Source organism: Hibiscus syriacus, unplaced genomic scaffold (assembly GCF_006381635.1).
Source record: "Hibiscus syriacus cultivar Baekdansim isolate YM2019G1 unplaced genomic scaffold, ASM638163v2 tig00012523_pilon, whole genome shotgun sequence".
Lineage (NCBI taxonomy): Eukaryota > Viridiplantae > Streptophyta > Magnoliopsida > Malvales > Malvaceae > Hibiscus > Hibiscus syriacus.
Genome location: NW_024062285.1, coordinates 1,080,909 through 1,142,500, shown reverse-complemented (window position 1 = coordinate 1,142,500; position 61,592 = coordinate 1,080,909). Strand labels below are relative to the sequence as shown.

Sequence of the window (61,592 nt, the reverse complement as noted above, 5' to 3'; positions counted from 1 at the left end):
CCTAAGCCCTAAGCCCTAAGCCCTAAGCCCTAAGCCCTAAGCCCTAAGCCCTAAGCCCTAAGCCCTAAGCCCTAAGCCTAAGCCCTAAGCCCTAAGCCCTAAGCCTAAGCCCTAAGCCCTAAGCCCTAAGCCCTAAGCCCTAAGCCCTAAGCCCTAAGCCCTAAGCCCTAAGCCCTAAGCCCTAAGCCCTAAGCCCTAAGCCCTAAGCCTAAGCCCTAAGCCCTAAGCCCTAAGCCCTAAGCCCTAAGCCCTAAGCCCTAAGCCCTAAGCCCTAAGCCCTAAGCCCTAAGCCCTAAGCCCTAAGCCCTAAGCCCTAAGCCCTAAGCCCTAAGCCCTAAGCCCTAAGCCCTAAGCCCTAAGCCCTAAGCCCTAAGCCCTCTAAGCCCTAAGCCCTAAGCCCTAAGCCCTAAGCCCTAAGCCTAAGCCCTAAGCCCTAAGCCCTAAGCCCTAAGCCCTAAGCCCTAAGCCCTAAGCCCTAAGCCTAAGCCCTAAGCCTAAGCCTAAGCCCTAAGCCCTAAGCCCTAAGCCCTAAGCCCTAAGCCCTAAGCCCTAAGCCTAAGCCCTAAGCCCTAAGCCCTAGCCCTAAGCCCTAAGCCTAAGCCCTAAGCCCTAAGCCCTAAGCCCTAAGCCCTAAGCCCTAAGCCCTAAGCCCTAAGCCCTAAGCCCTAAGCCTAGCCCTAAGCCTAAGCCTAAGCCCTAAGCCCTAAGCCCTAAGCCCTAAGCCCTAAGCCCTAAGCCCTAAGCCCTAAGCCCTAAGCCCTAAGCCTAAGCCCTAAGCCCTAAGCCCTAAGCCTAAGCCCTAAGCCCTAAGCCCTAAGCCCTAAGCCCTAAGCCCTAAGCCCTAAGCCCTAAGCCCTAAGCCCTAAGCCCTAAGCCTAAGCCCTAAGCCTAAGCCCTAAGCCCTAAGCCCTAAGCCCTAAGCCCTAAGCCCTAAGCCCTAAGCCCTAAGCCCTAAGCCCTAAGCCCTAAGCCCTAAGCCCTAAGCCCTAAGCCCTAAGCCCTAAGCCCTAAGCCCTAAGCCCTAAGCCCTAAGCCCTAAGCCCTAAGCCTAAGCCCTAAGCCCTAAGCCCTAAGCCCTAAGCCCTAAGCCCTAAGCCCTAAGCCCTAAGCCCTAAGCCCTAAGCCCTAAGCCCTAAGCCTAAGCCCTAAGCCCTAAGCCCTAAGCCCTAAGCCCCCTAAGCCTAAGCCCTAAGCCCTAAGCCTAAGCCCTAAGCCCTAAGCCTAAGCCCTAAGCCCTAAGCCCTAAGCCCTAAGCCCTAAGCCCTAAGCCCTAAGCCTAAGCCCTAAGCCCTAAGCCCTAAGCCCTAAGCCCTAAGCCCTAAGCCCTAAGCCCTAAGCCCTAAGCCCTAAGCCCTAAGCCTAAGCCCTAAGCCCTAAGCCCTAAGCCCTAAGCCCTAAGCCCTAAGCCCTAAGCCCTAAGCCCTAAGCCCTAAGCCCTAAGCCCTAAGCCCTAAGCCCTAAGCCCTAAGCCCTAAGCCCTAAGCCCTAAGCCCTAAGCCCTAAGCCCTAAGCCTAAGCCCTAAGCCCTAAGCCCTAAGCCCTAAGCCTAAGCCCTAAGCCTAAGCCCTAAGCCCTAAGCCCTAAGCCCTAAGCCCTAAGCCCTAAGCCCTAAGCCCTAAGCCCTAAGCCCTAAGCCCTAAGCCCTAAGCCTAAGCCTAAGCCCTAAGCCCTAAGCCTAAGCCCTAAGCCCTAAGCCCTAAGCCCTAAGCCCTAAGCCCTAAGCCTAAGCCCTAAGCCCTAAGCCCTAAGCCCTAAGCCCTAAGCCCTAAGCCCTAAGCCTAAGCCCTAAGCCCTAAGCCCTAAGCCCTAAGCCCTAAGCCCTAAGCCCTAAGCCCTAAGCCCTAAGCCTAAGCCCTAAGCCCTAAGCCCTAAGCCCTAAGCCCTAAGCCCTAAGCCCTAAGCCCTAAGCCCTAAGCCCTAAGCCCTAAGCCCTAAGCCCTAAGCCCTAAGCCTAAGCCTAAGCCCTAAGCCCTAAGCCCTAAGCCCTAAGCCTAAGCCCTAAGCCCTAAGCCCTAAGCCCTAAGCCCTAAGCCCTAAGCCCTAAGCCCTAAGCCCTAAGCCCTAAGCCCTAAGCCCTAAGCCCTAAGCCCTAAGCCCTAAGCCCTAAGCCCTAAGCCCTAAGCCCTAAGCCCTAAGCCTAAGCCCTAAGCCCTAAGCCCTAAGCCCTAAGCCCTAAGCCCTAAGCCCTAAGCCCTAAGCCCTAAGCCCTAAGCCCTAAGCCCTAAGCCCTAAGCCCTAAGCCCCTAAGCCCTAAGCCCTAAGCCCTAAGCCCTAAGCCCTAAGCCCTAAGCCCTAAGCCCTAAGCCCTAAGCCTAAGCCTAAGCCCTAAGCCCTAAGCCCTAAGCCCTAAGCCCTAAGCCCTAAGCCCTAAGCCCTAAGCCCTAAGCCTAAGCCCTAAGCCCTAAGCCCTAAGCCCTAAGCCCTAAGCCCTAAGCCCTAAGCCCTAAGCCCTAAGCCCTAAGCCCTAAGCCCTAAGCCCTAAGCCCTAAGCCCTAAGCCCTAAGCCCTAAGCCCTAAGCCCTAAGCCCTAAGCCCTAAGCCCTAAGCCCTAAGCCTAAGCCCTAAGCCCTAAGCCCTAAGCCCTAAGCCTAAGCCCTAAGCCCTAAGCCCTAAGCCCTAAGCCCTAAGCCCTAAGCCCTAAGCCCTAAGCCCTAAGCCCTAAGCCCTAAGCCCTAAGCCCTAAGCCCTAAGCCCTAAGCCCTAAGCCCTAAGCCCTAAGCCCTAAGCCCTAAGCCCTAAGCCCTAAGCCCTAAGCCCTAAGCCTAAGCCCTAAGCCCTAAGCCCTAAGCCCTAAGCCCTAAGCCCTAAGCCCTAAGCCCTAAGCCCTAAGCCCTAAGCCTAAGCCCTAAGCCTAAGCCCTAAGCCTAAGCCCTAAGCCCTAAGCCCTAAGCCCTAAGCCCTAAGCCCTAAGCCCTAAGCCCTAAGCCCTAAGCCCCCTAAGCCCTAAGCCCTAAGCCCTAAGCCTAAGCCCTAAGCCTAAGCCCGAGCCCGAGCCCTAAGCCCGAGCCCGAGCCCGAGCCCGAGCCCGAGCCCGAGCCCGAGCCCCGAGCCCGAGCCCGAGCCCGAGCCCGAGCCCGAGCCCGAGCCCGAGCCCGAGCCCCGAGCCCCGAGCCCGAGCCCGAGCCCCGAGCCCGAGCCCGAGCCCCGAGCCCCGAGCCCCGAGCCCGAGCCCGAGCCCGAGCCCGAGCCCGAGCCCGAGCCCCGAGCCCGAGCCCGAGCCCGAGCCCGAGCCCGAGCCCCGAGCCCGAGCCCGAGCCCGAGCCCCGAGCCCCGAGCCCGAGCCCGAGCCCGAGCCCGAGCCCCGAGCCCGAGCCCGAGCCCGAGCCCCGAGCCCCGAGCCCGAGCCCGAGCCCGAGCCCGAGCCCGAGCCCCGAGCCCGAGCCCCGAGCCCGAGCCCGAGCCCGAGCCCGAGCCCGAGCCCGAGCCCGAGCCCGAGCCCCGAGCCCGAGCCCGAGCCCGAGCCCGAGCCCGAGCCCGAGCCCCGAGCCCGAGCCCGAGCCCGACCCGAGCCCCGAGCCCCGAGCCCCGAGCCCGAGCCCCGAGCCCCGACCCCGAAGCCCCGAGCCCGAGCCCCGAGCCCCGAGCCCCGAGCCCCGAGCCCCGAGCCCCGAGCCCCGAGCCCCGAGCCCCGAGCCCCGAGCCCTAATTCCTAATTCTCTTGATTTTCAATAGGTTCTTCGAGTTCCTTCGGGAGCTCAATTCCCGCTCCAGGTACATGCAATTCCCGCTATTCGATTACCACTGATCGTTTCGTTCGTAAAAACTGTTTTGATTTTTTCAATATAAGAGTGTTACCTTCCGGTCTCGTCGTCACCTTCCTTGTTTCTCAGAATTCATTTCCATCTACTAGGATTTCCATTTCTCCCATTTTCGATGCTTCATTCGCAATTCTCTTGGTTATCAATGGCTTCTTCGAGTTCCTTCGGGAGCTCAATTCCTGATCCAAGTACATGCAATTCCCGCTATTCGATTACCACTGATCGTTTCGTTCGTAAAAACTGTTTTGATTTTTTCAATTGAAGAGTGTTACCTTCCGGTCTCATCGTCACCTTCCTTATTGATTTGTATTGTTTGTTTTCCAAAAGCAGAGCCCGTTCAAGTTCTCATCTCATCGCTGGCAGAGGAATCGCCAATGGTCAGAGAAGCCTCCATGGCTTCTCTTAAGGACATTTCTCGTCTGTACGTACCTTTCTTTCTTTTCTTTTGAAACAATGTTTATATAATTTGGTTTTTTTATTCTTTTTAAATCTTAATTTGATGTTTTGATTACTTTATTAGGAATCCTCTCCTTGACCTTGACTGTTGTTCTGCTATTTCTAGAGGTGGTCGTCGGGTAATTTTTGTTTTTCTTCTGTTCTGATTTAGAGTACTGAAGTTTGATTATTATTGAATTGTTTATTGTTAAATTTATGGGATCTTCATTTTTAGCGATTTGGTAATATGGCTGGAGTTTTTCAAGTGATGACATTTAGAGTTCGAGCTCTTGATAAAAAGGACATTGATGCCGCTTATATTGTCAAGCTTGCAAAAATTGCCACAACCAAGATTATCTCAGCGCCTGCTTTAGACCGTACAGAGATTTGTTCAACCTGCAAACCAATTTCTTCTTTTCTTCTTCTTCAAAACCTTCAGGCTGGAGCATATAAATCTCTTCTTCAAGATTTACATGAAGAAAAGTTTTTTAACATCTAGCTGCTCTATATGTCAGTTTAATGTAGCACACATTGCCAAGACTACTCGAACTATTGTTAGTCGAACCACAGGGGGAAAAATTTCATTGAAATCAATACCTTTTTTTTGAGCATATCCTTTGACCACCAGTCTTGCACGATACCTCTCCACTTGATCGTCACCATTTATCTTAATTTTGAAGACCCATTTGTTACCAATTGACTTCCTTCCTTGTGGTAGTGGCACAAGGTCCCATGTATTATTTTTATGAAGGGCTTCAATTTCTTCTTGCATCGTCATCATCTACAGTGAAACATCTGAGCTGTTTATTGCCTCCTGGTATGTTGATGGCTCACCGTCCTCTGTTAAAAGGCAGTATGCAATATTATCTTCTATAACATAATCTGAGTGCCAATTGGAACGTCTTCTCACACGATCTGATTGACGAGTTGTTGGAGCTTCAGAACTCTCTGGTTCTTGTTCATCATGTGCTGGTTCTGCTTCATAAGAATCTCTTTGTTCAAACTCTTTTTCCACATGTATCTGAGTAGTCTCTGATTTTTCAGTGCTATCATCGTCTTCTTTTCTTTGTAGTTTATCTTCTATAAAGATAACATTTCTGCTGATGATCACTTTGCGGGCAGTGGGATCCCACAAGCGATACCCCTTTACTTCATCAGCATACCCCAAGAATTTGCATTTCCTGGATTTTGGATCCAACTTTGAAATTTCTTGGGAGTTGTACATCACGTACACAATACTTCTAAATACATAGAGGTTTGAATAATCAGCTGGTTTACCAGTCCATATCTCCATTGGTGTCCTCAGCTCTATTGCAGTTGATGAAGCTCGATTCACCAAATAACAGGCGGTATTGACTGATTCTGCCCAGAATGATTTTTCTAGGCCTGCATCCCTCAACATTGCTCTTGTTCTTTCTAACAAGGTTCTGTTCATCCGCTCTGCCACTCTATTTTGTTGAGGAGTGTTCGCCACTGTGAACTGTCTTTTGATGCATTCTTTCCTGCAAAAGTCATCAAATTCTTCGCTTGTGTATTCTCCTCCATTATCTGTTCTGAAACACTTGATCTTATTTCCAGAATCAAGTTCCACCTGCGCCTTAAAGTTTTTGAAAGTTGAAAACACATCCAACTTCTTCTTAATAGGGTACACCCAACATCTCCTGGAGTAGTCATCAATAAATGAGACAAAGTATTTTGCTCCGCCTAGGGATATAACTGGTGCTTGCCATACATCAGAGTGAACCAATTCTAGAACACTTTTACCTCTAGAATTTGATGTGTTGAATTTCAACCGGTGCTGCTTACTTGTTATGCAATTCTCACACAAAGTAAGTGATACCTTCATTAAGCCTAGAAGTAGCTTTTGCTTCACAAAGACTTTCATTCCTTGTTCTGACATGTGTCCAAGTTTCTGATGCCATAGCATTATAGAATCTGAACTACATGAGGCAACAGAGGCTTCTGCTTCTAGAAAAGTCTCTCCCTTCAGCATGTACAAGTTTGCTGCTATCTTTTAACCTTTCAGCACCACAAGCGCTCCACAGAACACCTTCATGATTCCTTTCCGTGTTTCAATCTTGCTTGCATTATTATCCAACAATCCGTAGGATAATAAAATTTTCTTCAAGCCTTTCACGTGTTGCACATCTCGAAAAACTTTAATTGTTCCATCATACATCTTCAATTTGATGGTTCCAACACCAACGATCTCCAAGGCATGATCATTGCAACTATACACAGATCCTCCTGAGACAGGTTCATAATGATGAAACTATTCTCTTCTTGAGGTCATGTGATATGTTGCTCCTGAATTAATGAGCCATATATCTGCAAATCTTTTTCTGCCTTCCACGATGGTTGACGCTTCAGAACATAGAGCATCTCCATCATCTGAAGTGTTTGTGGTATTGCCTTGTGGATTGGAGTTTTTATTTAGACTCCAACAATCCTTCTTTAAGTGACCCTTCTTTCCACAGTTGTAGCACTTTAAATTCTTCTTGCTTCTCGACTTCGATCTACCATGTTTGTGACTGCTGCTTTGGCCACGTTCTGTTGATCTCCCTCTCATCGTTGTTAACGCTTCTTCTTGTTACAGATTTACTTGTCTGTCTTCTTTGTTCTTGCGCCAATTTTCTTCTTGTAGAACAGCAGCTGCAACGTCATCAAAGACTAGACTAGTGACATTACTGTTTGTCAAGTTGATGATGAGTTGATCATACGAATCCGGTAGACTTTGAAGTAGAAGTTCAGCACGTTCTTGTTCTCCTATTTTACAGCTTAAAGATGTAAGCTGAGAAAATAAAGTGTTCAGTGTATTTAAGAGCTCCGTCACTGAAGTAGATTCTGACATACGGAGAGTGTACAATTTTCTCTTAAGGAAAATTTTATTGTGCAGTGATGTGGCCTCGTACAGTTTGGTGAGATGATCACATATCTCCTTAGCTGTCTTTTTCTCCTCGATGCTTGACAATACTTCATCTACTAATGCTAGATGAAAGTTTTCCATAGCATTCCCGTCTATTTCGATTCATTTGTTGTCATCTGTGAAATCCACCAGCCTTTCACTGATAGCTGCTAGACAACCGTCTTTCCTCAGGATGACCTTCATCTTCAATTTCCACAATGAGAAATTTCTCCCATTGAATTTTTCAATATCAAATTTCGTTGCCATAGCTTCTTTTACGGATAATTCCCACTATTTCACAGGATGGCCTTCATCTTCAATTTCCACAATGAGAAATTTCTCCCATTGAATTTTTCAATATCAAATTTCGTTGCCACAGCTTCTTTTACGGATAGTTCTCACTATTTCACTATCGTGAATAGTTCTCTGGAATTTTCAAAGAATGTGTAATACCTTCTTACTTTCTTATGTTGGAGGATCCACCTTTTGGTGGCAACCACAAAGACAACAAGCAGATATTACACACTCAAATCTGGCTCTGATACCAATTGTTGCGGAAGACGGCTATCGGATAAAGCAAAAATGCAACTGATAATTTGAGAAAATAAAAATTGAAGATAAAAGAGACACAAAATTTATGTGGAAAACCCCTAAATAATATAGGGTAAAAACCACAGGCAACGGTAGAAGAACTTCACTATGAGAAAAATAGGAATTACAACCTCTCTCGATCTACCAAGGAGAAAACAATGATAATTCTCTCTTGATAAAAAAAGAGAAAATAACTCTCAAGAAACTCTCTAAATTCTCTCTAGTATTGGAAGAAAGCTAGAATGCTTTGGGATGATTTTGAAGCTAAATGAGCTAGGGTATTTATAGTTGAAGCTTTAAGGACTAATTTATAAATACCTTAAATTTCAATGGCTAAAATTTAGCTTTTACCATTGTCAAAAAATCAATAAAATCAAGCTTGAATTTTCGGTGCCTATAATTTTTGAAAAATTTAATAATTTTTTTTTCAACTTTCAATCATGCACCGAAAGTGGATTGATTTTCAACACAGAATTCATAAAAAAGGGTTCTATTTCTCCTCGGACATCTTCTGGAATTTTAGATAGCCTTCTAGTCACCTTATTCATCATCACCCACACACTGCATATCACCAAAACCAGAATCAAATCAAGGGGAATCTAGGTAAGTCAGTCCCGAATCACCATTTGATAATTTGCAGGCACACATAAAAAGGATATTAATTCTGAGAAAAAAAATAAAATGCCAGACAAATTTTCAAAAACTTTGTAAATAATTTCTCTGGCTACTATTCCCATATTTTTCTTCTGAGACAAACAAGTGGCACGGAGTATATCACGAAAGAATACAATTGATTGTCCTACCTAGTGTCCCTTGTTAAAATTTCACCAGTTTTACTATCACTGATAAGCCAATCTCTTCGAATGCCATTCTTTCCCGATGCACTGACCCAAGTGTTTACTTGAACAACATCACCCCTGCGAGACATGCATAAATAAGTCCAAGTGAAAGATAAAACATCTATTGGTGGAATTGAAAAACTCAACTAGTCACTACCAAAAGACATGCCTTACAATGCATATTGTATCATCATAGTATCTTGATGATACAAGTATAAAATCATAACCACGAGGACAACATAAGTGGTCATATCATGAATTATTGCTAGTTCCTCAGCTTCTGTTTATGCCTCTAATTCCTCCATCCTTCTCACCACCTCCCTATCTGTCACCTTAAATTTGACTCCAACTATTTTCTCAATAGTTAATGTAGCTGAGGCTTCGTAATTTCCAGTGTTGAGAGAAACTCTTCATTTACTGGATTCTAATGGAGTTGACGGCAGGTTAACTGCCACATCAACAAAAAACTTACAGAGGTAATGGCAGGGATTTTTTGGAAACGAACTAAAAGTTCGATGACTGTATTGCAAGTTTTAAAAGTTGGGTGATCAAAATGCAAGCACCCTAAAAGTTTGAGGGCTATTTTTATAGTTTACTCTAAATATTATTTTATTATTGAATTAGGAAACATAATAAGTTTTTTTATTAATTCGTAATCTAATTATATTTCAAACAATTTTATAACAAGTGTCACTTAACTGTTTATAATGAAAAAATATAATAAATTTAAAGTTGTGTTTTACATAAATAAAAGAAAATATTTTAAAAAGTAATATCTTATTATAATTTATTAAAATTATTTTGTCAGATAAACAAAACTAATTAAAACATAAAGAGAGAAAAATAATCTTATATATTTAAATGATAATAGCTTACATTAATCAAACAAAAATATATATATATACAAAATAAAAATAATTAGGCAGCGCACAAGATGTAAAAAATAGTATTGATTAATATTCTTCCTCCTTAATCTTTGAATTAAGTGTCGGATTTTGAAGCATTACTTACTCTGATCATAGCAGCTTCGTGTCCTGGATTAAGCATTGATTTGGTAAACCCAAACGAACTCAAACTAATTCCCGCAAAATTTAGGATAACCCAAGCTATAATCATATTCTCATTCCTTAAAATAGAAGAAGTATTTTTTTTATTTATTTTAGGTTTTATTTTTTTAAAACAATCTTTACATAACCTTGATTTGTCAAAAGGAAGAGAAAATATCTCAACATCTGCAAGCGACGAATGAACCTTCCTTGGTTTCAAATGAAACACAAGTGAAAGTAAAGGGCACTTAAAGTCAACCCTGCAATGACCATCCCAACTGCACCCGACAATTTAAAGAATACAAAAGGGGGGGGGGAGGAATAACACTATGAATAGACAAAATGATGAATGAAACCATCAACAATCGACATGGTGTGGGTATCAAATTACAAAATTAGTTAGTCCCAGGCCCAACACGGGTGCATCCACAGCTCGAGCCTGATTACGACCCTACGTTTCAATTCTTTCTCTAGGTTATCAGCAACCAGCAGCCTTCAAAAAATTGTCATATGGGATTGATGCAGGAAGCTGAAAGCAGGGCTGATGGTGGTGCTCGGTTGCACAAAGCTTCAGACTAGTGCCACCAGATTGATTTAAAGAGCCAACACCAATATTTTCATCAAGAAATGGATTTTCACTCTACAATTTACAAAAAATGTTTTACATCAATATGGGTAGCAGTAGCGAATGGTTTAGACTTATCCTTCTACCACCAAATATAGATCTTAGATATACAACATATTCTTCATAGTATGAAGAGATCAATACACAAATTCATTTTCTCGTAGGGGCTGAAATAAAAGAAATAAAATCCCAGCCTAACTATTAGTATTATGGCGGAGTGTTTTTGAGAAAAATTATATTGGACAAAGTAATACCTAAGCTGCTATTAATTATGGTGAGCTAATGTAAAAGAGGCTTTGTGTGGGCACCCTCTGACACGGTGAGGTGAAAGTTTCTGAACACGATTAATAATGCTATATACTGAAATTTATATTAAATGCCCCCAAATTCCAATCATTAAGAAGTCATTTCCTATTTCAGCAGTACTTGGGAAAAGAAAAGAGAGAAAAAAAACAATGTTTTGCTTGCAAAAGATACATTTGATGCAATCACTCGATAAGTTAGTACCTTAAAGGAACTTGATTCAACATGCGAATGAGGTTGCACCTCCTTTGCAGAAATACTCCCAAAACTTTCTCGATTCTGTTGAGCACTCATTACAGCAGACATCTTCTGCTGCTTCCCCACCAGAAGGGCCTCACAGTTCCCAGCCATTTCACTATACGGCATGTCAGGAGGGGCTGACACAGAGTGTCTTCCAACTTGATGTGCTGTCTCTGAAAGCTGTAAATAGATAACAAATACATTTGAGTATCAATGGTCTTTCCTATGTATATTCTAGTAGATTAACTAATAGATAGCATCAAGCAACAAATGGCTCACTGCATCAAGAAGTTCTTCAACACTCAGGAGATTTTGAGGCTCAGATGCCAAACATGAGCCGTCACATGTTTGACCTTTGAACGTGCTAGGTAAAACATCATCGTCTACTGTGAATAATGGAGGCTCAACCTGCACATTACAACATCAGAAACTTGTTAGGAAATTCTACGTGGAGAGTTGGGAGCAGAGCAAAATGAAGGATAAACATGATTGCCTTTTCAGGAGATAGGTTATCTGCTGATCCAGATTCATATGTTTGTGCAGGTGTCTCCATGAACAGATTTGTTCCACAGGGATATCCATCATCAGGAATGAAATTGCTAAGTAACTGGTTTCTTGTTTTGGATGATTCTTGCTGCCAGAATGATCTAAAATGTTAGCATTTCGTACTTATTCCTTAATGTGAAACAACTAATTTGCAGCACGGCAGATAAAGACCGTACATCAGACAAGTTGCCAAGAAACTTCACTATCATGGTTGCAAGTGATTCTTTAGATTGGTTCTCCGCTAAATGTATCTCTGAAAGTGACTTCAAAGCATCTTCATTGTCTTCTTTTGATCCATATATTTTTCCTGGATTAGTAATCTGTAACTTGCAGTCATCGACCAATTGCAGAAATGGATCAGCCTAAAACAAAGATAAAAGAATAAAGTCAGCTAAGATTTGAATAAGATAAAAATGTGGCATGACCATATAAGGGGATTAAGAAAATAAACCAAGAAAATATCAATCAATAGTTCTGCACATACCGTTTTCTCCATAAGTGAAGCTTTAGCACAGGGGAAAAGTGGGGGTATGTTGTAGGCTTTTGATGAGAAGATGATCATAGAAGTAGCAAGGATAAAGAGGGACCTCCTACGTGATGGCTGCAGTGGCCCTACCAAAAATCAACGACATCGTTAAATGAAAAGATGGATCCAGAGGATGAAATTAAAAAGATGATTAGCTCTGAGTCATTAAAATTTTAGTATATTCCTCTTCAAAACTATCCAAAGTGATTCTGATTTCTGTTTTTACCGTTTTCTGTTTATTTCCAAAACAATAATTTGAGAATTTGAATTTGCTCCCTATTTTTTTCTTTAGTTCTTACTCATGTAATCTAGTTTCTGCACTACATTAACTTAGCAAAATAGTGTTACTGTCCTAAAAAAGGAAAAATCAATCGGAAACTTTGTAAGAGGATCAATAAGAAGAAAAACAAATTTATTAATTGAACTAAATAAGCATAGAGTTACATCTACCTCCATTCATTACTTTTTAATCTTTGTAATGTTGTTTAAGATCACGTAATATGTTCAGTAATAAACAAAGGCCTACCTCCTTCCAGAGATATGCTTCTTAAGGAAAAGGCCAGCTGAAAGCTTCGAATCATAGCATCAGTACAGGAGTTCTGCAAAACATGATGCAACGTAAGAAAACACCTGAATTGAAAGAGTGAACTATCTTTTAAAGTATAGCTGAAGATGAATGCATAATTCGTCTAAAAAGCAGTAAAACTATTTAAGAAGAAGAAACTTCAAGTAATTAATTTGGAAAAGAGAAAAGAAAAAAAGTAAACGGGAGAAGTAGCTCTCTGATTGATCAATATCACATTTTTGTGTCCACAAAAATCAAGCACTATTTTTTTATAATAAGAACATGTTTATAATATTTTAGTACCCACTAATCCAAAAAACAGAATAGAGAAGTTTGAAGTAGTAGTGCAATATTTTAGTGTACACAAATATGATGAAAAATATCATATTTGCATTCCAAATTCCCTTAAAAGCGCATAAACTTCCTGTTATGCCCTTCAAATGTGTCCATCCGTTTCCAAGAGTTGTCAGTTCTTAAGATTCATTAAATAGATTCTAGCCCTTATTGTTTCTATATTATTTAGAAGCCATAATTGTATGAACTGAAGCAACTTGTACATAAATATCAAGGAAACAGAGCCAGCCTTGGTAAAACTTAGATGGTCATGGGTTTTATCCAAGTCAAGGAACAGTAGCTTGCAACCAATTTATTAATCAATTAGTACGGATTGGATATTGCAAAGGCTAAATATAGGGGACGATCCTAACCCAGTTTACTCCATTTGCAAATATTAAGATTTAAATCATTATTTTGCTTAAAAGATCTAATGTCTCATCCTACTAGACTAACCGATAGTTGGTAGTTATTCAAATATATTTGACTTAGCAAATCCTTAAATTCAACCTCACACACATCAAGTAATTGACGACCGAAAACTATCTAGAACTTACTCCAGGTAAATAAAAGGAATAATTGCCCAATAACCACATATATTTTGCTCAACCTTGCATTATATTGCAAAATATAATATATATACAGAAACATACATGCACATGCGTGCTTGTTTGTACGTATAGATAGATGCATGACAAACAGACACCACAAACAGACTTTTTAAGAAAGCTTATAAGAAAAGAAGGATGCATCATGAATTCTAATTCATGGAGTCACTAAGAATAATGTAATACCTTTGTTCGTGCAAATAGTAACACCAGACTGTAGGTATGAGCAATTGCTTCAAAATTTTCAGGCATATTTAAAGGAGAGAGAGATTGTGCCCAAATAGATGAAAGCATAAGAGTTATTTGATGACTGCTCAATCGAAGAGGTAAAGCCTAAAATGGTTTGACAAACAAAAAGAAAGTTCACGTCAGATAAAGGAAAAGAAAAAAATAATTGTGCATGGCTGGTTGAAAGGCAAGAATGTGAAGGCATAACTAGATTTTCAACTGCACTATTCGTTGATTTTTCATCTTCTATTGTAGATGGTTGATTCATCTTTATACTGTAAGCTCGGCTGTAACTTGACTTGAGCCGGTTCAGCATGCTTGGACTATGAAGTTTTGCACTGTCAGCACCTACAGTCCCATTTTCATTTATGGTTGATGGCTGCTTTTTAGAAGTCAACCTGTCTTGCATGGAAAAGCCATTGGTGTTCCCAACCTTGTTGTCCCCAGATATTTCTATATCTTCCGTACCCAACTTCTGAAAGAGTGCAGCCGAAGAGGAAAATACGGAAACAGTTCTTGAGAGTGTCTTCTGCAAATTAGAGGCTTTCTTTGAAGAAGGCGTAGCAGTATGAGGACAAGGGCAAACAGATGAAGGAACCAGAACAACGGAAAATATGCGGTGAGCACCAACTCTTGTTTCATGGTCTCCACAGACCATCGCTAGAAGCAATTGGTGAAACAATGCCTCAGGAAAAGCCTACAAGGTTCATATTTAAAAAAGAACGACAAAAAGGGGACTAAAACAAAAGAGGCATATATCCTGCACAGTAAGTAAAATCCTTATTAGCCTTGCCTTATTTTGGTATGATAGATTTGGAACAGATGCCATAATTTGAGCAGTACGATAAATTGCAGAAATCAAGGTTCTGGCCATAAGAGTAATGTTTGGTACGTTCTCCAGCATCACAGCCATCATATCAAGGACAGGACCTGCATCCCCAACCTGCCATTGCAAGGTATCTTAGTTATACATTTAATTTCAAATAATTTCAAGCTGCAACTACAGTATAATGAAGATATTGTATTCATGAGTTAGGTTGGAATTATCTTGCCCTGTCCATATGTCACATTTTATTTGTATCAATTGTATATCTGTTGAACAATATTTCAATTATAGATAACATTTATAAACCAGTTACTGACGTGGAAACCAACGTCACCTTGTTTGATAACTGCACAAGGCACTCATCTACAGCTGCTCGAAAATTTTGGTTGTATTCAATCACCTCAGCTCCCAGATTGGAATCATCAAGTGAACAGTGTATGCTTTTCCGTAGGTGTCTTGTAATATCAGTTAATGCACCAATTATAGCCACAGAAGGCTGAACCTTTGTTTGTTGAGCAAGGGAAGTGGCAACGTGCACAATATGTAGCTGCATACTGGGCTTCTTCAGTACATTCTTGTGGTCAAGATGCTTTATTAAGATGGACAGCAAAAAGTGTGTGTTTTCCCCTGTAGAATAACGCAACAAAATTCACTCAAAAGATTAAAATTAATTCTATTGGAGAGAAAGGCTCCTTAAACTTTAAAAGGCAACAATTCATATCAATCTAAAGAAGCAAAGTACCGCATTTTTCAATTATCAACTGCATGACTTTCAAGACAGAAAGAGCTACCCCATCCTGGATAGACCACAGTTCCTCATTATCAAAAAAACGAAACAAAGATTCCAAGACACGTCGGACAGTTGTAGCTTCCTTAGCTAACTTGGCCATATTATGTAGACAAACTCTAGACCAAAATCTGGGATTCTCCACCTCCTCCCTATAATATTAACCGGAAAAGGGAACTGCGTATTAGTCATTAAGCATTCCCCAAGTATAGAAACTACAACAATCGAAAGTTGGAGACGAAGAATTACGCAGGCACATTAAATTCTCCATTCTCAGTCACAATACTCCTCCAAGAAAGTGTTGTAATGGCATCTGTGGAAGAGAAATTGTCTTTAATAGAGGAGTTCTGTGTGTCTTGCTTGTCATTGATATTATCATCTGATGTTTCTAAACCTCTGTAATTTTCCAAGACCGCTGAAACAACCTGGTGTTTTTTGGGGAAATTTTAAGCAACCTTAAATAAAGTACATTGGAACATAAAAATTGAAGCACGTATCAAATATACAGATACAAGCTAGCGGGGGTACTCTAAATATAGCACCTTATAGCTAACAATGTTGTAGATAGTACAGACAGAGCAAAACAACTTAGTAAATTCTTATTTCAACCAGATTATGATTTATGAGAGGTTCTCATTAAGTTTACTGGTGGTTTTAAGTTCGTTGTTCATTAATTATCATTTACTTCCATGATGTTTTGAAGTTGCAACTGTAGTATATAGATTGTAGGTAAAAAGTCTTTGCATAAGTAGAGATTTTATAATCCACATTGATTATCAAAAGTGGGACATTGCGTAAGAGTTTTAGTTGGAGTAAAATTACTCATTTTATTACGTCGAAGGTTCTAAATTAATGTTATTTTCTTGTTTTGTTGTCAAAGCCTTATGGTAGTGATTTCTTCAACTAAGTGTAACCACTTACAATTCCACAATAAATCACAGATTTTTTTATCCACTTTTTTCTTCTTCTCCAACATAGTAATCACATGAAGAGTGACATCAAGCATTTTTAAACAACCTTCAAAGTGATCAATTCCTGTTTTGTTAAGAAGCATAGTCTTCAACCTAGCTCCCTATTCATATCTCAACTTAATGATGAAAATTTATGAAACTGCATCAGCATGGCATTCCATACCACAAAATGGCACCAAGAGAGATAGAAATAAGTATACAAATAATTTTAAAAAAAATATATACGTGTCCAAAGAAAGCTCACATTATCAAATTCTGCTGAGACATGAGAGAACTCTCCCATGAACCAAACCTGTCAGAAGAAATACAAGTTTGTAAAAGAAGTAAATCTTTTATTACAATTATGTTTGTTAGTTTCATTCTTCTTTATTATTATGGTGGAAAACTAAATTATCTAAATCTAATAGTAAGGACAAGTCATTATATATAATTAGTAATAATCTAAAGAGATAAGACAAGTTTTAGTTCCCGAGTTTGACAATTTTTCTCAACTTGCTCCCTGAATTTTGTTTTGGTCCATATTAGTCTATGAAAACTTTCTCATTTTAGTATTTTTGATGATGTGGCATTTCTGAGATGATGCTACCTGGCACTCTTCCTGTGCGACATCATTGAAAGGACTTAAAATGGGCCAGAAATCCAAGTTCATGGAATGTGGAGCAAAAAAAGTGCAGGGCCAAATTGGGAGAAGTTGTCTAGTTAAAAGATTAAAAGTTGCTTTATCCCTAATATAAAAACAAAACAAAAAGAGAATCGATCATTTTGAACCATGTAATAATGAACATGGGAACTTGACTAGAGAGAAAAAAGTATGATATTAGAGTTTCTATCCGAATTTTGAAGAAGCTAAAGGTTACCATACAACTCTAGAAGGTACCACTTTTTGTCACCATTGATTTGATTATTTCCCGATATAAACAATTTAGAATATAAGACTATTTTTTTACCAGTTTTAACTTCTAAATTCCCACCCCTAACACCCTTACTAATTGAAACGTATTCTGCTTTTAAGATAAAATTTACCATATAATATAACAAGTGTACAAGGCAACACCAAGTCTTTAAAATTCTTAAGATCAAGGACATTAAATTTAGAAATCAATACTAATAATTAAAACCCTGCCCAACTTTGGTGTCATGAGTCAATTTAGACACCAATTCTTTTGGTAATATTATAAAGTTACCCCTTTTTTCAAGTATAAGATTTTTTTTTGAGGAAAGTATAATATTATTTTTTGTAAGGTTTACCTTTTCATACTTTTATAATAAAACTTCAAATAAAACTACTAAAATTTATTAATTGAGATTCAAACACATAATCAAAAGTTTTTCTATACAAGTAGTTCAATACTTCACCTAGTAATTTGATAATATAATTTTTACAAATGAACTTCTTTACATAAAATATTTCTTTTATTTTATAAATGTATCTATCTATACTAATAATTAAAATATTGAATGATTGATTATCCAAAAAAAATCCTGAATGATTTTGGTGTACTACACCAACTTAGTTCGTTATTAAAATTTAATTTCAAATATAATAAATATTTTTATAAGGTTCTTTTTGTATTTTCATACTTTTATAAATATTTTAAAATTTAATTATACCCGAGCCTTTTACCACTTAAACTCTAATAATTTGATAATTTAATTTTCACAAAAGAAATTGTTTACCTAAAATATTTCTTTCTTTTTACAAATTTATCTATACTTAGTATACAAGTCGTTTACCACTACACTTATGTTAGTTTGTTGATTTCTTTTATAAAATAGTAACAAAAGTGTATTTTTAGAAAATCTTTTTAATTTATATTTTAAAGTGTCTAATTGAATTGATGTCACATAATTAAAGTGAAACAATCTCAGTTGAAAAAATACACTAAAATTAAAGCATATATATAAGGTTAACTAAATAAATTAATTTTGTGTGCCGATAAATAAATTTTATTGAAAATAATCAATTACCTCAATAATTTTTTTAAAGTTAATTAAAGTATTTTTAAAATATAACTATTTTTAATAAGGGTAAAGTACACAAATGGTCCATCACCTATAGAGTATTATTTTATTAAGTTCTCTAACTATTAAAAAGTTATAAAATGATCATTTGACTATAATACGTTTTTTTAAGTATCCAACTATTAAAAGTTACAAATTGATTATCCGACTATTTATTATTGTCCAAACTCACTATTTTTCGTAATAAACCAACACCTTATAGCCTGAAACCATTATATACTTTATCCAATTATTTTAAAGTATAAATTAAGAAGACACCTTTTTTGTAAAGTTAGAATAGTACTTTAATCGTTTACCAATAAATACTTTCATTGAAAATAATTAATTATCTAAAAAATAATTTTATATCTATTACATATGCATCTATTTATTTATTTATTTATTTATTTATTTGAAAGTCTTCTGAATTATGTATTAGACTATTTTGTATCAATTTAATTTTTTATATATTGTATATATATTTACGTATTTATTTAAAATGTTTCAATACAATTATAGTAAAATTAAAGTTTGCTAAATAAGAGAAGAAAATGAAATATAAAATTAAGACGTTTAAAGACATAGTAAAGGGAATGCAAATATTGACAGATAAGAAGAAAACTAAAGAAAATAGAAAGATAAAAATCCTAATTTCCTATTTGGATTGAGTTGTTTTTCTATCTATGGAATATATATTGTTTGTTTTATGCTCTTTCCACTCAGTACCTGAACTACAAAAATAACAAAATCTATATCTTATATGCCCTTCATTCATTACTTTGACCTTCAATACATGATTTGTTCCTTTTTCTTCTGTGGTCCTAGTGTATAGGCCAGAAGAATGAGAAAAATTAAGAATGGTTCTTGTAAAATAAGCAATGATAACCATAGCGTAAAATTCTTAATGCGTATAGGAAGAAGACCATGAAGTTCTACAATGCCAGTGGATGCCAAATTCGTACTTAAAAGTGATTACAAATTTTAAAAGTTTGAAAGACACGATACTTGGAGATGGTCCTAATAAAACTAGCATAATAATATTGTCACTACAAAGAAGATAAAGAGAAAATAACAGGCATTAGCTTAGAATTTTCAGTTGTAGAAAATTACCACTGATGAAAGGGTTTGAAGACCAGCAGAACGCAAATGGTGAGCCCTTCCGTCCTCTCCCATTTCTTGAGCTAAAAGACAAAGTTTTGGAATTAACCCATCTAAGTTGAACATATAAGTACCGTCCCTCTGGCTAGTCAAAAATAGTGAAAGATTAGCGTAAGAGGTTTTAGTGGAACTAAAAAATCACAACCTTTATGTAGAAGTTATGCTATAAAGTCGGAAGAGTCTACCAACAGCTTCTACCTGATTATTCACGAAAACAGAAAGAGCTTGGCATCCCAATACTCGTGTGTCGTCCATTCTTGTTTGATCCAGCAGGACTTGTATAATGGTAAGAAAGCTACTAGCAAATAAAGGCCTGCAATATAGTATATAACAATAAACATATATCAACACTTTTTAGTGCTCTAGACATATCTATGGAAATTATCAAAGCTCAATTTGATGCAATGGTTTCCTAAAATCTCAAGAAAGTAGCATTTAAATATCTATTGTTTGAATAAAAACCATCCAGACAATAAATTACGATTCAATAAATATTTAATTGTCAAAGCTCCATTTGCTGCAATGGTTTCCTAGTATCTCATAATTCCTGCTACTGCTGGCTTTTTTAAAACCCAATATAACACTTTGACCCATTAGACTTCCAAACTTTAACTAAAATCTTATATGCTCGTAGATATTACTGCATGTAGCTGATATAATTAATTTGAAAAAAGATATCGATTGACCTGAGATATTTATTAATAGCTAAGTATCACTTTTCAAAATATCCAAGTATGAGGTCAACCAAAACATGAAATAGATGAATTTTCTGGCAAATGCAGCACTAGTATGCAGAGGAATTATATAACTCTGTGACTTTATTGCATTCTCACATTAAGCAAGCTGAACAGTAACTCACATTTGATCCTTACAAGAAATAATCAACTTCTTGTAGACAAGCATAATAACTTTTACGGAATGAAATTGCTCAGTTCGCAAATCCTTGTAAAATTTCTGCTCTAATGAACTTGTTATCTGATCAAAAGAAAAAACTAATCAAAAGACTGAAACTTTTGATTTTGAACATCAATGGAAAAATCAATAAAAAATTGTAATCAAATAGAACAAAAAACAAAGAGAACACCGAAAGCCTAAATTATGACACGATAGCTTATTGAAAATTTGAAAACTAACAAGGATATCGGTAAATCAAGATCATCTCAGCTTTTGGATGTGTACATCAAAAATTACATTATAGCATACAACCTTTTACAAAAATGAGGATTTCGAAACGTCGAAAAAACAGAAGTATCGGTGAAAAAGCGTACCTTTGGAATACGAAGAGGATTCTTGGAAGCATATTCACATAGTTTAACGATCATTCTTTCATTAGGGTGTTCGTCCTATCAAATAAAATGCCGAAAGTTGGTGTTTTTTTAAAAGGGAAAAAAAACACATGATCAGCACCACGCAAATTCTTATAAAATTAAACAGGAAGGATAAAATAATGAAAAGGCAGAAACCGGAGATCGAGGAAAAATATCAGTGAGAAATTTCTTGTAACGTTTGACGGGGTGCCTGGATCTGGTGCTCAAGGCCGGGCAAAAAAAGCACAAACTCCCGCAGACAGGCATCACTCCCCTCGAAATCATCCCCATTTCCGCTCAAAAAATCATAGCCCGCTTTGTCCCCCTCTTTTGCAAATATTATTAGTATTATATTATATGTAATTTAGGAGACTGTCGAAATGATAACGAGAAAGATCGATGTATAAATTAGAAAGAACGAATTCTCGGGGATCAGAGGGATGGAGAAGAGGATGCCGAGGAAAAGTCTAACCGAAGGGAAATGGTATATTTTCTCTCCCCCCCCCCTCCCTCTTTTATATTCCGTTGTCCGTATATTTATAGTCTTCGCTTTTTAAGATTATAGTCTGCAATTTTGTCCTTAAATTAGATGCTATTCGAACTATACATGGCATAACCATCTCATTTATTGATCTGCTTGCATGCTGGTGCCACACATAATGGTGCAGTGGCTTTGGATCCAGCATTCATGCTGCTGCCACGCAAAATGGTGCAGTGGATATGGATCCAGCGGTTTGGTCTTTGGTGCCACTGTCAATGGCCTCAGAGGTTTCTTTCACCTTCGGTTTTCTACAGGTTATATCCTTCTATTATTTCTTCCTCTTCTGGTATATTAGTCATTGTGGTTCGGCGGTAGTTTGCACTGGTTGATTTTGATTCGTTGTTGTGCTCTATAATTAGGGGATGTTTGTTTTGAATTGCATATGCTGTGAGGTGAGGGTGTTTATGTATCAGGGGTAGTTTTTGAAAATGGTGATTCTGGATATGTTTGCTGGTTGATCGGAGATGATAGTTTTGCTGTACTGGTTTGGCTAGCTATGAGTGATGGTGTAATGTTGGTCCGTCTCAGGCATTCTGGACGTAGAGGTGGTCTTCGGCTGCTGCTGTAGTGGATATTATGTGTATTGTACAATTGTTAGTTTGTTTCCCATGGTTGGTTGTTAGATTTTGTTTCTGTTGCTGATTCGTGTATTATAGCTGGTTCACTCCAAAACACTCTTTTTACTTCATATAAGTTTTTATATAAGTTTAGGGAGATTTTTTAGAAAAACTTTTGTTATGACGTACTTTGTATTTTTCGTCTATTTAATACTAAGTACATACCTTTTCAAAAAAAAAAAGAGATTAGAGTTGCGATCACGCAATTTACAATACCCAAAACAAATCATCTAGCAAATTACAATATTACACCGTGGCCAAGCCCAGTAAAGATATTGAGCTTATAATCAAATATCAAACCTCATTAAAATTAGGAGATTAGTGGCAACATACAATTTAGTGGCAAATTTATTGGCTCCACCAAAACCTGGGACTTCCCTTCTTTTAATAGTTAATAATTATTTCACGATGCTTTTAAATTTAGCTAACATTTCTACAGACTACAATGTACTTGGCTTTTTCATAATCCCTTTACGAGTATTTTTACACAAGAGTTGCGATAAGACCACATATAATATATAAAATATAGTCAAATTTAGGTACATTGAGGATACCCCTGTGTCTATGTCGACAAACAATCAGGATTGGCTACCGTGGTTTATACTCTGTTTTAAGTATTATATTGTTGGATTTAGATTTTAATCGTTTTAACAAATTTTTATTAATCTAAATTTTAGTGTAGATTCATAGTTTATATGTTTATGTTTTTTCAACGTACTTTATTATTTGTTTCTTATAAAACGATACGATGATAATTGATATTTACCCGTTCATCAATTATAAGAAGAAGAAAAAAAGATATTTACTTGTTGAAAATTTAATATTAACCTAAATAAGTTCACACTTAAATTAATTTGATGTCATTGCTTACATCAATTTAGTTAGGTGAAAATTGAATATTTTTCTCATGTTTTAATTTCAATGGTTTAGATTATTTAGTGCTTATTTTAATGAGTGGTTTAGATTGTTTCTTGTAACCTATAAATACCCTACTTATATTTAAGTTTTATCATCCAACAATCAAAGCTTAATTATAAGAATTTGAAAGTTTTCTTAAGAGTTCTTCCCTTTTGCAATTTTGTGAGATTATTCTAAAGAGAGTTTTTTCTTCTTCTCAATCAATTAGAGTTTTTACTCTATTTTTGATTCAACAATTGGTATCCAAGCCACTTTTTTAAAGTCTCTTGAAATTCCGAGTATGCTCTGTGGCTGCAGTTGTTAACTGATCTTCCACATCAGAAAAGATTTCTTGAGATTATTGTCGGGGTTATTACAAACCTTGTGGAGCTTCTTTGTGTTTAGAGTAATTTAGTACTCTGCACGTTTGTTACTCAAGCTTGTTCGGTGTAGTCAAAGCCTTGCCGTTAAGATGGGTGATCTTCAAGTAGTTGGAGGAATCAAGAAGCTCAACAACAAAAACTACAACACGTGGGCAACATGTATGGAGTCATACTTACAAGGTCAAGACCTTTGGGAGGTTGTCGGTGGTGGTGAAGTTACACAACCGGCAGCATAAGATGCCAATGGCATCTTGCGAAAGTGGAAAATTAAAGCAGGCAAAGCAATGTTTGCTTTAAAGACCATAATTGAAGAAGAAATATTGGAGCACATCCGGGATGCTAAAACACCAAAGGAAGCATGTGACACTTTTGTTATACTCTTTTCGAAGAGGAACGATACAAAATTGCAATTTCTCGAGAATGAACTTCTATCAATGGTGCAACATGACATGGCGGTTGCCCAATACTTTCACAAGGTGAAGTCGATATGCCGCAAAATTTCATAATTAGATCCGACAGCTGCTATTGGGGAAGCCAGGATAAAAAGAATAATTGTCCATGGGTTGAGACCCGAATATCGAGGGTTTATTGCCGCTGTACAGGGATGGCCGACACAACCATCGCTTGTTGAGTTCGAAAATTTGCTTGCAGGTCAAGAAGCCATAGTCAAGCAAATGGGAGGAGTCTCGCTGAAGGGTGAAGAGGAAGCGCTCTACACCAGCAAAAGCAGAGGCACTTTTCAGCGGTATACTGGTAGTGGATCTAAAAAGGATGATGACAAGGTGAAAAATACCAAGAAAAGTGAGGCCCCCATTCAGGGGGAGCTTCTAAGAATCACGGTAATAGTAGAAGGTTCGATGGCAAGTGTTACAATTGTGGGAAGATGGGCCACATGGCAAAAGACTGTTGGACCAAGAAAAAGGTTGTTGAAAGTAATATTGCTACTTCCAGTTTGAAGAAGAATAGTGAAGATGGTTGGGATGCTGAAGTGTTATTTGCTACGGAGGAAGAAGAATTAACTCTCATTGTAACAACACCAGAACGGATTGACTACAAGAATGACTGGATCGTAGATTCGGGCTGCTCAAATCATATGACGGGTGACAAACAGAAGTTACAAAACCTGTCTGAGTACAATGGAGGTCATGTGGTGGTGACAGCTAACAACTCAAGGTTACCGATAACTCACATCGGTAAGACGATAGTTACGCCTCGATATAATACTAACCATGTGCAAATTCAAGATGTTTATCATATCCCAGGAATGAAGAAAAATTTGCTATCTGTGGCTCAACTAACATCATCAGGCCATTATGTCTTATTTGGTCCCCAAGATGTGAAGGTTTATCGTGATGACAAAATCTCAGAAACACCAACAATGGAGGGACGACGTTTGGAGTCAATTTACTTGATGTCAGCAGAGTCTGCATATGTAGACAGGACAAGAAAAAAATGAGACATCAGATCTATGGCACATGCGGTTAGGTCACGTTAGCTATTCCAAGCTAAGTGTGATGGTGAAGAAATCGATGCTTAAGGGGCTTTCTCAACTAGACGTGAGAACATACACGATCTGTGCGGGATGCCAGTATGGTAAAGCACACCAATTACCATATGACGAGTCAAAGTTTAAAGCAAAAGAACCGTTGGAGTTGGTTCACTCTGATGTGTTCGGACCAGTTAAGCAACAGTTAATTAACGGTATGCGGTACATGGTAACATTCATTGATGATTTCTCCAAGTATGTGTGGGTTTTCTTTATGAAAGAAAAATCTGACACATTCTCATAGTTTAAAGAGTTCAGAGACTCAGCTGAAGAAGAAGTGGGAAAGAAGATATGTTGCTTGCGCACAGACAACGGAGGAGAATATAGATCAAACGAGTTCTCTCAATACCTAAGGGAATGTCGAATACGTCATCAGTACACTTGTGCCAACACGCCACAACAGAATGGTGTAGCATAAAGAAAAAACCGACATCTTACAGAAATTTTTTGAAGTATATTACATGCAAAGAACGTACCTGGAAGGTTTTGGGATGAAGCAATGAGGATTGCAGCCTTTGTGATCAACAGACTTCCTCAACCAAGGTTAGGATTTGTTTCACCCTTTGAGAAATTATGGAACATAAAACCTACAATTAGTTACTTTTGAGTATTTGGCTGTGTATGTTATGTGTTTGTTCCTGATCATTTACTGAGCAAATTTGACAAGAAAGCTATTAAATGTATCTTTGTGGGATATGATAGCCAGAGAAAGGGGTGGAAATGTTGTGATCCAATTAGTGGAAGATGCTACACATCACGAAATGTGGTATTTGATGAAGTATCTTCTTGGTAGTCCTCAGAGAAGGAGGTGTTGCCAGATTCGAGAGAATTTGGAGACAAGCTACAACAAAAGATGGGGTGCAAGTTGTTCAACTCCAAACAAATTCAGATGAATCAGAAGATCCAAATAACGATGACGTCGAACAAAGAGTGACTCAGAATCCTTGCAAACTGGCGTGTATCAACAACTAAATGAAGAAGGTGGGCCTAGTGAAACAGAAGAATCAATTCCACAATATCAACTCCGAAGGTTAACAAGAATACGAAGGCCAAATCCTAAATATGCCAATGCATCCATAATTGAAGAAATAACAGAGCCTGAGACGTTCGAAGAAGCATCACAGAGTTCTGAGTGGATGACAGCTATGAAAGAAGAGATCGATCCACTTCAGCAAAATCAAACTTGGGATCTTGTGCCAAAGATAAAAGATGTGAAACCCATATCTTGTAAATGGGTTTACAAGATAAAGCGTCGTCCAGATGGGTCAATCGAGAGGTACAAGGCACGATTAGCAGCTCTTGGTTTCTCTCAATAGTATGGACTAGACTATGATGAAACATTTAGTCCAGTGGAAAAACTTACAACCGTACGAGTTCTACTTGCACTTGCAGCCAACAAAGACTGGAATTTGTGGTAGATGGATATGAAGAATGCTTTTCTTCATGGAGAGCTAGATCGAGAGATCTACATGACCCAACCAATGGGTTTTCAGAGTCAAGATCATCCTGAGTATGTGTGTAAGCTACGAAAAGCACTTTACGGATTGAAACAAGCACCTAGGGCATGGTATGGTAAGATTGTTGAATTTTTAACAAAAAGTGGCTATTCAGTAACACCTGCAGATTCTAGCTTGTTTGTTAAAGTTAATGAATGTAAGCTAGCTATCGTGCTAGTGTATGTGGATGACTTAATCATAACCGGTGATGATAAGACATAAATTCTTCGGACAAAGGAGAATTTATCAGTTCGTTTCCAGATGAAGGAACTTGGACAACTTAAGCACTTCCTTGGTCTAGAAGTTGATCGCACACACGAAGGAATATTTCTGTGTCAACAGAAATATGCTAAAGATTTGTTGAAGAGGTTTGGAATGCTCGAATGCAAGTCAACTTCAACGCCAATAGAACCAAATGTCAAAATGTGTGCATATGAAGGAAAAGATTTGGAAGATGCAACAATGCATCGACAATTGGTAGGTAGTCTGATCTACTTAACCTTGACCCGACCTGACATTTCTTATGCAGTTGGTGTGATGAGTCGGTATATGCAAAATCCAAAGAAGCCTCATTTGGAATCAGTTCGACGATTACTGAGATATGTGAAGAGTACAATTGACTATGGTCTTTTTTACAATAAAGGTGAAGACTACAAGTTAGTTGGTTATTGTGATGCTGATTATGCAGGAGATCATGACACCAGGAGATCAACAACTGGGTATGTGTTTAAGCTTGGCTCCAGAACAATTTCTTGGTGTAGTAAGAGACAACCAACGGTATCATTGTCAACCACTGAAGCTGATTATCGAGCAGCAGCAATGGCAGCTCAAGAAAGTACATGGTTGATACAGTTGATGAATAATCTACATCAACCAGTAGATTATGCAATTCCTTTGTACCGTGACAACCAATCAGCAATTCGGCTGGCGGAGAATCCTGTTTTTCATGCAAGAACTAAACATGTGGAAGTACATTACCAATTTGTTAGGGAAAAACTTTTGCAAGAAGAGATTGAGATGAGGCAAATCAAGACAGATGAGCAAATTGCTGACTTGTTTACAAAAAGCTTGAGTGTTGGAAAGTTTGAACATTTCCGTCGTCAGCATGGCGTGATTCAAAGAATGGAGGGTAACATTGAGGGGGAGTGTTGAAAATTCAATATTAGCCTAAATAAGTTCACACCTAAATTAATTTGATGTCATTGCTTACATCAATTTAGTTTTTATGTCATTGCTTACATCAATTTAGTTAGGTGAAAATTAAATATTTTTCTCATGTTTTAATTTCAATGATTTAGATTATTTAGTGCTTATTTTAATGAGTGGTTTAGATTGTTTCTTGTAAACTATAAATACCCTACTTGTATTTGAGTTTTATCATCCAACAATCAAAGCTTAATTATAAGCATTTGAAAGCTTTCTTAAGAGTTATTCCCTTTTGCAATTTTGTGAGATTATTCTAAAGAGAATTTTTTCTTCTTCTCAATTAATTAGAGTTTTTACTCTATTTTTGATTCAACATTACTCGTTCATAAGTTATTATAAAAAAGAAATAATGATAATTTACGGATCGGACTTTGTTGTCACTACAGCATATCTTCTGCTTTTTAATGATGCTAGCCAAATTGAACTTTCCGCCGTGTCTGATGTTGAATTTGTCAACCACCTCAAGTGATGTGAAGGATTTATCGTCTCTGTTTCGCAGCAATGTTTGACCCAAAGGTGAACAAATTTTTGTTACTTGTTACCTATGTTTGGGATCTAAGATTATTTGCCAGTTTGTTCTACTCTGTTTCTAACTGTAATTCTTTTCTCTGAATTGTCTTTTAAGTGATGTTTGTAACAACTGATCGCTATAACTTATTTCACCACAGACGAAATATAAAACATGCTTTTGTTTACTTCACTGTTGCATTAGAGTTTCTGGCTTCTTTCGATTTTAACAACTCATTCTTGGTAGTGGCTTCTCTTCAATTCAATCAAAGTTTCTTACTTTTGTAGTAAAATAGTTTTACTTGGAAACCAGTGGTAGCTTCCATTTATAGCGACTGACATCATTACAAATTCAACAGGAATTCTGTTTAATTTTCAAATCATTACTATTTCTTTTAAAAACCTTTCCTTTCACAGCATTTGGGTGCCTGCTTCTTTGTCTCTGAGTTTGAAAATTGTTTCATGCTATGCCTGCAAATCAGCTAAACCAATAGACTAGGACAGAGACAATCTTTAATTACTTGTACAGGTTTCAAACTTTAATCATTATTTATTTACCATAAATACATTTCCATACTTGAGAGCAGGTGATATGAAAAATAAAAAGAAGAGAGAAGCAACGTATACTGCTAAGTGCTAACTTGAGATCATTGGATCAATGAAAACAATATATAAAAACTTCCTCACTTTGATGAAATTTGTATGAACGTACCAAGAACTTCACTTGCTTTTTTTTTTTTTTTATGTCAAAACTTTAACACTAGGGTTGGCATGCAAGGGGCAGCAACTGGACCAGCTCCAACATAGGAGCAGGACCTAGGGAGGGTGCAAGCCGGATCCGACCCCTTCATTCGTATTTTTTAAAATAATATTTCGAGATTTAATTTTATTTTTTTAATATAATTGTTTGGATCAATAATATAAATTTATATTTTTTCAATTATAAGTTTAGAATCTAAATAATTTATTGGATAATAAATAACTTTTATATTTTATTCTTAAAACAGAAAATTTGGCTATTAATTAAGACTACAGAAAATCCACATTAATATAGGGTTTCTTTTGTGTTTTTCATTAGTTAATATGAATGTGTTGAAGATAAAGTTGTTTTATTATGTTTGTAAGTGTAGATGTTATAGAATGATATTATTTATTTTTAAATTGTTAATGCAATTGTAGAGTCGTGATAATCTTAAAATTATTATGAAATACAAATATTTAAGTTAGTATTACAATATAATATTATGGATCTATAAACAAGGATTAATGCATGTCCAAATTGCATAGACAAAACAGAACATTTTTATGGCGGGTGATGGATGCGCTATGAATTTATGCCTGCAAAAGGATGCCTTCACCTTACATACAATGCATATTACAACCTCGTTTTTTCAAATGAATAATCCACGCTTGTGAAACCAAGTTGCATCTATTCTACATTAGCCGCCTTAATTCTCTCGCTTTAGTATTAATAACCTAAAGTAAACGTCTCTCGGTCAATTAATTTAATTACTTGTTGAATATTAATTGGCCACTCAGATTTACATTAGTTTTTTGTCAGCCTGAATGAAAAAGTAATTGCACCCTCGCTTGTTATTCTGAAAAAAGAATTGGTATGCTCATGCTACATTCTTATTATATTTTATTAAAACTCATAACTAAAAGAAATTGAATATTATCCGTAATCAAAATAATTATAATGAGAATGACTCTCATAATTTAAACAGTTGATCAGAAGTACATTATTGATCAGAAATACATTTACCCTCACGTGATTCCTCATGCCATCACGGTCCACAAATAACACCTTTTACTGCTATAAGATCAGGAAATAACTTCATCAAATGATAAAAAAATACTCTTATATAACTTCATCCAAATAAGCATTAGATTTATCAATTAAAATCTAATTATAGATAAATAAACTGTGAAAAGAAAAAGGAAAATGCTGTAATTAAATACATGACAAGTGGGTGGAATTAAAGAAAAATATATAGTAACATAACACAAACTCCTACTAGTTAATTATACCATCAACGTAAAAAAAGTTATAGATTTGTGCAACTTCCTTTCTAAATAAAAAAAACAGTCACCACCGCAGGCGTGACCCAGTTGGTAAAGCAAAGGGCTTTTGGGATTATGAGTTAGTCTCATGTCCTAGGTTCAAACCGCGCTTGTTGGGAATCCTAGAAAAAAGCGGGGAACAGAGTGGTGGGTTCTTTGAGCCCCTCTGGAAGTTGTCTTATAGGGTCGAGTTCTTCAGCCTGACCTTAGGAGGTCCTACGTTATAAAAAAAAAACAGTCACATTAACCCATCAATTTAGATGATGCCGACACTTGGGAGTATCATTGCATGATTAAACTTATTATTCATCTTTATCTTGCTCTCTTGAAATAAAAGTCATACACTAAAAAAGATAAATAACCAATATATTGTGCTTTAATTTTATATTATTTTGGTATATTCACATGCATTGTTTTCATTTCTACCATTGTTTTCATCATAGATATACATTTAGGGATCAAAATGTAGAAAGTCAAAAATAATAAATGGGTTGGCACCGAAAATTAGGTGCATAATTTTTTATTATTTTTTATATGGTCAAATTACAAACTCTAGTCACTAAAATTTAGGGTATTTACAAGATTAAGTCCTTAAGATTTAGCTATAAATACCCTATCTCATTTAGCTTCAAAACCATCCCAAAGCATTCTAGCTTTCTTCTAATACTAAAGAGAATTTAGAGAGTTTCTTGAGAGTTGTTTTCTCCTTTTTTATCAAGAGAGAATTATCATTGTTTTCTCCTTGGTAGATCGAGAGAGGTTGTAATTCCTATTTTCTCATAGTGAAATTCTTCTACCGTTGCCCGTGGTTTTTACCCTAAATTTTTTAGGGGTTTTTCACGTAAATTTTGTGTCTCTTTTATCTTCATTTTTATTTTCTCAAATTATCAGTTGCGATTTTGCTCTATCCGATAGCCGTCTTCCGCAATAATTGGTATTCGAGCTAGATTAGAGTGTGTAATATTTGCTTATTGTCTTTGTGGTTGCCACCAAAAGGTGGATCCTCCAACATAAGAAAATAAGAAGTTATTACCCATTCTTTGAATGTTCCAGAGAACTATTCACGATAGTGAAATAGTGGGAGCTATCCGTAAAAGAAGCTATGGCAACGAAATTTGATATTGAAAAATTCAATGGGAGAAATTTCTCATTGTGGAAATTGAAGATGAAGGCCATCTTGAGGAAAGACGGTTGTCTAGCAGCTATCAATGAAAGGCCGGTGGATTTCACAGATGACAACAAATGGATCAAAATGGACGGGAATTCTATGGCAAACTTTCATCTAGCATTAGCAGATGAAGTATTGTCAAGCATCGAGGAGAAGAAGACAGCTAAGGAGATATGAGATCATCTCACCAAATTGTATGAGGCCACATCGCTGCACAATAAAATTTTCCTTAAGAGGAAATTGTACACTCTCCAGATGCCAGAATCTACTTTAGTGACGGAGCACTTAAACACGCTGAACACTTTATTTTCTCAACTTACATCCTTAAGCTGTAAAATAGGAGAACAAGAACGTGCTGAACTTCTACTTCAAAGTCTACCGGATTTGTATGATCAACTCATCATCAACTTGACAAATAATAATATCACCAGTCTAGTCTTCGATGACGTTGCAGCTGCTGTTCTACAAGAAGAAAATCGGTACAAGAACAAGGAAGACAGACAAGTAAATCTAAAACAAGCAGAAGCTTTGACAACGATGAGAGGGAGATCAACAGAACGTGGCCAAAGCAGCAATCACAAATATGGTAGATCGAAGTCAATAAGCAAAAAGAATTTAAAGTGCTACCACTGTGGAAAGAAGGGTCACTTGAAGAAGGATTGTTGGAGTCTAAATAAAAACTCCAATCCACAAGGCAATACCGCAAACACTTCAGATGATGGAGATGCTCTATGCTGTGAAGCGTCAACCACCGTGGAAGGTAGAAAACAATTTGCAGATATATGACTCATTGATTCGGGAGCAACATATCATATGACCTCAAGAAGAGAATGGTTCTATCATTATGAACCTGTCTCAGGAGGATCTGTGTATAGTTGCAATGATCATGCCTTAGAGATCATTGGTGTGGGAACCATCAAATTGAAGATGTATGATGGAACAATTAAAGTTGTTCGAGATGTGCGGCACGTGAAAGGCCTGAAGAAAAATTTATTATCCTACGGATTGTTGGATAATAATGCAAGTAAGATTGAAACACAGAAAGGAATCATGAAGGTGTTTCGTGGAGCGCTTGTGGTGCTGAAAGGCGAAAAGATAGTAGCAAACTTGTAAATGCTGAAGGGAGAGACTTTGCTAGAAGCAGAAGCCTCTGTTGTCTCATGTAGTTCAAATTCTGCAATGTTATGGCATCAGAAACTTGGACACGTGTCAGAACAAGGAATGAAAGTCCTTGTGAAGCAAAAACTACTTCCAGGCTTAACAAAGGTAACACTTCCTTTGTGTAAGCATTAAATAACAAGTAAGCAGCACCGGTTGAAATTCAACACATCAAATTCTAGAGCCAAAAGTGTTCTAGAATTGGTTCACTCTGATGTATGGCAAGCACCAGTTACATCCCTAGGCGGAGCAAAATACTTTGTCTCATTTATTGATGACTACTCCAGGAGATGTTGGGTGTACCCTATTAAGAAGAAGTCAGATGTGTTTTCCACTTTCAAAAACTTCAAAGCGCGGGTGGAACTTGATTCTGGAAATAAGATCAAGTGTTTCAGAACAGATAATGGAGGAGAATACACAAGTGAAGAATTTGATGACTTTTGCAAGAAAGAAGGCATCAAAAGACAGTTCACAGTGGCAAACACTCCTCAACAAAATGGAGTGGCAGAGCGGATGAACATAACCTTGTTAGAAAGAACAAGAGCAATGTTGAGGGATGCAGGCCTAGAAAAATCATTCTGGGCAGAAGCAGTCAATACCGCCTGTTATTTGGTGAATCGAGCTCCATCAACTGCAATAGAGCTGAAGACACCAATGGAGATGTGGACTGGTAAACCAGCTGATTATTCAAACCTCCATGTATTTGGAAGTATTGTGTACGTGATGTACAACGCCCAAGAAATTTCAAACTTGGATCCAAAATCCAGGAAATGCAAATTCTTGGGGTATGCTGATGGAGTCAACGTGTATCGCTTGTGGGATCCCACTACCCGCAAAGTGATCATCAGCAGGGATGTTATCTTTGTAGAGGATAAAATACAAAGAAAAGAAGACGATGATAGCACTGAAAAGTAAGAGACTACTCAGATATATGTGGAAAAGGAGGTTGAACAAGGAGATTCTTCTGAAACAGAACCAGCACATGATGAACAAGAACCAGAGAGTTCTGAAGCTCCAATAACTCGTCAATCAGATCGTGTGAGAAGACGTCCCAATTGGCACTCAGATTATGTTATAGAAGGTAATATTGCATATTGTCTTTTAACAGAGGACGGTGAGCCATCAACATACCAGGAGGCAATAAACAACTCAGATGCTTCACTGTGGATGATGGCGATGCGAGAAGAAATCGAAGCCCTTCATAAAAATAATACATGGGACCTTGTGCCACTACCACAAGGAAGGAAGCAAATTGGTAACAAATGGGTCTTCAAAATTAAGCGAAATGGTAACGATCAAGTTGAGAGGTATCGTGCAAGACTGGTGGTCAAAGGATATGCTCAAAAGGAAGGTATTGATTTCAATGAAATATTTTCTCCTGTGGTTCGACTAACAACAGTTCGAGTAGTTTTGGCAATGTGTGCTACATTGAACTTACATCTAGAGCAACTAGATGTTAAAACAGCTTTTCTTCATGGAAATCTTGAAGAAGAGATTTATATGCTCCAGCCTGAAGGTTTTGAAGAAGACGAAAAGAAGAACTTGGTTTGCAGGTTGAACAAATCTCTGTACGGTCTAAAGCAGGCGCCGAGGTGTTGGTATAAGAGATTTGATTCATTTATTATGTGCCTTGGATACAACAAACTTAATGTTGACCCTTGTGCTTATTTCAAGAGGTATGGTGATAACAATTTTGTTATATTGTTGTTGTATGTGGATGATATGTTGGTTGCAGGACCTAACAAAGATCATATTGAAGAATTGAAGGCACAACTGGCTAGGGAATTTGAAATGAAGGACTTGGGATCAGCAAACAAGATTCTAGGGATGCAAATTCACCGAGACAGAAGTAATAGGAAGATTTGGCTTTCACAAAAAAATTACTTGAAGAAAATCTTGTCACGATTTAGCATGCAAGATTATAAGCCAATTTCTACCCCTCTTCCTATTAACTTCAAATTATCCTCCAGTATGAGTCCTAGCAGTGAAGAAGAGAGGATGGAGATGTCTCGAGTACCGTATGCATCAGGAGTGGGAAACTTAATGTTCGCTATGATATGCACAAGACCAGACATTGCACAAGCAGTAGGAATGGTTAGTCGGTACATGGCGAATCCAGGCAAAGAGCATTGGAATACAATAAAGAGGATCCCGAGATACATCAAAGGGACCTCAAATATTGCATTATGTTACGGAGGATCAAACTTACTAATCAATGGGTATGTAGATTCTGACTATGCAGGGGATTTGGATAAAAACAAATCTACTACAGGATATGTGTTCAAAGTTGCTGGTGGAGCTGTAAGCTGGGTTTCAAAATTACAGTCAGTTGTGGCTACATCCACAACAGAGGCAGAATATGTAGCAGCTACACAAGCCAGTAAAGAAGCAATTTGGTTGAAGATGCTATTGGAGGAGCTTGGGCACAATCAAGAGTATGTCTCTCTGTTTTGTGACAGTCAAAGCGCCTTGCATTTAGCAAGGAATCCAGCATTTCATTCAAGGACAAAGCACATACGAGTTCAGTATCATTTCATTCGTGAAAAGGTGGAAGAAGGGATGATAGATATACAGAAAATCCATACCAAAGACAACATAGCAGATTTCATGACGAAGGCGATCAATACTGATAAATTTACTTGGTGTCGATCCTCCTGTGGCCTGTCAGAGACGTAAGCACCATGATAGTACAAGGTAGAAAGAATGGTGTGAAGATATGATTGTTCCAATCAAATCTTCAAGTGGGAGATTGTAGAAAGTTAAAAATAATAAATGGGTTGACACCGAAAATTAGGTGCATAATTTTTTATTATTTTTTATATGGTCAAATTACAAACTCTAGTCACTAAAATTTAGGGTATTTACAAGATTAAGTCCTTAAGATTTAGCTATAAATACTCTATCTCATTTAGCTTCAAAACCATCCCAAAGCATTCTAGCTTTCTTCCAATACTAGAGAGAATTTAGAGAGTTTCTTGAGAGTTGTTTTCTCCTTTTTTATCAAGAGAGAATTATCATTGTTTTCTCCTTGGTAGATCGAGAGAGGTTGTAATTCCTATTTTCTCATAGTGAAATTCTTCTACCGTTGCCCGTGATTTTTACTCTAAATTTTTTTAGGGGTTTTCCACGTAAATTTTGTGTCTCTTTTATCTTCATTTTTATTTTCTCAAATTATCAGTTGCGATTTTGTTCTATCCGATAACCGTCTTCCGCAACACAAAACACTTAATACACGGCAAGTGGGTTTAATTAATTTGTCATCATCCACTAGAGGGCAAGTTCGCCTAGGCCAACTTAAGAAAGCGGAATTCGCACCCTTTTACATTACAACTTCACAACCATCCATGCTAAAATTATTCTTCAACTATTGTACGATAATGCGGACCTAACCCAGATCACAACGCTGTAGGAATAGCATCGCCCTTGAATTGGTTGGCTGCCTAGTTGAGATTGGCCGTATCAACCTGTGGGTCGCACTTTTCTTACCGTTTAACCCATTAAAACGACTTGTTTACACATATATATATTTTAAAAAAAGAATGATGATGGCGTTGAGCAAGTTTGATTTTAAAAGTGACAGAGAAGCCGCCCCCGTCATTTGCCGGCTTATGACTTGAAAAAAGCCCTCGTTCAACAGGTCTGATTTCTTTTTCCACTTCAAACGCTACTTCATCATTCAAAACCCACTTTGTCGCCTTTTCGCTTCTTACTAGTCCATAAACAGTTGCAGCACAGTGATTTACAAACATCGCTATCATTAATTTGTATTACTCAAGTGCTCAGTAATCTGCACAAAGCTTGAAATCGTACTTGGATTTCATCCCAGATGAATTTTTTGTTAAACTCCTAATCGTAAAAAGTAAAAGCCTTAGCACTGAACTTGGCGTGATTGCCGCTACCTGCTTGTTTTATTTTAGTGTAGCCCTTTGGTGTTGTCGTTCTACCTTTCTTATGTTATGTTATTGCACATCTAGGTATTTGATTTCCATTCAAATACACCTAGTGCAGCAGTTTCAAAGTTCGAACTTAAAACTGGCTCCCTTTTGATCCGTGCTGCTGCATTTCTACCACTGATCTGAATCTTGTTTTTTCAATACTTTTACTATTTTTTAATTAAAAGTGTAAATCATATTTTAAGTAAATCTTTTCTATGCAGTTTTATAATTAATTAACTAACTGTCCTTAGTTAGATTTGAATTAGAAACTAGGATTTAAATCATTTTATATTTTAATATTTTGTTAATAATTCGTCACACAATTCGGTTGATGAGCCAGTGCAAAATCTACTAGAGTAATCGTGTTGTATTAATTGATTTTGGCCACCAACATGGCACGAAGGAGCAGGGAAAAAGGGTCAGACAGATTCACTAACACTTGTCTGTGTCTTAACGAAGTCTTGGTGTCTTGGTTTTGGAACTAACATTTTGTATCAGTAACTTAAGTGCCAAACCAAACGAAAACCACATTTCGACAACCCCAAACCCACCTGCCAAACTAATGTGCCTTTTTCATTGAGAATTGCGGTGGAAAAGCTCTGCTTTAGTGTTTCCTTCATTCGGCTTTTGTTTTCATTACAATGCTTGGGCTTGTGATGTAACCCGACAATGGCTTCTCACTCAAATGTGATCCCAATAACGACATCTTATCTTCCAACCCTTTCAATTATTTATTTTTGGGGGATTCAATCTTCCACATGTTTTATGTTTCCTTTACCTCTCTTTTTGAATTATGTTTACTATCTGCAAGCTATATATGTTAGGGTTACCTAGTATATTTTATGGGTTACAAAGAGAAGAATTCTTCCTTTTTGGACAATTATCTTTGGCTCACTGTCACGAAATTGGGCCTTTTCCCCACACTTTGGGCTATTTTGGCTATGTTGGGCCACATTTGGTCTTGGAGGTTGATAGAATAGTGTAGATTATTCTAGAACACTCAAGACTTGTACATATTCTAGAAGCATTCTAGAGTCTTCCATGTTAGGTAGGAAATAATGGAGAATTCTAGAGAATCTCTCCCTACCGTAGGATCAAATCAATCTCCACCGTCCATTGAGGAGGTGGGATGCTATAAATAGGTGTAGAATCCTCATTTGTAAATCATCCAAGAGTTGTAAGCATTCAAGCATTCAACAAGCTTTCTCTCTAAGTTCTTTCCTTTCTTCTTTGTTTCCTTTCCAATCCTTTCTCTAGCACGAGTTCGAGTGAGGCTGACTTAGTTATCGCGAGGGGCGAAAAGGAGCTAAGGCCGCACGAGGCTTATTGAGCGATTAAGTCCGTGACAGTTGGTATCAGAGCCAGTAAAGGCGTCAATATCGTGCACGTGTATTGTAGGAATGGCCGGAAATTCGAACGAGTCGATTGTTGCTGAGGAACGTGGAAGAGAAGCTGCACCCACCAACAAGAATAAGAAGAGGGACCAAAGTAAGGCCCGCGAGAGCACTTCTGTAGAACCGATAGTGGCAGAGTTTGGCGAGAAGCTGGAAAGGGTCCAGCACGACTTCAAGACGTTGGAGGACCATGTCTTGGAGCAAGTTGACACACTCAAAGGAAATGCCGAAGAGACCAACAACGAGGTGGAAGCTCGGTTCATACAACTAGAGGATATGATCCAAGCCGTCCGTGAAAGCATCGAGGGGATGCGGGAGGACTTGACGCTCTGCAAGAGAGCCACCGTTAGCGGGAGCGCTAACCATGTCTCCACCCCGAGGGTCGAGTGCCCCAAGCCGCAAGGGTTCAACGGGGCAAGAGACGCCAAGGAAGTCGAAAACTACCTATGGCGGATGGAGCAATACTTCGAGGGAATCGGCCTTAACGACGAGGCCGCCAAGGTAAAGACCGCTGCCTTATATCTTTCCGATACTGCTATGTTATGGTGGCGTAGGAAACATGCCGACATTGAGCGAGGAGCTTGTCGGGTAGATACGTGGGATGAGTTCAAGAAAGAACTCAAGAAGCACTTCTATCCCGAGAATGTGGTCTACGAGGCTCGCAAGAAATTGCGGGAGTTGAAGCAACGGGGTATCATGCGGGACTATGTGAAAGAATTCACAACCCTTATGCTTCAAATTCCCAATATGTCCGAAGAAGATCTCTTGTTCTACTTCATTGACGGACTACAAGGATGGGCCAAGCAAGAGATGCACCGTCGGGATATTAAAACGGTTGATGAGGCCATTGCCATCGCCGAGTCACTTGTCGACTTCCAACCCTACTCCCACACCAATGCACTGAAAAATAAAGATAAGTATCCAGCCAAAGGTGGGGGAGAACGGCGGGAGAATTACCAAGGCAACCGAGACCGAGATCACCGAAGGCCACAAACTAAAGAGGGAGATCGTGATCGACGTCCGGGCCGAAGGGACTATGAAGAGAAGAAAAAGGCCTTCGTTCCCAAAGGAGGATGCTTCTTGTGTAAAGGACCACATCCGATGAGTAGCTGTCCCAAACTTGGTTCATTGTCTGCCATCGTCGATCGTCAAGACACAGAGTCTCAAGCCGAGATGGGGTCACTCCAAGTTCTAAACGCCTTGAAGGCCAAGCCATTGACACCAACATCGAGTAATGGGCTCATGTATGTGGAAGCAGTGATCAACGAGAAGTCGACAAGAGCCATGGTGGACACGGGAGCTACCCACAATTTCGTGTCTAAAGACGAAGCCAACCGTTTGGGCCTAAAATACACTGGGAGCACAGGATGGCTCAAGACGGTAAACACACAAGCTGTACCACTCCATGGCGTGGCACGAGAGGTCGAGCTACGCTTAGGCACTTGGAAGGGCCAAGTGAACTTTTCTGTCATTCCCATAGATGACTTTAAAGTCGTTTTGGGGTTAGACTTTCTCCGACAGGTAACCGCTATCCCTATGCCTTCCTTTAGTTCTGTTTGTATCTTGGAGAAAGGATCTCCTTGCATGATCCCCACGGTCGAGGCACCGAAAGAGAAAGGTCGAGATGCCACACAACTCTCGGCCATACAACTTGGTAAAGGCATCAAGAAAGGGGACATTACTTACTTGGCCATACTAAAGGAAGATGACGAGATCGAGAAAACGGATGACCTACCATTGATCATCCGTGAAGTCCTAGAGAAAAACAAGGACGTGATGCCGCCCGAGTTACCAAATAAACTTCCCCCAAGGCGTGAGGTGGATCACAAGATCGAGTTGGAACCCGGTGCCAAGCCGCCTGCCCTGGCACCCTACCGAATGGCCCCACCCGAACTTGAGGAACTTCGAAGACAACTCAAGGAGCTAGTAGATATGGGAATGATTCGACCTTCGAAGGCACCGTATGGCGCACCGGTACTCTTCCAAAAGAAGCACGATGGGTCATTGCGCATGTGCGTCGATTACCGGGCACTTAACAAGGTAACCATTAAAAATCGCTACCCGATCCCTTTGATTGCCGATTTATTTGACAGACTTGGAGGAGCCAAGGTGTACACAAAGATGGACTTGCAAAAGGGCTACTACCAAGTTCGAATAGCAGAAGGCGACGAACCAAAGACCGCATGCATCACCCGATACGGATCGTACGAGTGGTTGGTCATGCCCTTTGGTCTAACCAATGCACCGGCGACGTTTTGCACGCTCATGAACAAGCTCTTCCAACCGTACTTGGACCAGTTCATGGTGGTGTACTTGGACGACATCGTGGTATACAGTAACTCCATCAGAGAACATGTAGACCACTTGAGGATTGTGTTCAAGATACTTCGAGAAAACGAGCTGTACGTCAAGAAGGAAAAGTGCACGTTTGCCACCGAGGAGGTACACTTCCTTGGACATGTAATCGGCCACGGGAAGCTATTAATGGACAGGAACAAAATCAAGGCCATAACCGAGTGGGAGCCGCCGACCAAGGTAAGTGAGATGAGGTCCTTCCTTGGTCTAGTAAATTATTATCGCCGGTTTATACAGGGCTACTCAGCGCGAGCATCACCATTGACGGACCTACTCAAGAAGGGGAAGGCATGGGAGTGGTCCGAACAATGTCAGAAGGCCTTTGAGAACCTGAAGGCAGCAGTTAGCCAAGAACCTGTCTTGGCCTTACCCGACTTTACCATGCCGTTCGAGGTGCATACCGATGCATCCGACTTCGCAATCGGGGGAGTATTAATGCAAGAGGGGCATCCGATAGCATTTGAGAGCCGCAAGCTGAATGACACCGAGAGGCGGTACACGGTGCAAGAGAAGGAGATGACAGCCATCATCCATTGCTTGCGAGTATGGAGACATTACTTACTCGGCGCGCACTTCACCATCAAGACCGACAACGTGGCGACGAGTTACTTTCAGACCCAGAAGAAGCTATCACCAAAACAAGCTAGGTGGCAAGACTTCCTAGCCGAGTTCGACTACACGTTGGAATATAAGCCGGGCAAAGCCAACGTTGTAGCCGATGCCTTAAGTCGAAAGGCGGAGCTCGCCGCGATCTCTCTAGCCAAGGGAACCGTGTTGGAGCGCATCAAGGAGGGCCTTGAGCAAGATCCAATGGCAAGAGAATTAGTAAAGCTGGCTAGCGATGGCAAAACCCAACGGTTTTTGGGTAGAGGACGGTCTACTCTACACCAAGGGACGACGAATCTATGTTCCAAAGTGGGACAACTTAAGGCGAGATCTTGTCAAAGAGTGTCACGACACCAAGTGGGCTGGTCATCCGGGTCAAAAGCGCACTATGGCATTGCTAGAGACGGCATACTTTTGGCCCCATATGAAGGATAACGTGGAGCTTTACGTGAAGACTTGTCTTGTGTGCCAACAAGACAAAGTGGAGAACCGACAGCCGACGGGATTACTGGAACCTTTACCAGTTCCCCAAAGACCTTGGGATGCGATCACCTTGGATTTCATTAGTGCATTACCCAAGTCCGAGGGATACGGTTCGATCATGGTCGTCGTGGACCGATTTTCTAAGTATGGGACTTTCATACCATGCCCCAAGGATTGCACTGCGGAGGAGGCCGCGCGAGCATTCTTCAAGAATGTCGTAAAGCATTGGGGCCTACCAAGGAGCATCATCAGTGATCGAGACCCTCGATTTACCGGACGCCTTTGGACGGAATTGTTCAAGCTCCTTGGCACCGAGTTAAATTTCTCCACAAGCTTTCACCCTCAAACTGATGGGCAGACCGAACGGGTGAACTCCTTGTTGGAGTGTTATTTGCGGCACTTTGTGAGTGCTAACCAACGAGATTGGGCTAAATTGCTAGACGTCGCCAATTCTCTTATAACTTGCAGCGAAGTGAAGCCACAGGCCGGAGTCCGTTCGAGCTTGCGACCGGACAACAACCACTCACACCGCACACATTGACAATGCCACTTGACGATGGTAAGAGTCCCGGGGCCGCCAAGATGGCTAAGTCATGGGAGGAGAACGCCGACATCGCCCGCGCATGTCTGGAGAAAGCACGAAAGAAGATGAAGAAATGGGCGGACGAGAAGAGGCGACATCGAGAGTTCTCTGTTGGAGACCTAGTCTTTGTGAAGCTTTTGCCACAACAATTCAAAGCCCTCCGAAGCGTTCACAAAGGACTAATACGGAGATACGAGGGACCATTCCAAGTACTTGCCAAGGTGGGAAAAGTGTCTTATCGCTTAGACTTGCCAAGTACACTTAAGATTCATCCGGTCTTCCATGTAAGTATGCTCAAGCCATATCATGCCGACAAGGAAGACCCAAGCCGAGGGTATTCGCATCGAGCACCTCCCGTAGTAACTAAGTCTTATGACAAAGAGGTGGAAACGGTGCTCACAAGCAGGACGGTCCGCAAGAGAGGAGTCCCACCGCGTACCGAGTATTTAATCAAGTGGAAAGGGCTACCAGAGTCCGAGGCAACATGGGAGCTAGCTGAAGACTTGTGGCAGTTCGAAGAACATCTTAAAGCGTACGAGGCGACGAGGACGACGCCAGAATAGGTGGGGGAGAATGTCACGAAATTGGGCCTTTTCCCCACACTTTGGGCTATTTTGGCTATGTTGGGCCACATTTGGTCTTGGAGGTTGATAGAATAGTGTAGATTATTCTAGAACACTCAAGACTTGTACATATTCTAGAAGCATTCTAGAGTCTTCCATGTTAGGTAGGAAATAATGGAGAATTCTAGAGAATCTCTCCCTACCGTAGGATCAAATCAATCTCCACCGTCCATTGAGGAGGTGGGATGCTATAAATAGGTGTAGAATCCTCATTTGTAAATCATCCAAGAGTTGTAAGCATTCAAGCATTCAACAAGCTTTCTCTCTAAGTTCTTTCCTTTCTTCTTTGTTTCCTTTCCAATCCTTTCTCTAGCACGAGTTCGAGTGAGGCTGACTTAGTTATCGCGAGGGGCGAAAAGGAGCTAAGGCCGCACGAGGCTTATTGAGCGATTAAGTCCGTGACATCACGCTACAAACACCATCATTTCTTGCCCCTTAACTCCCATAAGGCATATACACTCGAAAGCTGTGCTGGTATGCTTCATATGTGACCAATCTATCTATCCAATCCATTGGACCAACATTTTTTTTCTCACTTTCATATTCCCGTATGATATCCATTAACCCTGGATCAAGCAAAGGCACGTGCTGGGTCGTGTAGCACGAGAAATGGGAAACCTGTGAGCACTACATACTTAACTTATGTTGCTGTCTAAGCTAAGAGTCTCTTGCCCTTGGGATCTTCTTTTTTGGCTGCTGGTTTCAAGCGTCACTGTCGTTTAGTTAGTTTTTGTTGTGACTTCGTTAGGCACTTTATCAATGTAAAATTCTGCTTGTTTCCCGGGACTATTTTAAGATGTCAAAGAAAACTGGTCAAGCATTAACCCCCACCCCCCAAAAAAAGAGGAAATGGAAAAGGGGTTTTTGGACCATAGATGAAAATTAAAGATTCTTTGAGGTTAAGTTCACAAACTAAAGAGCGACCATTTACCTTATAAAAGTAAGGAGATGGACTGGGCAAAAAGCAGACGTGTACCTTTCCCTGCACGTTAGGTTAAATTACATAACAAACTCTTGACTCATCATTTTTTAATTCCCTTAACGCTTGCTTTTAATTTTTGGTCATGTCTATTAATACCTCGGCTGCAGATAAACCTTGCTTGACTACAAGACAAAGGGCCAATAGAAAGTGTCTTGGAACTGTTAACACGCAAGATAGATGTAGTTTCTAGGTGAAGGAAAAGTAATGTCAAATCTTTTTGCACTTTCAAACTACAGGTGCTGTAAACCAAGCATTGTGTACCTTTTCAAAGCGACAATTTTTCTGGCTTCAAAGGGGTTGCAATGCACCAAGTAGTGGGTCCAAATGGTGGGTTTAGTGGTTCTTTTACTTGTTGTCAAACTTTGCACAACAATTAGTTCCCATAATTTTCTCATTATAGTTCCACACGGAGAAGAAGCACTTGTGGAGAAAGCAAGAGCTTAAGGGGTTTCTTAATATTCGCTGGCACTGCTAAATCAACCACGCCTACTCATTACGCAATGGACTTTGAGCAGTTAGGCTTTGGTGACCAATTTGTTTTGCGGTTTGCCGGTCCAAGTCAACCAGCTACTTGATCCTGAAATCTATCAATTAGCTAATAGCTTGATTAAGATAATAATAGTAACAAAGGTTTATTGTATGTAGATGCTGTGTTTCTGGTTCATTCTAGTCAAAGTTGGTGCTGAGAGGCATACGATGGTGGAATACTGTTATGATGTGAGTCAAAATAAGGTTTGTTGAACCCTAATGATTTAGTAGTGGTATTATCAATTATGGTTCTATATATGTTACTAAACCCTCTTTGACTAGAACTTAGAAGAGCAGTGAATAAGAAACTACTCTGTTTTAGACCATGTGAATGTATTAATTTTGAAATTAAGAAAAGAAAAAGAATGCCCAGTGTTGGTCAAATATGAATACTAGCAGCCGGTGGCTGCTTGATATTCAAAGGTGGGGGGGCTGCTTTGAATAAATGGGTGGCTGCCTAATTTTGTTGAATTTAGGTTTGGGTTAATTATTTTTGGTCACTAGACTTTAGAGTATTTTCAAAGATTAGTCCCTAAGTTTTAACTATAAATACCCTAGCTCATTTAGCTTCAAAATCATCCCAAAATCTTCTAGTTCTCTCTCAAGTATGTTGTGTAAACACCTGTAAATTTTCTCTTAGTAAAAGATCTGCAGCAGTCCGGAGACGTAAGCATAAATTGGCTGAACTCCGTTATCAAATTTCGGGTATTATTTTTCCGCTTTTATTTCGCATTCTCACTAATCTGATTATAGGGAAATTACTTGTACTTGGTTTATTTCCTAACAACTGGTATCAGAGCTTTTGGTTGTGAATTTTGTCAATTTTCTGCGAGGTTACTATTCATTACTATTCACGTGAATAGTGAATTTCGTGAATAGTGAAATTCGGTCGGCGATACGAGTTTGTCGACGGAGGTGTTCTAATACACGGCGGTTCGCAGAAATTGTCAGAAACGATCCAAACGAAGCCAGATTCGAGTGGGAGCGATGGCTGCAGACGAAGGGAAGGTGAAAATTGAAAAGTTCGATGGTGCGGACTTTGGCTTTTGGAAGATGCAGATTGAAGATTTTTTGTACCAGAAAAATCTATATCAACCTCTTTCAGGAAAACAACAAGAGGGCATGAAAAATGAAGACTGGGCTCTTCTCGACAGACAAGCCCTCGGAGTTATCCGACTGACGTTATCCCGCAATGTTGCTTTCAACATAGCAAAGGAAAAAACCACGGCGGGTCTTATGGCGGCTCTCTCCAATATGTATGAGAAGCCATCGGCCTCAAACAAAGTTCACTTGATGAGGCGATTATTCAATTTGCGGATGACGGAAGGGGCATCGATGGCACAACACCTAAATGAACTCAACACAATCACAACCCAGTTGAGTTCAGTGGAAATTGAATTCGATGATGAAGTTCGAGCTTTAATTCTCTTATCATCTTTACCAGACAGTTGGAATGCTACTGTTACAGCAGTCAGCAGTTCGTCGGGAAACAGCAAATTAAAATTTGACGATGTTCGGGATCTGGTACTGAGCGAAGAAATTCGACGGAGAGAATCGGGTGAAGCATCAACCTCCTCAGCCTTGCACACGGAGTCTAGAGGGAGAACTTCAGAAAGAAATTCAAATCGTGGCAGATCGAAATCCAGAAGGGGAAAATCAAGAACAGGAAATAAAGATTTTACCTGTTATAATTGCGGCAAGAAGGGTCACTTCAAAAGAGATTGCCGAGCATCGAAGAAAAATACCGGCGCTCAGGAATCTGCCAACGTGACAGAGGAGACAGGTGATGCCATGATTCTAAGTGTCAACAGTCCGATTGAATCATGGATCTTGGATTCAGGGGCATCTTTCCACTCCACGTCATGCCAAGAAATCATGGAGAACTATGTCAGTGGTGATTTTGGGAAGGTTCATCTTGCTGATGATGAAACCTTGAAGATCGTCGGAAAAGGAGACATCCGACTAAAGCTGCCAAACCAGACCACCTGGAAGCTGACAGGAGTGAGACATATTCCTGGTCTCAAAAGAAATTTGATTTCTGTAGGACAGCTTGATGGAGAAGGATACAGTACAACCTTTTCAGGCTGTGAATGGAAGATTACCAAAGGAGCACTCGTCATTGCTCGTGGTAAGAAGACTGGTACTCTCTATGTAACCTCAAATTTAGAGAATATCATTGCAGTAGCAGATGCTGATGGAAAATCAAACCTATGGCACCAAAGGCTTGGCCATATGAGCGAGAAAGGAATGAAGATACTTCTGTCAAAAGGGAAGTTGTCGGATCTAAAGAATGTAGATGTCGGACTATGCGAGGATTGCATCTTTGGCAAACAAAAGAAAGTCAGTTTTGCAAAGATTGGCAAGACACCCAAGGCAGAAAGGTTAGAATTGGTTCATACTGATGTATGGGGACCATCCCCAGTTCCATCTCTTGCAGGCTCACTATATTATGTCACCTTCATCGATGATTCAACAAGGAAGGTGTGGGTTTATTTTCTGAAGAAGAAATCAGAAGTCTTCGATATCTTCAGAAAATGGAAGGCCATGGTGGAAAATGAGACTGATTTGAAAGTCAAGCGGTTGAGGTCTGACAATGGAGGAGAGTACAGAGACAGTAGATTCAGAGATTTCTGCGCAAACATGGGATCAAGATGGAGACAACAGTTCCCAAGACACCGCAACATAATGGTGTAGCAGAGCGCATGAACAGAACTCTGAATGAACGTGCCAGAAGTATGAGGATACATGCCGGCTTGCCCAAATTTCTATGGGCTGAAGCAATCAACACTGCAGCTTACTTGATCAACCGTGGGCCCTCAGTTCCTTTGGATGGCAGAATACCAGAGGAAGTTTGGAGCAAGAAAGAAATAAACCTTTCACACTTAAGAGTGTTTGGTTGTATTTCTTATGTACACATAGACTCTGCTGAAAGAAGTAAGCTTGATGCTAAGTCCAACAAATGTGCCTTTGTTGGTTATGGCGGTGATGAGTTCGGTTACCGGTTTTGGGACTATGAAAATCGGAAGATCATCAGAAGCAGAGATGTCATTTTCAATGAGAATGTGATGTACAAAGACAGGTCAATTGTAGAATCAAGTAGTTCAAATACCAAAGCTGAAACAAAGGAATTTGCTGAGTTTGAGGAGATTCCTGGAAATGATGTTCAAATCAATCCTGAAGCAGTTCAAGAAGAACCAAGCACACCAGAACTGAGACGCTCCTCCAGAATTCCTAAACCAACCCAACGGTATTCTCCTTCTTTGCACTACTTGTTGCTAACTGACAATGGTGAACCAGAGTGCTATGATGAAGCAATGCAAGTGGAGGATTCAGTCAAGTGGGAGTCTTCCATGAAAGATGAGATGGACTCGCTTATGTCAAATCAGACATGGGAATTAGCTGAATTACCACAAGGCAAGAAAGCGCTCCATAACAAGTGGATTTATAGGATCAAAGAAGAGCACGATGGGAGCAAACGTTACAAAGCAAGATTGGTTGTCAAAGGCTTTCAGCAAAAAGAAGGTATTGACTACAATGAAATTTTCTCTCCAGTCGTAAAACTGTCTACAATCAGACTGGTGTTGAAAATTGTAGCTGCAGAGAATTTACATCTTGAGCAGTTAGATGTAAAGACAGCTTTTCTTCATGGTGATTTGGAGGAAGAAATCTATATGAGACAGCCAGAAGGCTTCATAGAGGCAGGCAAGAAAGAGCACGTATGCAGGTTGAAGAAGAGCTTGTATGGTTTAAAACAAGCTCCTAGACAGTGGTACAAGAAGTTCGATAGTTTCATGGGTAGCAGTGATTTTACCAGATGCCAAGCAGATCATTGTTGCTACATCAAGAGGTTCGACAATAGCTTCATTATTTTATTGTTGTACGTTGATGACATGCTCGTTGCAGGCCCAAACATGCAAGAGATCATAAACTTGAAGCAAAATTGTCGAAACAATTTGCAATGAAAGATCTGGGCGCTGCAAAGCAGATTCTTGGGATGAGGATCAAGAGAGACACAAAGTCGGGGACTTTGATGTTATCACAGGCTGAGTACATCAACAAAGTACTCTCCAGGTTCAACATGCAAGATGCTAAACCAGTAAGTACACCTTTAGGTGTTCATTTCAGACTCTCCAAAGAACAGTCACCAAAGACGGAGGAAGAACGTGCACACATGGTGAAGGTTTCGTATGCCTCAGCAATTGGAAGTCTGATGTATGCCATGGTTTGTACCAGACCAGATATTGCTCAAGCAGTGGGAGCTGTTAGCAGGTACATGAATAATCCGGGAAAAGTACACTGGGAAGCAGTCAAATGGATCCTCAGATATCTGCGGGGTACTACAAACAAAGCACTTTGTTTCAAAGGTGGAGATACGATACTAACAGGCTATGTAGATGCTGTAGATTGTCGACATGTGGACATCAGAAGAGCACTACAGGGTATGTCTATACTCTAGGAGGAACTGCAGTGAGTTGGGTTTCTCAATTACAGAGATAGTTGCCTCTCCACAACCGAAGCAGAATATGTCGCTGTTACGGAAGCCAGCAAGGAGATGGTTTGGCTCCAAAGTTTCTTGGAAGAGTTAGGCAAGAAACAAGAAAACAATGTCTTGTATTGCGACAGTCAAAGTGCTATCCATCTAGCGAAGAATCCGTCTTTTCATTCCAGGACGAAGCACATACAATTGCGATATCATTTTATCCGGTCTCTTCTGGAAGATGGGATTTTGAAACTTGAAAAGATCAGTGGAGCTCAAAATCCAGCAGACATGTTGACAAAGACGGTGACCACGGACAAACTGAAGTTGTGTTCAACTTCAGTTGGCATGCTAGAGTAACAAGACTAGAAAAGCTGCTGCATCGATCGAGGTGTGAAGATAGATTAAAATCAGTCTTCAAGTGGGAGATTGTTGGTCAAATATGAATACTAGCAGCCGGTGGCTGCTTGATATTCAAAGGTGGGGGGCTGCTTTGAATAAATGGGTGGCTGCCTAATTTTGTTGAATTTAGGTTTGGGTTAATTATTTTTGGTCACTAGACTTTAGAGTATTTTCAAAGATTAGTCCCTAAGTTTTAACTATAAATACCCTAGCTCATTTAGCTTCAAAATCATCCCAAAATCTTCTAGTTCTCTCTCAAGTATGTTGTGTAAACACCTGTAAATTTTCTCTTAGTAAAAGATCTGCAGCAGTCCGGAGACGTAAGCATAAATTGGCTGAACTCCGTTATCAAATTTCGGGTATTATTTTTCCGCTTTTATTTCGCATTCTCACTAATCTGATTATAGGGAAATTACTTGTACTTGGTTTATTTCCTAACACCCAGCTTCAATGGATGTTAATAAATACAATTATATTGCAACAACTCAGATTCTGCAAGTAGGAATAAGCAGTAATTCTTATTTACGCCATATAAAAACTTGTGCCAGTAGAATTATACTAATATTCTACCCACTGCCAGGCTTAGTAATAAGGTGTCACTTGAGGCCAAAGCCCAACATCTATTGATAAGCGCACATATAGGCCTCCCATTGACTGCCTGCTTTGCCAAACTTGAGAGAAACCCAGTTTTATTTTTCATCATCGTTAAGCAAAATCAGTAGAATTTTATCAGGGGAAAAGTAGTAGAATAAGAAAACCCAGATATAATAAGGGGAACAACTGGAAGCTCAGTGTGTGAACTCTCCATCTCTAATGTGTGCACTGCAACTGCAATCACGTCCATTTTTCAGTCTATCCAAAATCTTCTCCAGGTCTCCATCTTCTCTTCCCTATTTCTCAACTCCTACCCGTGTAAATTACAAGCTAAAAGGCAGGGCCTTGTTGTCATCTCTCCAAGAATTCCACCCCCCCAACGCCCTTCGACGTAAGACCAATTCGCGATTGACAGGAGGATTCAGTCTTGGTGTGGATTTGGGTTTGTCACGTACCGGCCTTGCCCTTAGCAAAGGTTTCTCCGTTCGTCCTCTCACGGTATAATAGTAATTGGATAATAATCTTCAACCTTTTTCAAACATCTTTAAATTTGGTCGACTTTACTACCTCTTCAATGTTTTGAGCTTTGGTATCTTTCTAGGTTTTGAAATTGAGGGGTCAAAAACTTGAGCTGCAGCTGCTTGACGTGGCTGAGAGAGAGGTTAAAAATTACTTGCCCTTTAATCGAAAGCTTGCCATGAAAATGTTGCTATAATGTTAGAGAAATTTGTAGGAGGCTGATGAATTTATAATTGGACTCCCTAAATCTTGGGATGGAAAAGAGTCTCCTCAATCCAACAAGGTTCGCAGTATTGCCGGAAGGCTAGCTGTTCGAGCTGCCCAGAGGCAATGTCTTATGTTTCCTCTTACACTCTTACTGTTCGTGTATTTGCCTCGTTTTGTTTGCCTCAGTTTTCTCACAAACCACTTGGGTGGCTCATAATTTGCCTCAAAAACCACATTTTTTCCTTCGTTTTTATGTGTCATTTTTCACTCAAATTCAGGGGTTGGAGAGTGTATCTAGTGGATGAACATGGAACATCATCAGAAGCTGAATGCAGAATGATTAACTTGTACTAAGAAGTTTACCCAAACTATGTATTTCTCTATGTTGGAAATTTCTTGTTTATAATTCATCTTGCCCTGGTCTTTCAGGGGTCTCGAAAAGTCTGCTCGCCAAAAAAGCTTTGATGCTTATGCTGCTGTGGTATGTAATCACATTTTTAGGTTTCTATGATTGAAGAAGATAATGTATTTCTTCAATGGTGTTTGTTGTAAGTAAACTTTTGTTTAATTTTGTGACGTAGATCATAGATTTCAATATTGAGCTCATTTCCTCTTCTGATCCTGCTTTGTTTTGCTGTCTGTAAATATTACTAGAGAGATATTTTGTCATGTCTGGTGAGAACATTGAAATCGTTTTGCCGAAACAGGTGGATTTGCAAGAAAAACTTAGAAGAGGTGTAGACACATAATTTCTGTCACATATTTTACACATATATTATATTGATTATGTATTTATATATTCATTATTTACAGGTTCAAGACCAACAAATTAGGGACAAGGCCTAACAACCAAAACCCAAATGGCCTAGGACCCGTTCCAAGATTAGGGTTTTTAGAAAACCCTAGTGCGCCGCTTCAAGACTCCAACAGCCCACGCACACGTTTTATGGCAACAAGTCTCCACATCCGATTTTCACTACGCCAATCACCAACAACCATGCAACAACCTTTAGACTTTAGGAATCGATTAGAAGACTAAAAACAGTATTTTATTTTTCTATAAATGTAACATTACATACGAAGATGGGGAGGAAAAAAAGGCGGGGGAAACAATTGTAAGGGGAGGAAGTCTCTCGTTTTTTTTTCCAGCGGAAGTACGAGCAATATTTTTAAGGTTATTTGATTTTTTTTACATTCGAATATATTTTTATTTTCATGTATTTATTTGCTATTTAAGTTTGGTATTTATTTTATTTTTATTTTTATAAATAAAATATGATTTTTATTTTTCCTTAAAAAACACTAAAAATGCTCATGTGTATCGAATATAAATAATCACCATGTTTTATAATATCCAACGATTTCAGTTGCAGCAAATAATAAAAAATATAAAGGGTAGATCGAAATCTTACTTGTGTCGAGGGAGCATCGTTGGAGTTGGGGTATCGTCGTCGTTGGGTTTAGAGAAGCAATGAAGGTGGATTTGTTGGAAAGCAGTTTGTAGAGGGGTTGAGTGTTGAACGAAAGGGGGAAATGTTAGGGCTCCATGCGCATAATAAGAATAAAAATGAGAAAGAGATTTTTTTTTCTTAAAAGGTTCAAATCAATAAGAAATGGAATTGATTATATTTTAATTTTGGGTAAATCATACGTTAACTCATCATTATTTCATAGCTTTTTCTTTTATAGTCACTGATTTTAGTTTAATCTTATTTAGATCCTTTTCTTTCCATGTGTTACATTTAAGTCATTAGATTTAGGGTCAAATCACCCTTATGTCCCCCTAATCTAGCCATGTTTTAATATTATGATCATTATGTGTATTTGTTTTATTTTGAACTCTATATTTTACTTAGTTTTAATTTAGTCATTAAATTGTTTTGTTTTTTTATTTGAATTTAGTTACTGTCTTTCTAGTTTTTATTAATACTATTTTAATCCTTTAATTTTCTATTTGTTCTATTTTTGTACTTTACTCTTTTTTCCTTTTGCTATTTAATCCCTTAAGTTTCTTTTTCTTTTACATCTCGTTCCTAAAACTAATTCAATCCATAAATTTTAATTATTTCTAATTTAATTTTTAATTTGAATTTTCTTTTATACCTTTAAGCTACTATTTTTTATTTCAATTTTAATACTAACTCTTTGTGTTTGTTTGTTTTATTTTCTTACATTATTTATGATTTTTTAATAATTTTAATTAATCAAAGGTAAGTAATTTGAATCGAATTTCTAAATTTTAATGTCAATTTCAATTTTCGCAATTAAGACAACCGACAAATTAAATGGTACCGAAAGGGAAGTTCAAGGGTGCTAATCCTTCCTCGACTGTAACTGACTCTCAAACCCGACATATTTCTGGTAAAACGCAGATCAGGTAAGATGATATCCGATCAACCAAATTTTTTACAAAAAAATAAATGATCGGTGGCGACTCCCAATATTCTATTTTAAGTCGAAGCCAATTTCGGGCCCACCCGAAAGGCGGTCGCGACAGCTTGTCGACTCCACTAGGGACACATATAAGTGAGTCAGGCCATAATTAATTTTCGGTTTTCTTTTTAAGGGAAAATAAAAATTTAAGTTTTAATTTATCTATTCGATTCTAATTATTTATATTTGATTATATTTTCAAGTAAATAATTGTACTAATCGTTTTCTAATGATTTCAGCCTTCCAAACTCGTTTTTTTCCTTTAAGGCTCTAAATTCTTAAGTGGGGGTAAAAGCGATGCCTTCGTGTGAATTTATTCACCGCACATGCCTAGCAATTAGCCTTCGTGATTCATATACTTTATGTCTTCGTATGAATTTATTCTCTGCATAGACATAAGAGAATGTGTCATCTCGAGTTTAACTTAGTCCACATAAGCCTGTGATGGGTTTAGCACTAAAGATCTAGCAAGCCCAAGGGGGCGCCGGCAAGGAGAACTCAGGTACCGTTTTTTAGAACCTAAACCGGGAGACTATGGAGAATTAGAGCCTACCCCAAAACCACATTCTAAAACATATGATACTTTTACCCTAACCTTGTTATTTAACTTTCTTTCTACTTTTCATTTTTTTTCTTTCATCATTTATTTATTTTATTTTATCATTTATATTTTACTAACTTTTTGCCTTTGTGTTTGTTTTTAGCATTTGCATCATAACAAGAGGCTATTGATCCCTAAAAAGGTGTTTATTACATACAAAATAATCTGAATTAATGGACAAAGGTGTTGTAATACAAGAGATCAAAAACACCGAGGTACGACTATGGTCTGAGAAGACTCAGAAGGAAAAGGGAGACAGTCTTCAGAGGAGCTATGTGTCAGAGCTGGGTAACTACGCCTCTATCAACCTAAAGCAGAATGAAGTACAAGAGCTTCAGGATATCTGGGACAGTTAGAAGAGTGATCGAAAGCAGAAGTTCAGCCAGCGGTATGGTGATATCGCACTCTTGCTTTCTGTCAAGACTGATGAGCCCTTAATCAGAGCCTTGATTCAGTTCTGGAACCCAGGGTACAATTGCTTCACCTTTAACCAAGAATACATAGTGCCCACCATTAAAGAGTACACTACACTACTGCATTGTGAAAGCATCAAACTGGAGAGAGCCTACATTAAACACATCAAAAGTTAACCTTTCAAGAATGCACTGGCCAAGGTTACCGGAGTTGACGAAAAGTGAGTAACTGACCGGGCTCGACAAAAAGGCAGTGGGGAAGGAATCTCCTGGCTTCAAATCAGGCAACTGATGAAGAACCATCCCGATGAGTGGAAGAAAATAGATCTGTTTGTACTGGGTCTCTATGGCCTAATTATATTCCCAAAGACTTTGGGATACATTGATGCAACTGTGGTAGAGATATTCGAACAACTCCCGAGGCGAGTAAATCCAGCACCAACCATCTTAGCCGAGACATTTCGCTCTCTCAACCATTGTAGAAGGACTGGTGGTGGAAAGTTCACAGGGTGTGTTCATCTACTCCAAGTTTGGATTCACAACCACTTCTGGAAGACTAACGAGGTTTCCTACCACCGATTCAGCACTACCTATTCACCTTTGGAAGAGTTCATCACTATGAAATGGCATGAAGGTGCTTCAAAGGAAAAATGGATGAAGGTCTTCACGCACCTTCAGGACCGAGATATTGCTTGGAGAGTCCCCTTGGTTGTTCTATAGTGACATTTTCTTTCGATGTGGGGATTCCAACACTATGACTCTACTTGGACTATGGGTTGCAATTGGATATTCTCCCTTGTTGGCACTTCGACAGTATGGGGCACGTCAGTTTGTCCCAACTACATACAAATTATCTACATCAGAGTTTGTGTACCATGGTGATAACTATAAGAAGTTGATCAAAGAAGTATCAGAGTCATGGAGGAAAGTATTTCGGATGGAGGTCATAGCTGCCAAAGATATGCTTACTCTGGATTATTTGGAATGGCGAAGATTAGGGAAAAACGACAATATCCCTGTTCCAGACTGTGAGGACACCTGGACCATGGAGGAACATCTCAGGCATGTCCCTTCCGAACTTGAAATAGCAAAAACAGAGTTTGAAACTGTGAAGAATGAGCTGAAGAAAAAGGTAAGAGAGCTCGAGGACGAGCGATATCAGTGGAAGCTAGATGCCGACACTTAGAAAGATCGGGCAGACAAGCTAGAGAAAGAACATAAAAAGATCTGTTTCGAGCTCAAAGACTTACCAAGATAAGTCCAAGATAAATACAAGTTAAAAAAGACCTATGAATACTGGAAAGACGAAGCTCACATCCTGAAGAGGAAGTTTGAGGGACCTGATGAGAGAGCCTGGTAGGAACAACTGAAGATTACTCAAAAGCGCTTAGCAGATAGTCAACATCATAATCAATGCTTGAGAATCCAGGTGGATGATCTGGATAAACAACATGAGAAAGATGGAAAAACAATAGCTGAGTTAGAAGCCATTGTTGATGGATTCAAGAAGCAAGCAAGCGAGCTTCAGATAGTGTAACACCCTCCACCCGTACCCGACCCGGATACGAGTCTGAGATGTCACATTGACTTTTCAAACTTTGACTTTAGACGAAAAATCAAGGAAATTTAAAACTTTCATTAAAATAGCATTGTTATATTACACAAGTTAACTAAAACAAGACAAAACTGATCAGAGCATTTGTAACTAACACTTTTCTTACATGCTAACACTATACACGACAAAAGACATACTTTACTCGTTACTTCTGATCTGATCTTCTGGCAATGTTGTTGTTATTGCCACTCTTATTTATGTTCTTCTCGATTCTTGGTACCTACGTGTAAATAACTTACACGCTAAGTCATAGACTTAGTGAGGCATAACTGTAACATCCCAAATCAGGGTCAGTGGCTAAATTGCAAATTTTAAAAATTATGTGCTCGATTTTGAAATAAGTTAAAAGTTCAAGGACTTAATTGAGAATGTTATTTAAGAGGATTATCTGGTAAATATGAAAAGAGTGGAAATTATTATGGCTCCTTTATAAGATATTTTCTCCCATTTATTAAGTGGATTTTGATTCTTTGGGTATTAAATAAGCTTAAGGAAAGCTTATATGGGATTTAAACAATAAGATAAAAGAATTAAGAAGGAATTTGTAATGAGTTTTAAGATGAAATTTTGATATGGTATGGTTGTTGAAGTTTTATGGATGAATTTGACTTATCATCAATCTAATTAAGAAGTATGAAGTGTTAGAATTGGAATTAGAACACAATGAAAATTTAGTGTGATTCTTGAATGCCATGTAAATGATGGAATTTTGGGTTTAAAGAAGTGATTATGGAATAGAAATGAGTTTAAATATGTGTATGGAAGTTAGGAATATTAAATGAAGTAAAATATGAAGGTTTAAGCTGAAATGAAGGGAATTTCGAGCTCTGAAGTTTATGGGAATTTGACTTATCATCAATCTAATTAAGAAGTAGTGTTAGAATTGGAATTAGACACAATGAAATTTAGTGTGATTCTTGAATGCCATGTAAATGATGGAATTTTGGGTTTAAGAAGTGATTATGGAATAGAAATGAGTTTAAATATGTGTATGGAAGTTAGGAATATTAAATGAAGTAAAATATGAAGGTTTAAGCTGAAATGAAGGGAATTTCGAGCTCAAAATGGGATTTATGGGCTAGGGGGATCGATACTCATTCAAGGGGAATCGATACCCACTCAAACGAACATGGAATTCCATAATGCCAGTAGGGAATCGATACCCCCTAAAGGAAAATGAAAATGTTGATTTTCTTAAAGTCGTTAAGCTATGAATATCAAGTATAAGGTTAGATTTTGATAGATTGCCTTAAATTGTATATTTGTGTAGATACTGAGCCTAAATCAGTTCCGGAATATTTGGCAAATAAGATCGATCAAGGAAATATGAGAGATCGGTATTAACTTAGTGAGGCCCAGGTGAGTGCTTATTTATAGGATTATAAGGAAATTGGACTTGTGATAAGTCATTTCGATAGTTATTTATTATGCATGAAGTGTTGATTATAAGTAGGTGAATGACATGAAATGTATGTATGATTGATTATATGTGCTGATATGTTTGTATGTGTTATATATTATGTAAGTATAAAGAATATGTCTATGATAAGATCTACATGATATATAGAATTGAAAATATGTCTATGAAGAGTTATAAGAGAATTTACAAATTCATATGATAAAAGGGAGTATAGTTATGAAATAAAATATGTAAAAAAAAGAATATGATGAAAGTGAATCCACGAGAAACAATAGAAACTAGGTAATTATGTGGAAAGGTTATATGAATAATAGGATTATAGTTGTACATAGTGGTATAATAATTATGAGAATTTAATATAATAACGTTATATGAATGTGAATTGAAAGAAAATAGATTGAATTATAGAATGAAATGAGAATGATGTATCAATTAGGAAACTTTAATATGGAGTGATATGAGAAATTATAGGAGTTATATGAAATTGAATTAAGTAAATTGATTAATTTGTATATAAAAGAAATAATAGAAGTAATATATATATATGTTTACAGTATAAAATAGGTTATGTAATAAGTGCATACAAAGGAATAAAGAATAGATAGAGATGCGATGTAAATTATATTATGAATTAGTGATATATGAATGATATAAGTATGTAATAACTTATGTGTGTATGATATAATATGAACATATGAGAAGACGAGATAGATAAGTGACTTGTAATAGGAACTATATATGACCATAAATTATGTAAATTAGAAATGATTTATGTAAACATGTTTGATATGTATTACATGTATGTGAATATAAGAGAATAGAACATAATCATATGAAAATATATAAGTCCTATGATATTACCTATGTGAATATATGAGAATATGAGTGAGTTATAGGTTATTGATAGGACATATAAGAATATATAAATGTATGATGATATGAAAAGGGAACTAAGTTTAATGATGTTGAACCCTATGAGTAGAAGTTATGTGATTATAAGTAACATGTTATATGATCACAAGATATGATACATGATATGAGATATATGAAGAGAAAATATATGTATATGAAATATTATAGAACGTGATTATATGAAAATGTTCTACGGTAGGTAAACCATGTGTTTATATGTATATGGGATATGTGATTTATATGACAATGAGCTATGTGAAAGGATTACATGACTATGTGTATATGTGAATGATGTTAACTAATATAATGCCCATGTTATGTGTCATGAGAGCTAGGGGTATAGTTGGCATGCCAAGAGGCGAGGGTCTATGTGGTCCTTCGGGACATATGTATTCTTTGGAACATGTGTGAAGTCTGGTGAGACACATACTTGATCCTTGGCATATGTATATGATTCTTAAGGAATGATATGTGGTCCTTCGGGACATATGTATTCTTTGGAATATGTTGAAGTCTGGTGAGACACATACTTGATCCCTAGTATATGTATATGATTCTTCGGAATGATATGTGGTCCTTATGGACATTATTATATGGCACTATGGTGCATTATATGCGGCACTCCGGTGTAATTATATGTGGCACTTCGATGCAATTATATGAGCTGTGGTGACAGCATTAGTGCACAACCTCTATGTACTTGCATATCTTTAGTTCTCACATGTGTATCATGGGCTATTAAATAGATAATATAATAAAAATGAAGATGATATTATAGTTGCCTGGGTATACGTGTTTTATGATAGTATATATGGTATATGTTATATGATATACATGAGTACATGTTAAGGTATATGTGAATAAGTATAATTGATTGAAATGATGATATAATGATAAGTTTAAGATAATGATATGAACATAAGATATAGGAACATGATATAAGATATGAATGAAACATATATGTATGTATATATTTGTTACATGTAAAAGTATGAGTTGTATGAAATGAGTAGTAATTGTTAGTATGATTATTAGTTACCGTTTACCTTATATGTTTATTGCCTCACTAAGTCTTCGACTTTGCGTGTGATTGTTTCACACGTAGGTTACAGAAGCAAGAAGAGAAGAGAAGAAGAGTAAGACAGGTCAGCACCTCCCTTACAAAATTTCAGATCAGAAAATAGAGGATTTAAATGTTTTTGGTTATTTTGAGTATAGTTGGCATGTACTAATTGGTTGAATTAAATATGCTCTGATTGATTTTGGTTATTGTGGTCAGTTTATGTAACTAAACCGCTTTTACTTTAATGAAATGTTTAAAAATTCTTTGAATTTTGTCAAGAGTCAAGGTTTGAAAAGTCAATGTGACACCTCATACTCGTATCCGGGTCGGATACGGGTTGGGGGTGTTACAATAACATAAATATATGTATACACATGTATAACAATGAATTCATGGACATGTATTCTTATCATTGATCAGGACATTTCAACTTTCATGCATCTATTACACTATAACATATATGATGATAACATATACACATAACACATACATTCTCTTTCTAATTTCACTTTAATTTATCTTGGGATTGCCCATGTATATTATTGATAACATAAGGTACACGAGTACATAGAGGTTGTGCACTATGCTGTCACCACAGCTCGTATAATTCCCTCAAGGGGCACTGAATATTTGTCCCGAAAGACCACTATGTTCTGAAGGACCACTGATTGTTCCGAAAAACCACTATGTCCAGAATGACCACTCCTTAAGAACCATATACATAATACAATGGACCAAATAATTGTACCAAAGTACCACATATATGTTCCACGGAATTACATATATGTCTAGAATGACCACGTAGAACCCTCGACTCTTGGCATGCCAATTATACCTACAACTCTCATATTAACTCACATGGGCTTCAATATGAATACATTTCTCATTTTCATATCTTCTCATAACTTTTCGTATAAACATGTATTTCACTTCATATACACACATGTGATCACTTTCATTATTTCACATACATGGATTGATCCTCTAACAATTTCATTCTTTCATATAATATCATATTAAATCATAAATGAATTATGCATGAAATCACTGTATCCAATATATATATATATGGATGTATGTACATGAATATGAAATCAGGAATTCAACTATAAGAGATAGACTTATCACAAGTCTAATCTCCATACAATTCTATCCAGTAGGGGCACTCACCTTAGCCTTGCTTTGACTCGATTATAATCATTCGATTGTTCCGGAACGAGATTACGTTCTAAATCTACATAGTAGTACATTGATACATATCAATATACTAATTGATATATTCTAAACTATCACTCCTTAGGCTAAAAAGAAAGTTATTTTTATCTTTTAGTGAAGGTATGCATCGATGCACTACACCATGTATCGATGCATCTCTTGACGGGTGCATCGATGCACTATCTATGCATCGATGCATAAATCCCATTCGATGTTTATATTTTAAGCAGGTGCATCGATGCACTAATTGCATTCGATGTTCATTTATTTGAGAGTGCATCGATACACATTGAATGTGCATCGATGCACACAACCTAGAATTTGTATTTTAAGCCCGCAAATCATCAATTCTTCACTCAATTCTTCTATTTTAAACCCCTATCATGTCATTAAACCCAACCATCATTACTTAACCCAACTTATATCCATGAAAATCATCTTTAACTTTAAAATCCTATCACTCATATGTAATTCAAGAATCATACTCAGATTTCAATATGTTCTAAATACAATTCTAACACTTCATATTCCTTAATTATCATGATAACAAGTTAAATTTATCTTCAAATTCAACTTATCAATTATTTTCCATAAATTCATTTAAAAACTCATTTTCTTTATCTCTTGTAACTTCTTCATCTTTTGATTATAAGACAACTTAAGCTTTCCTTAAGCTTAGTTATCATCTAATGATCAAACCCTAACTTAAATTTTAACTAACAATCAGCTTATGAAAAATTTCACCTTTGCTATGAGTCTTCACGTTTTGAGAGAAAAGAATAGAAGAAGAGAACTTTGGAACCTTGTTTTTCTTTCTTCTCTTCTATGTGGGGCTAATACATATATATATATTCTTTAATTATTTCCCATGTAAATGACCATTTTATCCTTCTATTCCTTCTTCCTTGCAATTTAACCCTATACCAAATTACAATACTATTCAATTATTCTGCTTTAATCACCAAATTCTAAAATTTTACAATTTAGTCACTAACCCGTTATTGAGGATGTTACAAAAGATGGGGGTACTGAATCCTCATGTCCTCTTCACATTCTTATGTTGCTTCCTCTATCTTGTGATTCCTCCACAATACTTTGACTAACGGAATAGTCTTGTTCCTTAATTGCTTAATCTCATGAGCTAAAATTTGAATCGGTTCTTCCTCATATGTCAAATCCGGTTAAACCTCAACCTCTTTTGGTGTCACGATGTGAGAGGGATCAGATTGATACTTCCGAAGCATTGAGACATAAAAGACATTGTGAATTTTCTATTTAAATCTGCGTATGATTTATGTCTATCGGTTGCTGCTTTAAGATTACTTTGAATTACTTGGACCTTTTCTTCCACTTCCTTGATCAACTCAGGACCAATAATTTCTTTATCTTTAAGCTCGAACCAATTTAGAGGCGTACGCCATCTTCTTCCATAAAGAGCTTCATAGGGAGCCATTTTGATGCTTGATTGATAACTATATTGTACGCGAATTCAGCAAGTGACAAGTATTTCTCCCACGATCCTTTGAATTCTATAACACAAGATCTTAACATGTCCGCCAAAATCTGGATAGTTCGTTTGGATTGCCCATCGGTTTGAGGATGAAATAGCGTACTAAAGTTCAACCGAGTTCCCAACGCTTTATGTAATGATTTCCAAAACCGTGAAGTAAATCTAGGATCTCGATCTGAAACAATAGAAACAGGTATTCCATGTAGACGTATAATCTCCCTGATATATAACTCGACATACTTATCCATGGAAAAAACCACTCGTACCGGAATAAAATGAGCAGACTTAGTCAATCTATCTACAATCACCCAAATATAATCTCTTTTATTCGGAGTCAAAGGTAACCCAGTTACAAAATCCATTGTTACATTCTCTCATTTCCACTGAGGAATAGACATTGGTTGCAATAATTTAGACAGAACTTTATGTCCAGCTTTGACTTGCTGACACGTCAAACATTTGGATACGAATTCTGTAATGTCTCTCTTCATTCCAAGACACCAATATTGACTTTTGAGATCCATATACATTTTGTTTCCTC

General features: G+C 38.4%; 2 protein-coding genes across 2 annotated transcripts; one reads left to right on the top strand and one right to left on the bottom strand.

Moving 5' to 3' along the window:
• Nucleotides 1–9,761: 9,761 nt before the first annotated feature.
• On the bottom strand, nt 9,762–21,145 carry LOC120205650 (protein SEMI-ROLLED LEAF 2). The gene is made up of 19 exons (XM_039205502.1): nt 20,755–21,145; nt 20,560–20,634; nt 20,151–20,266; nt 19,490–19,604; nt 19,244–19,372; nt 16,377–16,424; nt 15,411–15,586; nt 15,117–15,313; nt 14,709–15,001; nt 14,342–14,491; nt 13,757–14,245; nt 13,507–13,653; nt 12,341–12,413; nt 11,773–11,900; nt 11,465–11,650; nt 11,236–11,376; nt 11,022–11,150; nt 10,707–10,922; nt 9,762–10,214 (listed from the first exon to the last, which is right to left on the bottom strand). Exons 1-19 carry the CDS (start codon nt 20,887–20,889, stop codon nt 10,053–10,055), a joined length of 3,105 nt encoding a protein of 1,034 aa, XP_039061433.1. The 5' UTR covers nt 20,890–21,145; the 3' UTR covers nt 9,762–10,052.
• Nucleotides 21,146–49,267: 28,122 nt separating this feature from the next.
• LOC120205529 (putative pre-16S rRNA nuclease) lies at nt 49,268–51,061 on the top strand. Its single transcript, XM_039205382.1, has 7 exons — nt 49,268–49,641; nt 49,745–49,804; nt 49,877–49,989; nt 50,148–50,216; nt 50,299–50,350; nt 50,514–50,604; nt 50,683–51,061. Exons 1-7 carry the CDS (start codon nt 49,363–49,365, stop codon nt 50,700–50,702), a joined length of 684 nt encoding a protein of 227 aa, XP_039061313.1. The 5' UTR covers nt 49,268–49,362; the 3' UTR covers nt 50,703–51,061.
• Nucleotides 51,062–61,592: the final 10,531 nt, after the last annotated feature.

Bases quoted from the DNA above. Each gene is read 5' to 3' on its own strand.
- LOC120205650 (XM_039205502.1), bottom strand. From the start codon at position 20,889: ATGGGGATGATTTCGAGGGGAGTGATGCCTGTCTGCGGGAGTTTGTGC. The intron at 15,314-15,410 runs GTAATTCTTCGT...TTAATATTATAG, and splicing joins GGAGAATTTAATGTGCCTGC to GGAGGAGGTGGAGAATCCCA. The intron at 14,492-14,708 runs GTGACGTTGGTT...TTGCAATGGCAG, and splicing joins TTGTGCAGTTATCAAACAAG to GTTGGGGATGCAGGTCCTGT.
- LOC120205529 (XM_039205382.1), top strand. From the start codon at position 49,363: ATGTGTGCACTGCAACTGCAATCACGTCCATTTTTCAGTCTATCCAAA. The intron at 49,805-49,876 runs GTTAAAAATTAC...AGAAATTTGTAG, and splicing joins TTGACGTGGCTGAGAGAGAG to GAGGCTGATGAATTTATAAT. The intron at 50,605-50,682 runs GTGTAGACACAT...CATTATTTACAG, and splicing joins GCAAGAAAAACTTAGAAGAG to GTTCAAGACCAACAAATTAG.